This window comes from Triticum urartu, chromosome 7, assembly GCF_003073215.2.
Source record: "Triticum urartu cultivar G1812 chromosome 7, Tu2.1, whole genome shotgun sequence".
Lineage (NCBI taxonomy): Eukaryota > Viridiplantae > Streptophyta > Magnoliopsida > Poales > Poaceae > Triticum > Triticum urartu.
Window position 1 is genome coordinate 239,667,266 of NC_053028.1, and position 72,089 is coordinate 239,739,354.

The following is a 72,089-nucleotide window of genomic DNA, read 5'->3' on the forward strand; positions in this document are numbered from 1 at the left end:
AGGAATCAACTTTTTATAAAATATTTAAATGCCCTTACTTAAATAAAACTGCAGCTTAGACACATAAGTAAATGCCTTTTTCAGTAAATAAAATATTAACTAAGTTATTTAATTGCCCAAAACTATTGGGGTAGTGGCATGTTTATTAAAACTAAATTAGGTACAACTTTGGTATTTTACAAAACTATAATAAAATAGAAAACTAAAAGAAAACATAAAGAAATACAAACAATAGGTAAAAAGGGGGAAATAGAGAAGTGGCACATTGCGCTTAGGCCCGCTGGCCATAGTGCGGCCCAGCCCACCTAAGCCACCATCATCTTCCTCCTGTTCACCGTGCCTCGTGGACGACCCGAGCGCGTCCATGGCCGGGATTGCCACGCGTCGGCCATCCCCGGTCCCCTGGTGGATAACAGCACCCCGGCACCCCTCCCCCATAACCCTAGAACCGCACTTCCCCTTCCCTCGCGCGCTCTCTCCCTCACTCTCCCATCTCGCCCCGAGCCCGCCGCCATGGATCCATCGTAGGCGCGGCCACCATGCTCCCTGTGCCTCGCCGATGAGTCCACCAGCTCCTCCTGCTTCCTCAACTACCTCTCCGACCAAGGGTTCGAGCTCGGCGCCACCACAGCCCTAGGGATCGAGTTCTTCCTCGCCTAGAGTTGTCGGTGCTCCTCCGCCAGTTGTCGATGCCTTGCTGCTCTTACGCACTGACCGGGCCTACGTGAGCCTCTTTGGTGAGAACTGTGTCTTCCCCTCCATTCACCCCTTGCCGCATAGCCTCTAGCCATGGCACCCGCCATGGCCAAGCCCACCGCCGCTGTTAGCTTCGCCGCCGCAAATGCCGCTACTGCCGCTTGCGTCCAAGCCCATAGATGTGCTCCTAGAGTTGCCAGGAGTCCACCGCACGCACGCCCGCAGCCCCTAGTGCCCCTAGCTTCGGTTATGCTTTCGCCCGCACGGCACCGCCGCTCCACTCGTTGTCGTCGTCCCTGTGGACCACCCCCAGGCGCTCCGCGACCGCTAATCGACGCGGGTGAGTCCCAGCTCTGGAATGATCCTGTCTGCGCGTCGAACAACCCCCCCGCCCCCCACAACACTGATCCCGACCACAGCCGAGCTCCGGTCGCTGCTCAGCTCGACGCCGGTGACATCTCCGGCCACATCGGGACAAACCGCTCACACCACTAGATGCTCGTTTGAACGAGCCCAAGCGCTCACGAATCCGTGCCATGTGCACATTCTCTGGCGAACTCCGGTGGATCAACGCCGTGTATTTGGTCGCCGGCGACGAGAGCCGGCCGCGCTGACCTGGCCTGGCCCGGGGCCACCCTCCTAGGTCACTGCCCGGTGGGACCCAGGGGCCTGATTGACCGCGTTGACTCAGGTCAACATGTTGACTGTGCACCCCCAAGTCACTACCAGTGGGGCCCACATCCCCAAACTAATTAAGATCGAAATTAATTAATTGATTTAATTAGTTACACTAAGTAGACACTGACGTGTAGGTCCAGTAGGTTAATTAGTTAAATTTGCTTAGTTTTAAACTATGTCAAACACACTGTCAATGACAGGTGGGGCCCAAACATCAGTTTGACTAGTCAACTGGTTGGTTGACTACTGACGTCAGGATGACGTCATGCTGGTGCAATATGTTCTTTCATATTAATAATAATAATAAAACTATTTAAAACTTTGAAAATTAATATAAAATAAACCGTAACTCGGATGAAAATACTTTGTACATGAAAGTTGCTCAGAACGACGAGACGAATCCGGATACGTAGTCCTTTCATCCGACACATGTCCCTAGAATAGCGAACTTGCAACCTTCCCCTCCGGTTTGACTGTCCAAAAATGCTAAGCACCGGGAATACTTTACCAAATGTTTTTCCCCTTCACCGGTATCACCTATCCCTACATTAGATCACCCGTGGCACCGTGTATTGCCATTTTATGCTTTGTGATGCTTTGATTGCTCTATTATTTATTGTGTTCCCCCTCTGTTACTTCTTTCTGTTAGACCCCGAGATTGTTGCCGATACCCTGGTGATCGACTACATCGACGACGACCCCTCCTTGTCAGAGCAACCAGGCAAGCCCCTCCCCCCACTTGATCAACCCGATATCGCCTATTACTTCTCTCTACTGCTTGCATTAGAGTAGTGTAGTATGTTACTTCTTTCGGTTAATCCTATTCTGCTGCATAGCCTGTCTTTGCTACTACTACTATTACCTTTACCTACAATCCTAAATGCTTAGTATATGATGCTAGTTTATCATCAGTGGCCCGAAATTCTTGTTCTGCCATGCTATACTACCGGGTCGTGATCACTCGAGAGGTGATCACGGGTATATACATACATATATATTATATATGATACATGTGGTGACTAAAGTCGGGTCGGCTCGTAGAGTACCCGCAAGTGATTCCGATGTGGGGGCTGAAGGGGCAGGTGGTTCCATCCAGGTAGTGGTGCGCCTGGGTTCCCGATGGCCCCCGACTGTTACTTTGTGGCGGAGCGACAAGGCAGGTTGAGACCACCTAGGAGAGAGGTGGGCCTGGCCCTGGTCGGCGTCCGCGGTTACTTCAAAATAACACGCTTAACGAGATCTTGGTATTTGATCTAAGTCTGGCCACTGGCCTATACGCACTAACCAACTATGCGGGAACAGTTATGGACACTCGGCGTCGTGGTATCAGCCGAAGCCTTCTTGACATCAGCGACTGAGCGGCGCGCACCCCGGGTTGGACGGCGTAACACAACTCCCTTTGTAATGGAGGTTGCTAGGTCTGCTCACCGGCCGCCCACGCAATGTGCAGGTGTGCAATGGGCGATGGGCCCAGACCCCTGCGCCATAGGATTTAGACCGTCCTGCTGACCTCTCTTTTGTGCCTAGGTACGGCTGCGACGTATTGATCTTCCGAGGCCGGACATGACCCAGAAAAGTGTGCCTGGCCAGAGGGATCGAGCATGTTGGGAAATGTGGTGCACCCCTGCAGGGAAGTTTATCTATTCGAATAGCCGTGTCCCTCGGTAAAAGGACGACCCGGAGTTGTACCTTAACCTTATGACAACTAGAACCGGATACTTAATAAAATGCACCCTTCCAAGTGCCAGATACAACCCGGTGATCGCTCTCTCACAGGGCGACGAGGGAAGGATCACCGGGCAGGATTATGCTATGTGATGATACTTGGTGAACTTACCATCTACTCTCTTCTACATGCTGCAAAATGGAGGCTGCCAGAAGCGTAGTCTTTGATAGGACTAGCTATCCCCCTCTTATTCTGGTATTCTGCAGTTCAGTCCACAGATACTACCCATTTGATTGATAACAATGCATATGTAGTGTAGATCCTTGCTTGCGAGTACTTTGGATGATTACTCACGGTTGTTTTCTTCCCCCTTTCTATACCTGGTTGTCGCAACCAGATGCTGGAGTCCAGGAGCCAGAGGATCCCGAGGATGATTCTATGTGGAGTTCGACTTTGAGGAGTAGTTAGGAGGTCCCAGGCAGGAGGCGATTGCCTTTTCGATCATTGCTACTTTTGTGCTAGCCTTCTTAAGGCAATCTTGTTTAACTTATGTCTGTACTCAGATATTATTGCTTCCACTGACTCTTGTATGTTTGAGCTTATGTATTCAAGCCCTCGAGGTCCCTGGCTTGTAATATAAAGCTTGTATTATTTTAATTTGTGTCTAGAGTTGTGTTGTGATATCTTCCCGTGAGTCCTTGATCTTTATTGTACACATTTGCGTGTATGATTAGTGTATGGTCAAATCGGGGGCGTCACAATATCATCATGATTATTTGAAGTTCTATCAATTGCCCAATAGTAATTCGTTTACCCACCGTTTGCTATTTTTCTAGAGAAAGCCACTAGTAAAACCAACAGCCCCGGGGTCTCTTCCTTAATATATTTGCCTTTGTGATCTATTTTGCTTTGCTTTTATTTTCAGATCTATTAAACCAAAAATACCTTTCTGCAATTTATTTTATTTGGCGTTCGATCTATCAACTTATTACAACTCTATCAACTTATTACAACTTTCTCACGTCCGTTTGCCAATTTCCGGCGCCGTTACCCGAATGGGATTGACAACCCCTTTAATACGTCGGATTGTGAGTATTTGTTATTTGTGTGCAGGTGTTGTTTACATAGTGTTGCTTGGTTATCCTACTGGTTCGATAACCTTGCTCTCATAACTGAGGGAAATACCTACCGTCGTTGTGTTGCATCATCCCTTCCTCTTTGGGGAAATACCGATGTAGTCCTAGCAGACATCAAAAGAAATTTCTGGCGCCGTTGCCGGGGAGACAACATCAACATCTACCAAGTTCCTAATCAAAAATCTCATCTCCTTGCAATTTACATTATTTTCCAATTGCCTCTCATTTTCCTCTCCCCCACTTCACAAAAAAAAATCCGTTTTATTCGCCCTCTTCTTCGTTCGCTGTTTTCTCGTCAGATCTATCTTTTGCCTGCAATCATGAGTGATTTCGGTATGGCATCTACAGATGATGGCCTAACTCCTAAGGTTGGACGTATGGGTAATCTGGATGCTAAATTTTTTATATTGGGGCAAGGGAATGTTATGGGAAAAGAATCCAAGAATTTTTCAATTGTGTTGGAAATCTAAGTCTTGATGATGCTCCTATACTTAGAAATACTAGATCTTATGCGGATGCTATTTCAGCACTAGTTCTAAAACTTGAAAGTAAATTTATCCATACCCATCCTACTTTGCAAATATTGTTTTTTGAGCTTCATGTTATAAAGAATCCTAAGGCTAAAAAGTTAGCCACTCTCGTTCTTATGAATGAATTTGACTACATAATACAGGAAGCTAGGGAAATCTTTGATTTTTATGGTATGAACCATGAGAAGCCCGTGATAGATGAAATTATTTACAATAGTGATTATGCGTTAAGACATTTGCTTGGGGATAATCAAATCTTTGATGAGAATCTTAAAAGGCAAGTCTCCATTTTATATATAATCCAACAAGTTTTCAATAATGTTAATCAACAATACTCTTGGATTGTTGCCAGAAATCAAAGGGGTTATGATGATAAGCAACTTAGTAGTGCTAAAGTTTCTATGGATAATATGGTTTATGTTGTTTTTACAAAACCTCATGACAAAAACACCTCTAAGGAAACTAAGGACAAAGATGAAAAAACTTAGATCCTTGCATTATGCCTAGCTAGGGGCATAAAACAATAGCGCTTGTTGGGAGGCAACCCAAGGAATAAAATTTATTTTTGTCTTTTGCTTCCTGTTCTTGAGTGTTAGCACAATTATGCTACTGTTATGATTGTGTTTTTTGTGTTTTAATTAGTGTTAGTGCCAAGTAAAGCCTTCAGGATCTTCTTGGGTGACAGTTGACTCGATCTTGCTAAAAAAACAGAAACTTTCGCGCTCAAGAAGATAATTTTCATTTTAAAAAGAAGCGTGATAAAATATCAATGATTTTTGCAGAAGATTAATATACAAATTTCTCAGGCCTTCCTAATTGTTCAGAATTTTTTGAGTTACAGAAGTATTCGAAATATTCAGATTGCTATAGACTGTTCTGTTTTTGACAGATTTTGTTTTCTTTGCGTTCTGTGCTTTTTTGATGATTCTATGGTTTTATTTGAAGAGTTTTTGCCATAGAAAAGTTGGAATATATTAGATATAATGCAATAATAAAATATGAATTGGTTTGCAACAGCACTTATAGTAGTGATTTGTTTTCTTATACTAACGGATCTCACGAAGGTTTTGTTGAGTTTTGTGTGATTGAAGTTTTCAAGTTTTGGGTGATGTTACGATGATGAAGGAATAAGGAGTAAGAAGAGCCTAAGCTTGGGGATGACTGTGGCATCCCAAGATACTATCCAAAGAGAAGCAAGCAACTAAGCTTGGGGATGCCCCGAGTGGCATCCCCTCTTTCTTCTAACGACCATCGGTATTTTACTTGAAGCTATATTTTTATTCATCACATACTATGAGTTTTGCTTGGAGCGTCTTGTATGATATGAGTCTTTGCTTGTTTTGCTTTGTGTTTTAAGTTTTGGATCCTTGCTGGACACACCTATTTGAGAGAGACAAAATTATGCCAGGACTTGTTAGAATTTCTCTCTATGCTTCGCTTAAATTTTTATGAGCTATGGAATTGCTCTAGTGCTTCACTTGTATCTTTTTGAGCATGGTGTGCTTTGTTGTTTTTTGAAGAAATGCCATCATGCTTCACTTAGATTTATTTGAGAGTTAGTATTTTTTAAATAAATTCTCTCTTGCTTCACTTAAATTAATTTGAGAGAAAGAAATATTATGCTCATGATCTTCACTTATATTTGTTTGAGCTTATCAAAAGCAACACATGAAAATTAGTTCCAATGTGATAGATATCCAAGAAGGATATAATAAAAAATTTCATGAAGATCATTGGACAAAATAAACTTAATTCCTTGTAATAGTTTTGAGGTATGATGATGTGATATGTGAGTCATGTTGATGAGTAATTATGCTTTAGTAAGAATATTGGTGTTAAGGTTTGTGATTCCCTATGCAAGCATGAAAGTCAATAGTTATGCAATGAAATTACATCCTACTTGTGGTGCATTATTCGGTGTTAATTATGCTTAATGCTCGCTTATGAGATTATTCATTTCTTGGTTGGGCGCTTCTCAATCTTTTGCTAGCCTTCATTTTGCACTAAGTATGATCACTGCTTCTGCATCGAAAATCCTTTAAATCGGTTTTGCCACATGAGTCCACCATACCTACCTATATGCGGTATCCTTTTGCCGTTCTAAGCAAATTTGTATGTGCCATCTCTAATTTTCAAAATAGATTTCTCTTTTGTGTACTCGTACCGCTCATGAATCGGTAGGGGGTGTCTAATATATTTCCATGCTAGATATGTTATTCTCACGATGAGTGTTTATTCACTTGTCATTGCACGAGAGTAAGGCAAAGGTATTATGGATGCCCAGTACTGAAATGAAAAATGAATTTACTTTATGTTGTCAAATAATAAATTCCTTGGAAAGTGTTAGTATAAAAAAGGAATAAACTTTAATTTATGTTTGGGAACCGCCTATGATATATCTATCATGGAAAGTATTGGGAACTTCTCAATCGTTCTTGTTGATAGGAAAAGCATGCCTCCCAAAATGTTTTTATCTCTATGTTTTTCACTTTGAGCTCTGGCACCTCTACAAATCCCTACTTCCCTCCATGAAGGGTCTTTCTTTTACTTTATGCATTTTTTATTTTTTATTTGAGTCTCCATCTTCTCTTATAAAGCACCAACTAGGGGCCACTATGAACATACTTGAGCATTAGATGTAGCTAATATGCGAGTGTGTTTCATGAATGGATCAATGATTGAGCATGATGGACTAGGGATAACTTATTTTAGCGTTGATATTTTGAAAGACATGGTTGCTTGTTGATATGCTTGAGTATTTAAGTCTCATGTCAAAACTAGACTATAAATGATGTAACTCTTTTTGCAGTGTGTTTGTTGGGATCCGATGAACTTTGAGTTTATGATCAGATCTATCTTTTTATCCATGAAAGTTATTTGAGTCTTCTTTGATCTCTTATATGCATGATTGCTTATAGCCTTGTATTTAGTCTCCGGTATTTGGGTTTTGTTTGGCCAACTTGATCTATTTATCTTACAATGGGAAGAGGTGCTTTGTGATGGGTTCAATCTTACGGTGCTTGATCCCAGTGACAGAAGGGGAACCGACACGTATGTATCATTGCCATTAAGTATAACAAGATGGGGTCTATTTCTACATAAATAGATCTTGTCTACATCATGTCATCGTTCTTATTGCATTACTCCATCTCTGCATGAACTTAATACACTAGATGCATGCGGGATAGTGGTTGATGTGTGGAGTAATAGTAGTAGATGCAGGTAGGAGTCGGTCTACTAATCTTGGACGTGATGCCTACATAATGATCACTGCCTGCATATCATCATGATTATTTGAAGTTCTATCAATTGCCCAATAGTAATTCGTTAACCCACCGTTTGATATTTTCTCGAGAGAAGCCACTAGTGAAACCTACGGCCGCCGGGTCTCTTCCTTAATATATTTGCCTTTGCAATCTATTTTTCTATGCTTTTATTTTCAGATCTATTAAACCAAAAATAAAAAATACCTTGCTGCAATTTATTCTATTTGGCATTCGATCTATCAACTTATTACAACTCTCTCACGTCCGTTTGCCAATTTCTGGCGCCGTTACCCAAAAGGGATCGACAACCCCTTTAATACTCGAGTTGCGAGTATTTGTTATTTGTGTGCAGGTGTTGTTTACGTAGTGTTGCTTGGTTCTCCTACTGGTTCGATAACCTTGGTCTCATCACTGAGGGAAATATCTACCGTCATTGTGCTACATCATCCCTTCCTCTTTGGGGAAATACCGACGTAGTCCTAGCAGACATCACGCCGCAAGGTGGCGTGAACCTAGGTAAACTGTTGTGTGCATTTTCTTCCTTGTTCATCGAGCTAGGCTGTGGGGGCGACAAACTAGTTGGCTGGTAAAGTCGAGTTCTTTGCACACGCCCCAGAGTTCGAACCTTTCTTGGGTCTACGGAGCCCTGAATCCGACATTTGGCGCGCCAGGTAGGGGCGTGTCGCAGCCTCCCTTCCACCGTTCACTCTGCGGCCGTTCCGTCATTCCTATGGCTGACGCTCGTCGTGTCTGTGTTGAGTGCCGGGCCGCTCGTGTCGCCCAGATGGTGCCTGTGGTCGACCGCGCCCCTCGCTGCTCTGCCTCCCCGGTGGCTAACACCGCCACCGACCCTGCTGCCCGCGTGTTGGGGAACGCAGTAATTTCAAAATTTTCCTATGCACACGCAAGATCTATCATGGTGATGCATAGCAACGAGAGGGGAAGAGCATTGCCCATGTACCCTCGTAGACCGTAAGCGGAAGCATTGTGACAACGCGGTTGATGTAGTCGTACATCTTCATGATCCGACCGATCCTAGTACCGAAAGTACGGCACCTCCGCGATCTGCACACGTTCGGCTCGGTGATGTACCACGAACTCTCGATCCAGCTGAGTGTCAAGGGAGAGCTTTGTCAGCACGACAAGGTGATAATGGTGATGATGAAGCTACCGGAACAGGGCTTCGCCTAAGCACCGCTACGATATAACCGAGGTGGATTATGGTGGAGGGGGGCACCGCACATGGCTAAAAGATCAATGATCAACTTGTGTGTCCATGGGGTGCCCCCTGCCCCCATATATAAAGGAGCAAGGGGGGAGGCCGGCCGGCCCTAGGAGGGTGCGCCAAGAGGAGGAGTCCTCCTCCTAGTGGGAGTAGGACTCCCCTTTCCTAGTCCCACTAAGAGGGGGAAGGAAGGAGTGGGAGAGGGGAAAGGCAATGGGGGCGCCCCCCCCCCTTCCTTGTCCTATTCGGACTCAAGGGGAGGGGGCGCGCGGCCTGCCCTGGCCGGCCCTTCTCTCTCTCCACTAGGGCCCATCAAGGCCCATTAGCCCCCGGGGGGTTCCGGTAACCCCTCCGACACTCCGGTTTTCTTCGAGATCACCCGAAACCCTTCTGGTGTCCGAATATAGCCGTCCAATATATCAATCTTTATGTCTCGACCATTTTGAGACTCCTCGTCATGTCCGTGATCACATTTGGGACTCCGAACTACCTTCGATACATCAAAACACATAAACTCATAATACCGATCATCACCAAACGTTAAGCGTGCGGACCCTACGGGTTCGAGAACTATGTATACATGACCGAGACTCATCTCCGGTCAATAACCAATAGCGAAACCTGGATGCTCATATTGGTTCCTACATATTCTACGAATATCTTTATCGGTCAAACCACATAACAACATACGTTGTTCCCTTTGTCATCGGTATGTTACTTGCCCAAGATTCGATCATCGGTATCTCAATACCTAATTCAATCTTGTTACCGGCAAGTCTCTTTACTAGTTCCGTAATACATCATCCCGCAACTAACTCATTAGTTGCATTGCTTGCAAGGCTTATAGTGATGTGCATTACCGAGAGGGCCCAGAGATACCTCTCCGACAATCGGAGTGACAAATCCTAATCTTGATCTATGCCAACTCAACAAGTACCATCGGAGACACCTATAGAGCACCTTTATAATCACCCAGTTACGTTGTGACGTTTGGTAGCACAGAAAGTGTTCCTCCGGTATTCGGGAGTTGCATAATCTCATAGTCATAGGAACATGTATAAGTTATGGAGAAAGCAATAGCAACAAACTAAATGATCATCGTGCTAAGCTAATGGATGGGTCAAGTCAATCACAACATTCTCTAATGATGTGATCCCGTTAATCAAATGACAACACATGTCTATGGTTAGGAAACATAACCATCATTGATTCAACGAGCTAGTCAAGTAGAGGCATACTAGTGACACTCTGTTTGTCTATGTATCCACACATGTACTAAGTTTCCGGTTAATACAATTCTAGCATGAATAATAAACATTTATCATGATATAAGGAAATATAAATAACAACTTTATTATTGCCTCTAGGGCATATTTCCTTCAGTCTCCCACTTGCACTAGAGTCAATAATCTAGTTCAAACCGTCATGTGATTTAACACCAATAGTTCACATCTTTATGTGATTAGTTCACATCTCCATGTGACTAACACCCAAAGGGTTTACTAGAGTCAATAATCTAGTTCACATCGCTATGTGATTAACACCCAAAGAGTGATCATGTTTTTCTTGTGAGAGAAATTTAGCCAATGGGTCTGCCACATTCAGAGCCGTATGTATTTTGCCAATTGTCTATGTCTACAATGTTCTGCACGGAGTTACTCTAGCTAATCGCTCCCACGTTCAATATGTATCTAGATCAAGACTTAGAGTCATCCAGATCGGTGTCAAAGCTTGCATCGACGTAACTCTTTACGATGAACTCTTTGTCACCTCCATAATCGAAAAACATTTCCTTATCCCGCTAAGGATATTTTTGACCGTTGTCCAGTGATCCACTCCTGGATCACTATTGTACCCTCTTGCCAAACTTATGGTGAGGTACACAATAGGTCTGGTACACAGCATAGCATATTTTATAGAACCTATGAATGAGGCATAGGGAATGAATTTTCATTTTCTTTCTATTTTCTGCCGTGGTCGGGTTTTGAGTCTTTACTCAACTTCACACCTTGCAACACGGGCAAGAACTCCTTCTTTGACTGTTCTATTTTGAAGTACGTCAAAATATTGTCAAGGTATGTACTCATTGAAAATATATCAAGCGTCTTGATCTAGCTCTATAGATCTTGATGCTCAATATGTAAGTAGCTTCACCGAGGTCTTTCTTTGAAAAACTCCTTTCAAACACTCTTTTATGCTTTCCTGAAAATTCTACATTATTTCCGATCAACAATATGTCATTCACATATACTTATCAGAAATGTTGTAGTGCTCCCACTCACTTTCTTGTAAATACAGGCTTCACCTCAAGTCTGTATAAAACCATATGCTTTGATCACTTTATCAAAGTATATATTCCAACTCCGAGATGCTTGCATCAGTTCATAGATGGATCGTTGGAGCTTGCACACTTTGCTAGCACCTTTAGGATTGACAAAACCTTCTTGTTGCATCATATACAACTCTTCTTTAAGAAATCCATTAAGGAATGCAGTTTTGACATCCATTTGCCATATTTCATAAAATGCGGCAATTTCTAACATGATTCGGACAGACTTAAGCGTCGCTACGAGTGAGAAAATATCATCGTAGTCAACATCTTGAACTTGTCGAAAACCTTTTGTGACAATTCGAGCTTTGTAGATAGTAACACTACTATTAGTGTCCGTCTTCCACTTGAAAATCCATTTATTCTTAATGGCTCACCGATCAATGGGTAAGGCAATTAAAGTCCATACTTTGTTCTAATACATGGATCTCATCTTAGATTTCATGGCTTCAAGCCATTTCGTGGAATCTGAGCTCATCGTCGCTTCCTCATAGTTCATAGGTTCATCATGGTCAAGTAACATGACCTCCAGAACAAGATTACCGTACCACTCTGGTGCGGAACGTATTCTGGTTGACCTACGAGGTTCAATAGTAACTTGATCCGAAGTTTCATGATCATCATCATTAACTTCCTCGCTAATTGGTGTAGGAATCACTACAACTGATTTCTGTGATGAACTACTTTCCAATTCGGGAGAAGGTACAATTACTTCATCAAGTTTTACATTCCTCCCAATCACTTCTTTCGAGAGAAACTTCTTCTCTAGAAAGAATCCATTCTTAACAATGAATATCTTGCCTTCGGATCTGTGATAGAAGGTGTACCCAACAGTTTCCTTTGGGTATCCTATGAATACACATTTCTCCGATTTGGGTTTGAGCTTATCAGGTTGAATTTTTTTCACATAAGCATCATAGCCCCAAACTTTAAGAAACGACAGCTTAGGTTTCTTGCTAAACCACATTTCATATGGTCTCGTCTCAACGGATTTAGATGGTGCCCTATTTAACGTGAATGCAGATGTCTCTAATGCATAACCCCAAAATGATAGTGATAAATAGGTAAGAGACATCATAGATTGCACCATATCTAATAAAGTATGGTTATGACGTTCGGACACACCATTATGCTATGGTGTTCCAGGTGGCATGAATTTGTGAAACTATTCCACATTGTTTTAGTTGAAGACCAAACTCGTAACTCAAATATTCATCTCCATGATCGGATCGTAGAAACTTTGTTTTCTATTTGCGATGATTTTCCACTTCACTCTGAAATTCTTTGAACTTTTCAAATCTTTCATACTTATGTTTCATCAAGTAGATATACCCATATCTGCTCAAATCATCTGTGAAGGCCAGAAAATAACGATCCCCGCCGCGAGCATCAACACTTATCGGATCACATACATCAGTATGTATTATTTCCAATAAGTCAGTTGCTCGCTCCATTATTCCAGAGAACGGAGTCTTAGTCATCTTGCCCATGAGGCATGGTTCGCAAGCATTAAGTGATTCATAATCAAGTGATTCCAAAAGTCCATCAGCATGGAGTTTCTTTATGCGCTTTACACCAATATGACCTAAACGGCAGTGCCACAAATAGGTTGGACTATCATTATTAACTTTGCATCTTTTGGCTTCAATATTATGAATATGTGTATCACTACGATCGAGATTCAATAAACCATTCACCTTGGGTGTATGACCACAAAAGGTTTTATTCATGTAAATAGAATAACAATTATTCTTTGACTTAAATGAATAACCGTATTGCAATAAACATGATCCAATCATATTATGCTCAATGCAAACACCAAATAACATTTATTTTAGGTTCAACACTAATCCCGAAGGTAAAGGGAGTGTGCGATGGTGATCTTATCAACCTTGGAATCATTTCCAACACACATCGTCACCTCGTCCTCAACTAGTCTTTGTTTATTTTGCAACTCCCATTTCGAGTTACTACTCATAGCAACTGAACTAGTATCAAATACCGAGGGGTTTTCTATAAACACTAGTAAAGTACACATCAATAACATGTATATCAAATATACCTTTGTTCACTTTGCCATCCTTCTTATCCACCAAGTATCTAGGGCAGTTCCACTTCCAGTGACCATTCCTTTGCAGTAGAAGCACTCAGTTTCAGGCTTGGGTCTAGCTTTGGGCTTCTTCATGGGAGTGGCAACTTGCTTGCCATTCTTCTTGAAGTTCCATTTTCTTCCCTTTGCCCTTTTTACTTTGAAACTAGTGGTTTTGTCAACCATCAACATTTGATGCTTTTCTTGATTTATACTTTCGTCGATTTCAGCATCACAAAGAGCTCGGGAATCGTTTTTGTCATCCCTTGCATATTATAGTTCATCACGAAGTTCCAGTAACTTGGTGATAGTGACTAGAGAACTTTATAAATTACTATCTTATCTGGAAGATTAACTCCCACTTGATTCAAGCAATTGTAGTACCCAGACAATCTGAGAACATGCTCATTGGTTGAGCTATTATCCTCCACCTTGTAGGCAAAGTACTGTTAGAGGTCTCATACCTCTCAACACGGCCATGAGTATGAAATACCAATTTCAACTCTTAGAACATCTTATATGTTGCGTGGTGTTCAAAATGTTTTTGAAGTCCTGGTTCTAAGCCATAAAGCATGGTGCACTAAAGTATTAAGTAGTCATCATACCGAGCTTTGTCAAACGTTCATAACGTGTGCATATGCTCCTGCAATAGGTCTGTCACCTAGAGGTGCATCAAGGACATAATTCTTCTATGCAGCAATGAGGATAATCCTCAGATCACGGACCCAGTCCGCATCATTGCTACTATCATCTTTCAACTTGTTTTTCTCTAGGAACATATCAAAAAATAAACGGGGAGCTACATCGCAAGCTATTGATCTACAACATAGATATGAAAATACTATTAGGACTAAGTTCATGATAAATTAAAGTTCAATTAATCATATTACTTAAGAAATCCCACTTAGATAGACATCCCTCTAGTCATCTAAATGATCACGTGATCCAAATCAACTAAACCATGTCCAATCATCACGTGAGATGGAGTAGTTTTCAATGGTGAACATCACTATGTTGATCATATCTACTATATGATTCACGCTCAACCTTTCAGTCTCCAGTGTTCCAAGGCCATATCTGCATATGCTAGGCTCGTCAAGTTTAACCCGAGTATTCCGCGTGTGCAAAACTGGCTTGCACCCGTTGTATGTGAACGTAGAGCTTATCACACCCGAGCATCACGTGGTGTCTCGGCACGACGAACTGTCGCAATGGTGCATACTTGATGACCCACAAGTATAGGGGATCTATCGTAGTCCTTTCGATAAGTAAGAGTGTCGAACCCAATGAGGAGCAGAAGGAAATGATAAGCGGTTTTCAGCAAGGTATTCTCTGCAAGCACCGAAATAATAGGTAACAGATAGTTTTGTGATAGGATAATTTGTAACGAGTAACAAGTAACAAAAGTAAATAAAGCGCAGCAAGGAGGCCCAATCCTTTTTGTAGCAAAGGAAAAGCCTGGAAAAACTCTTATATAGAGAAAAGCGCTCCCGAGGACACATGGGAATATCGTCAAGCTAGTTTTCATCATGTTCATATGATTCACGTTCGGTACTTTGATAATCTGATATGTGGGTGGACCGGTGCTTGGGTGCTGCCCTTACTTGGACAAACATCCCACTTATGATTAACCTCTATTGCAAGCATCCGCAACTACAACAAAAGTATTAAGGTAAACCTAACCATAGCATGAAATATATGGATCCAAATCAGCCCCTTACGAAGCAACACATAAACTAGGGTTTAAGCTTCTATCACTCTAGCAACCCATCATCTACTTATTACTTCCCAATGCCTTCCTCTAGGCCCAAATAATGGTGAAGTGTTATGTAGTCAACGTTCACATAACACCACTAGAGAAGAGACAACATACATCTCATCAAAATATCGAACGAATACCAAATTCACATGACTACTAATAGCAAGACTTCTTCCATGTCCTCAGGAACAAACATAACTACTCACAAAGCATATTCATGTTCATAATCAAAGGGGTATTAATATGCATATAGGATCTGAACATATGATCTTCCACCAAATAAACCAACTAGCATCAACTACAAAGAGTAATTAACACTACTAGCAACCCACAGGTACCAATCCCTGACTTGAAGACAAGAATTGGATACAAGAGACGAACTAGGGTTTTGAGAGGAGATGGTGCTGGTGAAGATGTTGATGGAGATTGCCCTCTCCCAATGAGAGGAGCGTTGGTGATGACGATGGAGATGATTTCCCCCTCCCAAAGGGAAGTTTTCCCGGCAGAACAGCTCCGCCAGAGCCCTAGATTGGTTACGCCAAGGTTCCGCCTCGTGGCGGTGGAGTCTCGTCCGGAAAGATGGCTTATGATTTTTTCCTCATCAAAAGACTCCATATAGCAGAAGATGGTCATCGAGGGCCACCAGGGGGCCCACGAGGTAGGGGGCGCGCCCAGGGGGTAGGGCGCCCCCCACCCTCGTGGGCAGGGTGTGGCCCCCCTGGTGAACTTCTTGCGCTTAGTATTTATTATATATTCTGAAAATGCCTTCCGTGAAGTTTCAGGACTTTTGGAGCTATGCAGAATAGGTCTCTAATATTTGCTCCTTTTCCAGCCCAGAATCCCAGCTGTCGGCATTCTCCCACTTTATGTAAACCTTGTAAAATAAGAGGGAATAGGCATAAGTATTGTGACATAATGTGTAATAACATCCCATAATGCAATAAATATCGATATAAAAGCATGATGCAGAATGGACGTATCAACTCCCCCAAGCTTAGCCTCGCTTGTCCTCAAGCGAAAGCCGAAATCGAAAAATATGTCCACATGTTTAGAGATAGAGGTGTTGATAAAAGTAAAATACAGACATGAGGGCATCATGATCATTCTTAGAACAACAACTTATATAATTCTTGCCATATGATCTCTTATGCTAGAGTAACAATTCAATCAAAATTTCAAGTATGAATCATAAACTTCATTGAAAACTAACAAACTATAATCTCGGTCATTGAAGCAATTGCAATTTATCATAACATAGGAAAGAGTCAATATAAGAGCTTTTCAGCAAGTCCACATATTCAACTATCATATAGTCTTTCACAATTGCTAAAACTCACGCAATACTTATGGGTATGGAGTTTTAATCGGACACAGAGAAAGATATGGGCTTATAGTTTTGCCTCCCAACGTTTTACCTCAAGGGTAATGTCAACGATAATAGTTCATGAAAACTCACATCCAATTAGCCATATATAGCAGGATCTTTCCAACATGTTGTGCTTGCCAAAATATAAAATGTAAAAAGGAAGGGTGAAGATCACCATGACTCTTATGCGAGGTAGAAGATATAAGTAAAAGATAGGCCCTTCGTAGAGGGAAGCAGAGGTTGTCATGCGCTTTTATCGTTGTATGCACAAAATCTTAATGCGAAAGAACGTCACTTTATATTGCCACTTGTGATATGGACCTTTATTATGCAGTCCGTCGCTTTTATTTCTTCCATATCACACGATCGTATAAAGCTTATTTTCTCCCACACTAATAAGTCATACATATTTAGAGAGCAATTTTTATTGCTTGCACCGATGACAACTTACTTGGAGGATCTTACTCAATCCATAGGTAGGTATGGTGGACTCTCAGGGCAAAACTGGTTTAAGGGTGTTTGGAAGCACAAGTAGTATCTCTACTTGGTGCGATGAATTTGGCTAGCATGAGGGGGAAAGGCAAGCTCAATCATGTTGGATGATCCATGACAATATAATTTATCTCAGATGTAAGAAAACATAACCCATTACGTTGTCTTCCTTGTCCAACGTCAACTCTTTAGCATGTCATATTTTAATGAGTGCTCACAATCATAAAAGATGTCCAAGATAGTGTATTTATATGTGAAGACCTCTCTTTCTTTATTACTTCCTATTAATTGCAATGATGACCAAAACTATGTGTGTCAACTCTCAACAACTTTTATTCATCATACTCATTCTATGTGAGCTCATTACTCTCCATAAGATCCATATGATCTCTTTGTTTCTTTTTTATTCTTTCTCCTTTCTTTTATTCACTCAAGATCATGGCAAAATAATCAAGCCCTTGACTCAACACTAATCTTTATTATATATAGCTCACGGACTTGATAACATAGAAGGATCATAAAGCAAAACTCACAACTAGATCATACTAAAAGCTTTTATTCTACTAGATCAAGATATTATCAAAAGGGTCGAACTAAGAAAAATGGTAAAGATAAAAGTGATGGTGATACGAACCGGGGCACTCCCCCAAGCTTGGCAGTTGCCAAGGGGAGTGCCCATACCCGATGCTCAGTTCTTCTTTGTTGGTGAAGAAGATGGTGGTTTTATTGATGGCGTAGGCTTCTTCCTTCATTTGCGCTTGAGGACAGAATTTTGGTCCCTTAGGTCCTCGATCTCCTGCTCCAGGCTCAGTATCTTTTTGCATAGTTCCTTTTTGTTTTCCTGCAAGAGGCGAAAAGGGATAAACTCGATCTTAGGTTTCTTTACTCTATCCGGGAGGCTTGACTTTTTGAACTCCACATGCATGTCCCCAGGTTGAGGTAGTGGGACTTCATCTTCATCTGAGCTCGTCTCCTCCTTTCCCTTAGGTTCATAGTCCTCTTCTTCTTCCGTAGTCCAACCACAATGCTCCACATCCCCATAGACTTTAGGATCTGCAAGGTAATCAGCCACATAGCTCTCTCCTTCCGAATCCTGGGACAACATGTTGCTCAAATCTGCAGCAGAACAGCTCGAAACAAAGACAGGAGATATTTGCGTGATACGGGAGTCAAAACCTCCGGGAGATTATATAATGAACTTTTACCGACCGAAATATGTGTCGTGTACGAAAACGGAGTCCAGAGAGCACATGAGGTGCCCACGAGGTAGGGGGCGCGCCCAGTAGGGTAGGGCGCGCCCTCCACCCTCGTGTCCTTCCCGGATTGCTTTTATTTTTCTATTTTTCTAAATATTCCAAAACGGAGAAATATTGCCATAAAAACTATTTTGGAGTCAGTTTACTTACCGTACCACATACCTATTCCTTTTTGGAGTCTGAAACGTTCCGGAAAGTATCCCTTATGTATTCCTCCGGGGTTACGGTTTCAATAACATTGCTTTCAACATTTATAGGATTACCTGAGATATAATGTTTAATTCTTTGACCGCTCACCACCTTCGGATTTGTGCCTTCGAAGTTGTTGATTTTTATGGCACCGGAACGATAGACCTCCTCGATAACGTAAGGACCTTCCCATTTAGAGAGAAGTTTTCCTGCAAAAAATCTTAAACGAGAGTTGTATAGCAATACATAATCACCTACATTAAACTCACGCTTTTGTATCCTTTTGTCATGCCATCTTTTAACTTTTTCTTTAAATAATTTGGCATTCTCGTAGGCTTGGGTTCTCCATTCGTCAAGTGAGCTAATATCAAATAACCTCTTCTCACCGGCAAGTTTGAAATCATAATTGAGCTCTTTAATGGACCAATATGCATTATGTTCTAGTTCGAGAGGTAAGTGGCATGCTTTTCCATAAACCATTTTATACGGAGACATACCCATAGGGTTTTTATATGCACTTCTATAGGCCCATAATGCATCATCAAGTTTCTTGTACCAATTCTTTCTAGATCTATTAACAGTCTTTTGCAAAATTAATTTGAGTTCTCTATTACTCAATCCTACTTAACCACTAGACTGTGGGTGATAAGGAGATACAATTCTATGATTAACATCATACTTAGCAAGCATTTTACGGAAAGCACCATGAATAAAATGTGAACCACCATCAGTCATTAAATATCTAGGGACTCCAAACCTCGGAAAAATAACTTCTTTAAGCATCTTAATAGAGGTGTTATGATCAACACTACTAGTTGGAATAGCTTCTACCCACTTAGTAACGTAATCAACAGAAACTAAAATATGTGTATACCCATTAGAGGAAGGAAAAGGTCCCATATAATCAAAGCCCCAAACATCAAATGGTCCAATAACAAGTGAATAATTCATAGGCATTTCTTGACGTCTACTAATATTACCAATTCTTTCACATTCGTCACAAGATACAACAAACTTCCGGGCATCCTTGAAGAGAGTAGGCCAATAAAAACCGGATTGCAATACCTTATGTGCAGTTCTATCTCCAGCGTGGTGTCCTCCATAAGCTTCAGAGTGACACTTGCGTAGGATCTGTTCCTGTTCATGCTTAGGTACACAATGTCTAATAACACCATCTACTCCTTCTTTATAAACATGTGGGTCATCCCAAAAGTAATGTCTCAAATCATAGAAGAACTTTTTCTTTTGCTGGTATGTGAAACTAGGTGGTATATATTTAGCAACAATGTAATTAGCATAATCAGCATACCATGGAGCAATACGAGAAGCATTTATGACATTTAATTGTTCATCAGGAAAGCTATCATCAATAGGTAGTGGGTCATCAAGCACATTTTCTAACCTAGACAAGTTGTCTGCAACGGGGTTCTCAGCTCCCTTTTTATCAATAATATGCAAATCAAATTCTTGTAGCAAGAGAACCCATCTAATAAGTCTAGGTTTAGCATCTTTCTTTTCCATAAGATATTTAATAGCAGCATGATCCGTGTGAATAATTACTTTAGAATCAACAATATAAGGTCTGAACTTATCACAAGCAAATACAACTGCTAAGAATTCTTTTTCAGTAGTAGCATAATTTCTCTGAGCATTATCTAGAGTTTTACTAGCATATTGAATAACATTCAATTTCTTATGAACTCTTTTCCCTACAACAGCACCTACAGCATAATCATTGGCATCACACATAATTTCAAAAGGTAAATTCCAATCAGGTGGCTGAACAATCGGTGCAGAGATCAATGCTTTCTTAAGTATTTCAAATGCTTCTACACAATCATCATCAAAAACAAATGGTATATCTTTTTGTAATAAATTAGTCAGAGGCCGAGAAATTTTTGAGAAGTCCTTAATGAACCTCCTATAAAAACCGGCATGACCAAGGAAACTTCTTATACCTTTGATGTCCTTGGGACATGACATCTTTTCAATAGCATCAACCTTGGCTTTATCAACTTCAATACCTCTTTCAGAAACTTTATGCCCCAAGACAATACCTTCATTAACCATAAAGTGGCACTTTTCCCAATTCAAGACAAGATTAGTTTCTTCACATCTCTGCAAAACTCGGTCAAGGTTGCTTAAGCAATCATCAAAAGAGGATCCATAGACGGAAAAATCATCCATGAAAACCTCACAAATCTTTTCACAAAAGTCAAAGAATATAGCCATCATGCATCTTTGAAAGGTAGCATGTGCATTACATAAACCAAAAGGCATACGTCTATAAGCAAAAGTACCAAAAGGGCAAGTAAAAGTAGTCTTTGATTGATCATTGGCTGACACAGGTATTTGAGAGAAACCAGAATAACCATCTAGAAAGCAAAAATGTGTATGTTTGGATAATCTTTCTAGTATTTGATCGATAAAAGGTAAGGGGTAATGATCCTTTTTAGTAGCTTTATTTAATTTGCGGAAATCAATTACCATCCTATAACCTGTAATAATTCTTTGCGGGATCAACAAATCTTTATCATTAGGAATGACAGTAATACCTCCCTTCTTAGGGACACAATGGACAGGACTTACCCACTGACTATCAGCAACGGGATAAATTATACCTGCCTCAAGAAGCTTTAGTATTTCCTTTCTTACCACTTCCTTCATCTTAGGATTCAGCCGTCGTTGATGATCACGAACTGGTTTGGCATCTTCCTCCAAATTTATTTTGTGTTGACACAGAGTGGGACTAATGCCCTTAAGATCATCAAGAGTATGTCCAATAGCAGCACGGTGCTTCTTTGGAATTTTCAGTAATCTCTCTTCTTCATGCTCTGAAAGGTTAGCACTAATAATAACAGGATATATCTTCTTTTCATCAAGATAAGCATATTTAAGAGTATCAGGTAATGGTTTAAGCTCAAACACGGGGTCACCCTTGGGTGGAGGAGGATCCCCTAGGATTTCAATAGGCAAATTGTGTTTCAAGATGAGTTCCTGTTTAAAGAATACTTCATCTATTTCCCTTCTTTCATTCATAAACATATCATTTTCATGGTCTAGCAAATATTGTTCTAAAGGATCACTAGGAGGTACGGCAATAGAAGCAAGACCAATAATTTCATCTTTACTAGGCAATTCCTCTTCACGGTGTTGTCTACGAAATTTAGAGAAATTAAACTCATGAGACATATCACCTAAACCAATCATAACAACATCCTTTTTGCAGTTTATCTTAGCATTAACTGTGTTCAAGAAGGGTCTACCAAATATAATAGGACAAAAGCTATCTTGTGGGGAACCAAGAACAAGAAAATCAGCAGGATATTTAGTTTTCCCACACAAGACTTCAACATCTCTAACAATTCCAATTGGTGAAATAGTATCTCTATTGGCAAGTTTAATTGTGACATCAATGTCTTCTATCTCAGCAGGTGAAATATCATGCATAATTTCTTTGTATAAGTCATGAGGTATAGCACTAGCACTGGCACCCATATCACATAAGCCATGATAACAATGATCTCCTATTTTAACAGAAATAACAAGCATGCCTACCAAAGATCTAGGTTTATCTTTAGCACACGGTTTAGCAATTCTAGCAGCCTCATCACGGAAATGAATAGCATGCCCATCAATATTATCAGACAAGAGATCTTTAACAATAGCAATATTAGGTTCAACTTTAATTTCCTTCGAAGGTGTATAAGTTCTAATATTGCTTTTACGAACCACAGTTGAAGCTTTAGCATGATCCTTTATCCTAACAGGGAAAGGTGGTTTCTCAACATAAGAAATAGGAACAATAGGATCATTATAAGTGATAGTATTTTCTTCAACTTTAATAGGTGCAGCTACTTTTACTTCTATGGGAGGATGATATTTAAACCACTTCTCCCTAGGGAGATCAACATGAGTAGCAAAAGATTCACACAAAGAAGCTACTATCTTAGAGTCAAGTCCATATTTAGTGCTAAATTTACGGAAAACATCGGTATCCATAAAAGATTTAACACAATCATACTTAGGTGTCATACCTGACTCCTTACCTTTGTCGAGGTCCCAATCTTCAAAGCTGCATTTAATTCTTTCCAATAAATCTCATTTGAATTCAATAGTCTTCATCATAAAAGAGCCAGCACAAGAAGTATCGAGCATGGTGCGATTGTTATCAGCAAGCCGAGCATATAAATTTTGAATAATCATTTCTCTTGAGAGCTCATGATTGGGGCATGAATATAACATTGATTTAAGCCTCCCCCAAGATTGAGTGATGCTTTCTCCTTCGCGAGGACAGAAATTATATATATAATTGTGATCACGATGAACAAGATGCATAGGATAAAACTTCTGATGAAATTCCAATTTCAATCGTTTGTAGTTCCATGACCCCATATCATCACATAGCCTATACCATGTCAATGCATCTCCCTTCAAAGATAAAGGGAAGACCTTCTTCTTAATAACATCTCTGGGTACACCTGCAAGCTTAAATAATCCACAAACTTCAACCACATATATTAGTTGCTCATCAGGATGCATTGTTCCGTCTCCTGCAAAAGGATTAGCTAGCAGTTTTTCTACCATACCCGAAGGAATTTCAAAGCAGACATTTTCATTTTCATTTTCAGTAGGTTCAGTAGGTTGAGGAGCAACTCTTTGCTCTACTGGTCGGGGTGAAGATACCCCGAACAAGCCCCTCAGAGGATTACTTTCCATAGTAACAAGTGACAGTAAATTTCAGCACACTGTATAAATTTTCCTTACCAAATTCCACCTACCAAAGGCGCTTCACTCCCCGGCAACGGCGCCAGAAAAGAGTCTCGATGACCCACAAGTATAGGGGATCTATCGTAGTCCTTTCGATAAGTAAGAGTGTCGAACCCAACGAGGAGCAGAAGGAAATGATAAGTGGTTTTCAGCAAGGTATTCTCTGCAAGCACTGAAATAATAGGTAACAGATAGTTTTGTGATAGGATAATTTGTAACGAGTAACAAGTAACAAAAGTAAATAAAGTGCAGCAAGGAGGCCCAATCCTTTTTGTAGCAAAGGACAAGCCTGGAAAAACTCTTATATAGAGAAAAGCGCTCCCGAGGACACATGGGAATATCATCAAGCTAGTTTTCATCACGTTCATATGATTCGCGTTCGGTACTTTGATAATATGATATGTGGGTGGACTGGTGCTTGGGTGCTGCCCTTACTTGGACAAACATCCCACTTATGATTAACCTCTATTGCAAGCATCCGCAACTACAACAAAAGTATTAAGGTAAACCTAACCATAACATGAAACATATGGATCCAAATCAGCCCCTTACAAAGCAACACATAAACTAGGTTTTAAGCTTCTATCACTCTAGCAACCCATCATCAACTTATTACTTCCCAATGCCTTCCTCTAGGCCCAAATAATGGTGAAGTGTTATGTAGTCGACGTTCACATAACACCACTAGAGAAGAGACAACATACATCTCATCAAAATATCGAACGAATACCAAATTCACATGACTACTAATAGCAAGACTTCTCCCATGTCCTCAGGAACAAACGTAACTACTCACAAAGCATATTCATGTTCATAATCAAAGGGGTATTAATATGCATATAGGATCTGAACATATGATCTTCCACCAAATAAACCAACTAGCATCAACTACAAAGAGTAATTGACACTACTAGCAACCCACAGGTACCAATCCCTGACTTGAAGACAAGAATTGGATACAAGAGATGAACTAGGGTTTTTAGAGGAGATGGTGCTGGTGAAGATGTTGATGGAGATTGCCCTCTCCCGATGAGAGGAGCGTTGGTGATGACGATGGCGATGATTTCCCCCTCCCAAAGGGAAGTTTCCCCGGCAGAACAGCTCCGCCAGAGCCCTAGATTGGTTTCGCCAAGGTTCCGCCTCGTGGCGGCGGAGTCTCGTCCGGAAAGATGGCTTATGATTTTTTTTCCTCATCAAAAGACTCCATATAGCAGAAGATGGTCATCGGAGGGCCACCAGGGGGCCCACGAGGTAGGGGGCGCGCCCAGGGGGGTAGGGCGCGCCCCCCACCCTCGTGGGCAGGGTGTGGTCCCCCTGGTGAACTTCTTGCACTCAGTATTTATTATATATTCTGAAAATGCCTTCCATGAAGTTTCAGGACTTTTGGAGCTGTGCAGAATAGGTCTCTAATATTTGCTCCTTTTCCAGCCCAGAATCCCAGCTGCCGGCATTCTCCCTCTTTATGTAAGCCTTGTAAAATAAGAGGGAATAGGCATAAGTATTGTGACATAATGTGTAATAACATCCCATAATGCAATAAATATTGATATAAAAGCATGATGCAGAATGGACGTATCAACTCCCCCAAACTTAGACCTCGCTTGTCCTCAAGCGAAAGCCGAAATCGAAAACTCATGTCTATGGTTAGGAAACATAACCATCATTGATTCAACGAGCTAGTCAAGTAGAGGCATACTAGTGACACTCTATTTGTCAATGTATCCACACATGTACTAAGTTTCCGGTTGATACAATTCTAGCATGAATAATAAACATTTATCATGATATAAGGAAATATAAATAACAACTTTATTATTGCCTCTAGGGCATATTTCCTTCACCGCGAGCAGCAGGACTCGTCGCTGCCACCATCCGTGCGGCGCAACGACCGCACCGGGACTCCGTCACCCACTCCGGCCAAGGCATCGTCTTCCCACGGTCATCGCGGGCTGGCGGGCACGCAACCTGCGTTACTCATGGCGCAGGAACTCCTGCGTTGCCGCCTCGCCAATGACCTCTACGACGACTGGCTGGCCCACATCATCGAGCTCATCGACTTCGATGTGGCCCACATTCACCTCCCATACAATGCCATAATCGGGTATTTGGCCATCGCCAAGTTCATGGCAGTGACTCACCATGGCTACAATGTCCTCAAGATGCCAGGAAGCGGCAGCATCATCACGGTCGCCTGTGACGAGAAGGATGCAGTGTGTTCCCTCGAGCGCGCTTACCAGGCCACAGCAGCCGAGAACTCAGATGACGAGGGTGCCATCCATCCTCCCAAGGCTGTCCCCAAGAAGAAGAATCATCTCCTCCCAAGGGGCCATCAGGAGGCTGGGTTGTCCGACGATCGTGCCTCAAGTGATTTTCCCACTGCGGGGGCGCCTTCCTCTCTCACATAGGAAGGCGCGCCCGGTGCCCCTCTCAGGTTGGGCTCAGGGGCTCTCCTCTAGAGGGCCTCTAACCTAGCTAGCGTCATGAGGGAGGCATCCGGGCACCATGTGGAGGTGTGCTTCAATGTGCGCTTCCGTGAGCAGGGTGCAGGGTGCGAGGGGCCAGGCACTCAGGAGTTCATCACCAAGGCAATCAAAGAGCTTCAGGAGGCGTGAGCCATGCGCGGTGAGCGCCGTCCTGCACCACCCAGTGCAGCTGCTGCCCCTAACATGGGTGGCGAGCTGCGCATCTGCGTCAACATTCCAGGACTCAACAAGGCCGCTTCTCAGGAGCGCTTCTGGCCGTAACGCGTCGGCCGGAGTGGGGGTTGCCCCCGCAGCTATCTCTGCATGCTGTTCGGCATGCTGAACATAGCTTCCACACACCGGCACTACATGCAAGGCATCATGGCGGCTCACGAGGCCTGGCACCAGGCAATCTTGACGAAGGAGATGCCTGACCCTCGTGAGCCTCCCGAGGCTCAGGAGCCAGACGACTCATGAGGAACGACCTCTTCAGCATGCATCTTTAGCTACCCCAACACTTCTTCTACGACGGTGCCAGGTGACCTTTTGGTTTGTTCAATTGAGGGCGCCCCTCGGGCTGCATTATCCTCAAGTTGTACGAGTCCGTCCCTGCAGCACGTATTGTTTTGCGCATATATATCAGAACTGGCCTTACCCTTTCATGAGTTGCTTTATGTTACCACCTGCATGACCGGTGCTTCACCACCATGAATGTCGTGCGCCCTCACAAACCAGCCCGCGACCGCCTCATGATTAAGGACTGGCATGGTATCTGTGCTCGCGTCCGTCCCTGCAGCGTCGCCAAACCCAAGTGGCCGAGCTCTGTCTCGCGGGCCAGCCCCCGTGTACATCACCTCATGTGGCCCTTGGTGACTTGTTCTCGCATGAGCTAATCGAGAGTGGATGAGTCAGGGCGCGCGACCTGGTGCCTCACCGCTACGGGAGTGGCACGCTAGTTGTCTTTCTTTAGGATTGTTGCATGAGAAGACTGGGCATGGCGTCTGTGCTAGGGTCCGTCCCTGCAGCGTTGATAAAACCAGTGGCTGAGCTCTGTCTGGCGGGCCGGCCCCATTCATGTCACCTCCTGGGGTCGTTGGTGTTTGGCCTTCTCATGCGATGTCCTCTAGAGATTCACTCGGTGCAGGCCACCTAAACATCTCGCAGGGTCCTTACAAATGTTTCGAACCAAAATTCAGGCACAACTGGCCTTGAGGTAGGGCCTTGTGAGTCCCGCGCTGGCTCACGGGTGCCCATATACACCTCCTCTAGTCCTGTCGTGCTAGCCATGTTCCAGGACGGGGTTGTACATGCCCCGAAGTCTCCCCTCATAGGGAGCTCCCACCCACGCACCAGTGGAAGCCCCATGCTCTGTGTTGGCGGACGACACAGTCGAGGAGCGGCTATGCCCACGCAAGAGTGGAAGCGCCATGCTCCGTGCTAGTGAATAAACAAGTGAGGGAACCCTAGCAGTTGCAGTAACCTCAGGAGGGCCACTAGGCTCGCTCTCCAGCCTCACCGTGCCACTTTCCCTACGGGAGGGCCGCGCGAGCTAGGGTGCTGGGCACCGGGGCTACACCCAGGTCACACCTGGCGCACTCCCCCTCCACAAAGTCTGTCGCACCTGGTCTTCTCACGACCCTCCCAGCCGAAAGCTGACGAGGAAAGGTATGGGGGCTCCGGATTAACTCAGACGCTGCTCGCATTTCCTTCATGAGGGTTGTTTGTACGTCAAGGGGGAGCCCTGAGCATCGCGACTCAGGGGCCTCACTAGTCATGTAGCCCCTCACCCCTTGGCCTCGTCCTGGTGATCCGAACGCCCCAACGGCGGCTAAGGCATGCGCGGGGTCGGGCCCTGCCAACACAGAACACTAAGGCAAACAAGAGGAAATCGAGCACGGAAAGGAAATGGCGGAGTCCCAACAGTTATTACAAAACATATTGTTCCATGAATTTAAATAGAAGTTCTCACGCCTCCACAAGGCACGACGAATGTTGTAGGGTCGAACTAGGAGGAAGCGACGCCTAATGACCCACAAGTATAGGGGATCAATTGTAGCTCTTTTTGATAAGTAAGAGTGTCGAACCCAGCGAGGAGCAGAAGGAAATGACAAGTAGTTTTCAGTAAGTAATGTCTGCAAGTGCTGAAATTGTAAGTAACAGAGTAGTTTGATAGCAAGATAATTTATAACGAGCAAGTAACAATAGTAGTAACAAAATAGCAAGTTAGCCCAATCCTTTTGAGGCAAAGGACAGGCCAAAACGGTCTCTTATGATAAGCAAAGCATTCTCGAGGGTACACGGGAATTTCATCTAGTCACTTTCATCATGTTGGTTTGATTTGTGTTCACTACTTTGATAATTTGATATGTGGGTGGACCGGTGCTTAGGTGCTGTTCTTACTTAAACAAACCTCCTACTGATGATTAACCCTCCCGCAAGCATCCGCAACTACGAGAAAAGTATTAAGAATAAATTCTAACCATAGCATTAAACTTTTGGATCCAATCGGTCCCTTATGAAATAGCGCATAAACTGTGGTTTAAGCTTCTGTCACTCTCGCAACCCACCATCTAATTGCTACTCCACAATGCATTCCCTTAAAACCAAATATGGTGAAGTGTCATGTAGTCGACGTTCACATGACACCACTAAGGGAATAACAACATACATACTATCAAAATATCAAACACATATCAAGTTCACATGATTACTTGCAACATGATTTCTCCCGTGACCTCAAGAACAAAAGTAACTACTCACAAATGATAAACATGTTCATGATCAGAGGAGTATTAAATAGCATAATGGATCTGAACATATAATCTTCCACCAAATAAACCATATAGTAATCAACTACAAGATGTAATCAACACTACTAGTCATCCACAAGTACCAATCTATAGTTCCAGTAACAAGATTGAACACGAGAGATGAACTAGGGTTTGAGAGGAGATGGTGCTATTGAAGATGTTGATGGGGATTGCCCTCACCAAGATGGGAGAGTTGTTGGAGATGATGATGACGATGATTTCCCCCTCCGGGGGGAAGTTCCCCCGACGGAATCGCTTCGCCGGAGGGCAAAAGTGCTCCTACCAAGTTCCGCCTCGAGGCGGCGGCGCTTCGTCCCGAAAGTCCTCCTCTTATTTTTTAGGTCAAAATGACTTATATACCAGAAGATGGGCACCGGAGGTGGTCCGAGGAGGCCATAACCCACCAGGGCGCACCTAGGGGGCCTGGCGCGCCCAGGTGGGTTGTGCCCACCTGGTGGGCCCCCTCTGGTGTTTATTGGCTCCAGTATTTCTTAAATAATCCATAAAATATCTTCGTGAAGTTTCATCTCATTTGGAGTTGTGCAGAATATATGGCTTGGCGTAGCTTTTCCAGGTCCAGATTTCCAGCTGCCGGAATTCTCCCTCTTGGTGTGTTCCTTGCAAATTATGAGAGAAAAGGCATTAGAATTACTCCAAAAAGCATTATTATGGATAAAAACATTATAAATAATAGTAAGAAAATATGATGCAAGATGGACATATCACCGCCGCCGCCTTGGATGTTGTCGTCGCCCGCCTTGGAAAGGCTATCATCGATGACGCCGCCGTCTTCGCTGCCGGCTCCAGTCGCCGCATCCGCTAGGTCGGGGACGCAGAGGAACTTCTCCAACAGGGCTTCCACCTGCTTCTTCATGGCCTCGGGGGCAGCATTGCGGGACTCAAGAGTCACCGAGTCGACCAGTGCACCAAGATCGAAGCTTGGGTCTCGGAGGTGGAGATGGCTGAAGACACGCGTCGCGACCGCGGTGAAAAGTGCATGGCACTCCCCCTCCACCATGGAACCCACTCTGGCGCCCTCAAGTGCGTCGACGAGCTTGGGAAGAATACCAGCAAGGCCATCCTCCGGAATCGCCAGCGGCTTCTCGTACCCTTCTCCGTAAAGGGAGTGCAGCACCGTGCGGGACCTCACCTCGAGGGAGAGGAAGGCTTCGCGCCCCGTGGCTGCCACCTTCTTGGTGACGGCAAGGGTCTTCTCCCTGGCTTCCAACCGGGCCTTCTCCTCAGAGACAAGCTGGGCGTGGGACGCCTAGGCCCTGTCTACCTCCTCCTTTAGCTTCCCAGGCGGCCCCGCTCCGCAGCATGGTCCTTGGTCGCCTGGGCCAGCTCGGCGTCGCGGTCGGCGAGCGCTTCCTCCCGGGCCTTCAGCCCCTCCTCTCATTCCTGGAGCCGACGGGCGTGGACATCCTGCTCCTCGTGAAGGGCCTTCAGCTCGGCTTCCTCCATGTTGCAATGCTCCTTGGCGGACACTGCGTCAGCTAGCGCCGCATCACGAGCCGTCATGGCCTCGCCGGCCTTCTTCCCGCTCCCCGTGGCGGCGGCCTTGGCCCGGCCCCAGGTCGTCCTGGCAAACGTGTCGACCTAGAGCCACCCTGAGATCAGCGCCATGTGCCCGTCGGCGCCCTGTAGATCGGTCCGGAGCTGGTCCAGCGCGATGTAGGCTTCCTCCAGAGCCTCGGGCCTGACGAGGGGGCCGCACTCCGCCAACGCAAGGGCCCGGGGAGGAGGCGACACTGGCGCCAGGACTGGCGTCACCGTAACAGCAAGGGCAGCCGGGGGCTCTGGAGCCCCTGAATCCCCCGCAGGCACGACGGGGACGGGCGGCTCCGGAGTCTGCTGGGCCATGAAGGCAGCCTTCTCCTGAGGCTCTACCACCATGCTCCGAGGGACCCGCTCCGTCACGGTGGAGTGCGAGGAGATTTCCTCCGTCTGCGCTAGGCCCACCACGGCCGTGGCAGACGGCGTTGCCTCCGGGGTCCCGGCTCCCTCCTCCCTCTTCTTCACCTCGGTCTCCATCCTGGTTACCAGGAGGGGAGCATTGTGGGCACAACATTAAGGACGGCAAATGAAAACAAGGCAAGAATACTTACTCGTCGGCAATGACGAACGCCTTCTTCCTGGCTAGGGCTAGGGCGCCCCCGACCTTCTTGAGCACGGGCTTCGTCGCACCCTGAGGATTGGCGGGGCGCATAGTGGCTGGCCTCAGTGCGACAGCGACAAACGACAAGGCGGAGGCGTCACCTCGAGGAAGGGATGCCGCCTCGCCCTTCTTCGGCATTGCTCAGCCTAGCCTCCGTAAGGGGGTGGCCCCAAACCTCATGACGACCCCGGTGGAGGGCGGAGATCCCTCGACCGGGAGCTGGGCAGCGTCGTTGTCGTCGGAGAGGCCATGGAGGAGAGGTCTCCGCCGCGTCATCCACGACCGCCTCTGAGTCCTCCCCCCTTCTCCTTGGCGTCATCGCTCAAAGACACCATCACCGGGGAGTTGGGGAGCACAGGCAGCACGAGCCCCAACTCACTAAGACGGGCATGGCGGCGACTAGCTCTGCCCTGCCGCCACGGCGGTACAGCGGCAGATAGGCCGCTGGGAGGCCGCCCGGATCCTTCTCAAGCAGGGTGTGAAGGGCCTTCTCCAGATCCTCGCTTGTCAAGCTCCCTGGGTGCAGCCGGATGTTGTCCTTCGCACCCTTGAAATCCCACATGGGGCGCGAGCGAGACTGAAGCGGGGTCAGGCGATGCGTCAGGAACTCCTTAACGAGCATGGCCCCCATCAGCACCCCGGACTCCATGTCCGCTTTCATCTTCCTCAGGACCGGCGCCGCCTAGGAGTCGGTGAGTTTCTCATGACCCCACTAGTCAAGCTTCTCCGGCAGCTCGGTCGGCAATTCCAGCCGCGCGTGGAGGCCCCTGGCGTCCATGAAGACCCACTTGCACCGGAAGTTCTCCACCTTCTTCCCGTCCCTCATGAGTGCGTTGCCGCTATGGACCACAATGAAGGAGACGCAGGCGAAGCACTGATTTGGGTCGTGCATCCGGAGGTAGAAGAAGTGGTGGAGGAGTGCGACGGCGGGCATCACGCCCACAAATGCCTCGCAGTAGAAGGCGAAGATGGACATGAGGAGGATGGAGTTGGGTTGGAGGTACAAAGCCTGAACCTGGTAGTGGTCGAGGATGGTGGTGAAGAACTTGGAGAAAGGCGGGACGAGCCCCACGAAGACACTGTGGAGGAAGAAGGGATAGAACGTCTCCGCCAGGGTCCGTGGATCGGTAGAGCCGACCAGGAGCAGCGTCTCCTTCTGCTCGTTGTGGTCGCTCATTGTCAATGGGAGCACGGCGGCGAGGTGCCTCTCCTCGATGATGGAGGACACGCTGGGGGCCAGTGCAGGAGAGGAGGAGGAGCTCGCGGCCTGCGTAGCCGACTTCACCTTCCCGGATGCCATCAGCGAAGAACTTGAGAGGAGAAATTTGGCAGATCTGGAGATGCTCTCGGCAGGAAGAAAGAGGATCCGGAGCAAGGCAAGAAGGAGGCAATGAAGGCTCGGAGGCAGGCGCCAGCCTTTTGTCAGCCAGGGGCAGTTGTCGAGGCAGCGTGGGGAAGTGGAGACGCCCACGTCCCATCAAGCGCCACGCATCGACTCGGTCCGTAGGAGATTGGGGCCCGTGACATTTCGCCCTTGCCCTTTGGCTTTGCCTCAAAGCCAAGTCCAAGCGCGCCTTGGGCCCGGGGGCTACTGTCGGCGTTCTGGGAACCAAGGTACCTAGACTTGCCTGCCTATGGCCCACGACGTGGCTCCGTCGATGGCCTGGTACGGCCCATCTTCAACACCTTCAAGACAAGACCCTCGCGAGGCGGACGACATCAAGACCTTTGGAGGGAGCGGCCTCCTCAGGCTGGCCCCCGAGGAGCGGAGATCTCTATGCAGGTGGGCACCTCATGAGATTGAGGTAACGCCAGTCATGACGACCAAGGCCGGGCGGGCGCCAACGGGCGCAGAGCAGCAGGTTTTCTCTTTGGTGCTAAGGAGGCAAGCGCAGGTGCGGGGTCCTGAAGAATCACCCAAAGGTTTCCATTCTCGTGCAACAAGACCAAGACCACCAGGATGGCAGGATGGATGTCATCACCGAGCCCACCGCGGTTTCACAACCAGGAACTTTGCATGTGAAGACCACCTTTCGCCAGGATAGGATGTACTACTTGTCCCCTTTCAAAATTGTCCACTATGCGATCCCTTCCCGCCTACGCTTTGGGGGAAGAGGACCAAGGCCACTATAAATATAGGCTACCCACCACCGGGGAAGGTGGACCGATCCTTAGCTCATACCCGCACTAGAACAGACCTCGTGAGGTTGTTCTTCCCTTGTACTAGTTCATCCTCAGCTCATCATGAGGCTAATCCACCACAAAGAAGGATCTTGGTGTTGTGCCCAGTGTACTGAACCCAATGACTCTATTATGACAACACTGGTACCATTGCTCTAGCCAAGGAACCAAGGTTTCACAAGAGGACCAGAAACATAAAGCGACACTTCAACTCCATCCGTGATGCAGTCAAGGAGGAGGACATAAATATTTGCAAAGTACATACGGATCTGAATGTTGTGGATCTGTTGACTAAACCTCTTCCACGGGCAAAACATGATCAACACTAGAACTCTATGGGTGTTAGATATATTACCATGCAATGCTAGATTATTGACTCTAGTGCAAGTGGGAGGCTGTTGGAAATATGCCCTAGAGGCAATAATAAAGTGGTCATTATTATATTTCCTTGTTCATGATAGTCATTTATTATCCATGCTATAATTGTATTGACCGAAAACTCAAATGCATGTGTGGATACATAGACAACAACATGTCCCTAGTAAGCCTCTACCGGACTAGCTCGTTGATCAAAGATGGCTATGGTTTCCTAGCCATGGACATGAGTTGTCATTTGATAACGGGATCACATCATTAGGAGAATAAGCATAGCATATTATCGTGTCAAGTTTATTGCTATTGTTTTTCTGCATGTCAAGTATATGTTCCTATGACCATGAGATCATGCAGCCCACTAAGGGGTTGTGCGCCCACCTCACCCCATCACACGTAACCAAAAGGGGTGGGGGTGCCCCTAGGGCAGCCAACCCCTTTGCATTTGGGGGGCAAGGCTCCCGGGGGGAGGCACCCAAAACCCATCTAGGGTTTCCCTCCTATGGCCGCCGCCCCCTAGATGGGATCTAGGGCGTCCCCTTCCTCCTCTGTTCCCCATATATATAGAGAGGCAGAGAGAGGACAGCCACACCTCTTGAGCACAACTCCACGCCACGGCGCTGCCCCTCCTCTCCCTCGTAGCCATCTTCCTCTTCGCAGTGCTTAGCGAAGCTCTGCTGAGATTCCACAACCACCACCGCCACCACGCCGTCGTGTTGCTGGAGGACTCGAGCTACTACTTCACCATCGCTCGCTGGATCGAGGAGGTGAATGCGTCATCAAGTCGTACGTGTGTTGAACGCGGAAGTGCTGTCCGTTCAGCACTTGGATCGAAGTTCGCGGGATGGATCGTGATTGGATCGCGAAGACGTTCGACTACATCAACCGCGTTTCTTTACGCTTCCACTTAACGATCTACAAGGGTATGTAGATGCAATCTCTCCTCTCGTAGAGATTGATCTTGGTGAGCGTAGGAAATTTTTTGTTTCCCATGCAACGTTCCCCAACAACTATGTCAATAGGTTAGTCCCAGAAAATGATATAAAGTTGCTAGTAAATGAGTATAAAACATCCAAGAATGATACTTTAATAGCATGAAACAATCAAAAATTATAGATACGTTGGAGACGTATCACGCTACTGTACCCCGTCGTCACGTTGAGGTCGATGACAGCCGCGACCGGGATGGCGGGGGTGGCCGGCGCGACCATGCTGCTGTCTGGTGACGTGGAGAACCGGTTCTGGCCATGCAGCAACGACGGATGATACCCGTGCGTCTCCGGTGTGACGGACAAGCTCGGAGACTAGTACCATGGAGGATGAAGGGCCGACGAGCTTCTGCTAGCCGCGACCATGACAGCGACCATGGCTGGCGGGGTTGGCACAACCCTAACATGAGGAGGGTGTGCGCCTTGGTGACGATGTCCTCCTTGTCATTGACGTCGGCCTTGTGCTGCGCGGCCGCCTCAGCGGCGAAGTCAGCAACGGCTTTCTTCTCCTTCTCCCTTGTACGCTAGGCCCCCTCTTGGCCGATCCTTGGTCGAGCTTGGCGAGCTCCGTCAGCGTGAGTTCCGACCGCAACTTCTTGGGACCTTTCCTCTTCGCCGCGGGGCACCCGATAGCGTCCAGGTCGCCGGGATTCTTCGGGGCGCCGACCATGGAGGAGGGAGGGAAGGGGGAGTGCAGGAGGGTTTTAGGGCAAATGGAGGGAAAGTGGACGCACGTGTCCCCGTTGGACGGGCCGGGGAAGGACAAGGGTGCACGTCCCGCCCATCTGCGCCATGTCCATTTTGACGCAAACACGGCTCAAAGTTGAGCCGGGAATGGATCGAAACCGGACCGAAAACATGCATTTATCCGTTTGCTTTCGCACGTTGCGCCGTGTTTTCTGTCCGTTTACTCCAAAGTGACGGGACCTGACCATTCAGAGTCGTACGTTGGAGTTGGCTTTACGTTATTCAAACGGATAAAATCTGGACAAAACATATTGTCCATTTGGGTAGTTGCATCACCATGATTGAAATGTTCTCCCCATCGTCCATCGGCCATCGCACTCCGTTTCCGCACGTGCACCAGCGCACCGGGATCGCATCGCACTGCGCGAACCACTCCCAAAGTCCCCACTGGACTCCACCCGCCCCTCCCCACCCCGCGGATCCGGAATCCTCCACGAATTAACGAGTTTCCCCTCCCCTGCTGCCCGGCCGGCGCGCGCGGTCACCATCGTCCATCGACCGAAGCCAGTGCGCCCCCGCGGCCAGATCCGAGCGGAGGGATGACGGGGGCGGCGTCGCAGGCGTACGGGGAGGCGTGGTACTGGGACGAGCGGTACCGCAAGGAGTCGGGGCCCTTCGACTGGTACCAGAAGTACCCCGCCCTGGCGCCGCTGCTTCGCCTCTACGTGCGCCCGCACCAGCGCCTCCTCCTCGTCGGATGCGGCAACTCCGGTGAGTAGCCTATCTTTGCTCCACTCGCCCATGCACCCTCGGGGCGGGATCGATCAGGGAGGGAGTTTCTCTGGGCACCTTGGTTGACCTGCTCCAGCGTCTCTGGTTGGGATCGCCGGGAGACTATTCACTCGATCGATCAACTGGAATGCAATGTAGAATGTGTGCTCTACGGAGTCTTTACGTTTTTGTAGAATGAATCGAATGCTGTTAGACACAAAGGTTTCCTCAATCAGACAGCATTTGCTCGATGGTATTCCCTCAGTGCGATTACGTGGTAACAATACAACCAAAGCAACTCGTGATGTAGCAAGTTAATATGTTACTACTTATTACCAATCTGAGACAACCGGCCTCTCGGCCCTTTACCCCATTACCACTGAAAGCATATGACAAATATGATGCGTTGCGGTTCATGGCCCCATGTCTGGCCAAAACATCATGTGCAAAGTGACATGCGTGTATGAGCGACGTTGCTTTATCAGTGTCACACGTATGTCAGCAAAAAGGTGAAATGGGGTTGTGAGACATATCCCCTAGCGACTCCCTTCCCCAAAGCCGGACCCCTTGTAGTCAATGGATACGGAGTACGTACTAGTTAACTTGATTTAATGAACTACTGGTGATATGGAAATTTATGTACCACATTTCCTTTAATCAAATTTTGATAATATTTTGGTCCCAGTTGAGAGTTATTGAAGCATGATGGCCTCCTCGATCCATTTAGGTGCACCGTCTTGGGTTCATAAAAACTTACTGTCTGATAATTAGCACGGAATTGGCGAGTTACACAGTCCATTCTCATCTTCTATTGTCTTCTACTTATTGTATTGACTGTTAGGCATAGATAATGACGGAATTATTCTTATCCCTTTTGAAACTGGTTGTTTGTTGATTGAGATATTTTTTATCACTAATTTGCTATGCAGTTTCAGACTATATGATTTATTTCTGAATTTAGATGCAGTTGTTGTATTATTGCCAGCATGTTTATTCTTGGTTTAGTTGAAATTACTTGTTTTTAATCTATTTCGATGTTTCACAGTTTTTGGTGAAAACATGGTTCAGGATGGTTACCAGGACGTTGTCAACATTGATATATCGTCTGTGGTGATTGAACAAATGAAGAAGAAATACCATGATAAGCCTCAACTAAAATGTATAATCTTTGTTCCCAACATTCAGACATTGAATCCCTACGGAGTATCTACGGCTTACTATTGTATTATTTCCTGCAATTTACAGATACGAAGATGGATGTAAGAAACATGTCAGACTTTGAGTCTGGTTCATTTGATGCTGTTATTGACAAAGGTATCGTTATGATGTAAATGTAATGGTTGCCAGCATTATGGAACATCTATGCATGCGTATGTAACATGCCATTGGGTTCTAAACCATTCTGTTATTTGCAGGAACACTAGATTCTATTATGGTGAGTCAATTGTTGCCAGGATACTCAGATATTCTTCCCATGCCATACTCAGAGCCGTGTTTCTTGTATTGTAGTGCGGCCAAAATTCACAAGAGCATGCAGCGAAGATGCTAGGGGAGGTGAACAGGTAAATAATGGACTGATATTTGTTGTGATATCTCTGTTTATTTGACTATAGCTTTCTATTTGTTTCTTCTATCTGCAGAATCCTCAACGATAAGGGGGTCTACATCATGGTAATTGATAGTATTATTAACATGGTAACTCTGTGGTTTTCTTCTTGTGTTTATAAACTTCTTTGAGTGTCACAATGCTACAGATTACTTATGGGGATCCAAGTTATCGATTGAATCTTCTGAAGGACCTCCAATTTTGGACAGTAAAGCTTCACGTCATAGGTTAGTGGGTTTTGCCACCGGTTGGACTTAACGATGTCCTACTCTTGACCCTTTTGATCTATTTTTTTTATTTTCTGAAGCTCTAAATAACAGTGTTATCTGTTTTATGATTTTACATACACAATCGACATAGCAGATAGGTGGGAGAGAAGTTCCAAAAAGACATGGGATCTGACCGAGCCACTGCCTTTACAAGATGATAGTACATCGATTATCAACCTTCTTGGCCCAAAACCTGATGTTCACTATATTTATGTCTGTATAAAGGTTAACCGTCGACAAGCTTGTCATAATCATCCGAACTTGCTTCCTGAACTCTTCATATGACTAGTTATTGAATAATCTTACATTGTTATGCAGGACAACGACAGTGCAAGGGTGGACTTGAAGGCCGAGGTCAATGAAGCAGACAAATGATCGCATATTATAACCTTTTTGGATCATCGTGTATAACCAGTGTAGCGAATAATGTAGGGAATACATTTTGTAACTCTTGACGTGTGTCGTTGTTGGCAACAATTTAGCAAAATTACAGCTAGGATGTTGCTTCTTCGATCATCGAATTTGGAATAGAAATGAATGTGCTGTTTTCATGTCTTTCGATCTTGTGTAGAATTTATTTCCGTGTTCACGGAACAGAGGACCCGCTCGGAGTGTGGGAAATCTTAGAGAAAATGATCTCGGTTTTCTACATAAAGAAAAGCCAGAATCTTGTGGGACGGAAAAGTATCTTGGGAAAATTTGTGGATGTTCACAACATATGCCTAGAACCCCTAAAAAAATATGAAAACAGTTTTCAAAAGTTTTGTTTTTTTTGTTTGAGTTAATTACACAAAACCACAACTTCAGGATAACTTATAACACTTTACCACAACGTTTGAGTTTTTTAACACAAAACCACAACTTCGGGGCAACTTATAACACTTTACCGCAACTTTTGAGTTTTTTAATACAAAGCCATAACTTCTGAACTAATTCTCAACATTGAGCCAAAATTTATCGGTCAACTACTTTAATAGCCAATCTGAATGATTTGGCCCACATGTCAGGTTCTAGGTAGCAAGTTCCCTCCTACGTGGCGCTGACTGGATATGTGTAACATAGCAGTCTGCATACGACATCATCATATCCTCGACGATGCGTTCACCTGCAGCTCCCCAAGACCTCTCTGTCTAGTTCGCGTGCCCCGCCTGACCATGCCATAGTCCGGACGGGTGCGGCTTTGCGACACTAGGAACCTCGCCTTCAAGGATGCTCGGAGTGATCATCCTGTCGCAGAATTTCGACCACCCCATCAACAACCAGCTCCCTACTCAATGCGTCGGTGGAGTTGATAGCGCCGGTACGGGATGGCAAGAGGAGGAAATGGCAGGCCACATAGGAGATGCGCACATGCCACCTTTTTCCAACTTAGGTCCTAACATGTGGGCCCAATCAATCAGATTGGCTATTAAAAGAAGTTGACCGATAGATTTGGGCTCAATGTTGAGAATTAGTTCAGAAGTTGTGGTTTTGTGTTAAAGAAACTCAAAAGTTGTGGTAAAGTGTTATAAATTGACTTGAAGTTGTGGTTTTTTATTTAAAAACTCAAAAGTTGTGGTAAAGTGTTATAAATTAATCTGAAGTTGTGGTTTTGTGTAATTAACTCTTTTTGTTTTGGGTCTTCACAACATGTGTTTACAATTTCTTAAAACTTCAGAAGAGAAACTTGAACTTTTTAGGGTCGACACATATGTTGTGAACATTCACATTGTTCCCTGATTTTTTTTTAAACTTCTGAATTTGACTTTTGTGAGTTGGGAGCATGGTATGTCTAAGTGTTGAAAGCACCGGATACTTTCTACTCCTGGCCTTTGTGGCCATTTTGGCGAACCCGCATGCAATTTTTCTTTATTTTCAGAAAATATAAGGGAACAACTTTTCTATTTGACCTAAGTGTGATTTTTTTTCTTCTGCGTCCATCATGATGTTCAGGCATTCAGCCCAGGCAAAGGGAAAGTGGAAGAATCCCTCAGTGGGACGGATCGACGTCCAGCTTCAATCCAACGCCTCCAGATTCGGCACGTCTCCTTCTCTTTCCCACCACCTCCCTAAAAATCCCTCTCCCCCCTTCTCTAGCCGCCTTCCTTCGGCCCCGCAGCTTTTCTCTCTCCTCACCGTCGCGCGTGTGCCCCTCCTTTCTGTCTCTCTCTCCTCCGCGCGCGCTCCCTCACTCTCCTCCCATCCGTCTAATGGAGGCCCTCGCCGGCGCCGCCGCCTCGTCCGCGCTCCTCCCGGCCTTCCCCGCCCACCAGCTTCACTCCCGCGTGGCGCTCCGCGCCCGCCCCTGCGGCCCCCTTCGCGCGGCCGCCGGCGGCGGAGGCAAGGACGACGCCGCCAAGCCGAACGGGACCCCCGTCGTCAAGGTAACAAACAGTGCCTGAACGCTTACGTGATGCAGAGTAAGAAGTGATGAAGATTTTGTTTGGGTAGTGGTTGCTGGGAGACGGGTGTGCCAGTGTAAAACATGTTGGGTTTAGGGATTTCTGTCAGATGCGAGGCCTGGGGCCTACCCAGACCTGTGGTGTTTCATTGTGTTCTTATTACGAGGTGACTAGGTTTCGAAGCTTGATATCTTTGAGATCGTTCGGTAAGTTTTGTGGATGTCATGAAAATAAAATAAACCTCCTTTTGTACCAATGAACTTAGAACTTCCCAATAATAATTAGTTGAGAATCATGTCTAGCTTAGGGGTTCGCAAAGATATTAGTTAGCTTCTTGCTAGATTTTTTTAAGGTGATCCTGTATTTATATTTTGAAACTCAGGAGTGAATCAGGTCATTTTCTTTTAGTTTGCCTTTAGTGGGTCACATATCTTTGGTTTGTAATAAATTGCCTGATAGTTGAAGGTTGATCCAAGTCAAAACGGAGCTCTCGGTCCGGTCACAACTGACAAGTCACGCACGACCTCATCAACCAATTCAACTCCGGACTCCAGTGGATCCAGAGCTGGCTTGTTCAGAACCCCTATATCTGGTGGTGTGCAGAGTGCAACTTTTGCCCATGGTTTACCTCCACCGGCTTTGGCTGTTCGCAATTTAATGGAACAGGTAGCTTCTGTTACTTATCTCCTGGCCTTTGGGCTATTTTCTAGCCGGCTGGATGCTTATTCCTGTCTTACTGTGCTCACTAGGCACGATTTGCTCATCTATGCACTGTCATGTCTGGCATGCATCATCGACGTGCTGGATATCCATTTGGTTCACTTGTTGACTTTGCTAATGACTCAATGGGCCGTAAGATAGCTACTTTGGTTACATTTTGGATATAACTTGTACACTCTGTTTGGCCTCCTTGGGTAATTATTTTGTGTTGATGTCTTGCGCAGACCCAATATTTTCTCTGTCGCCCTTAGCAATCCACACTAGAAACTTGCTCTCTGATCCAAGATGCACACTTGTTGTCCAGGTATGAAGTTTCTCGGCATGTTTTACTGGAAGTATAAAGGTTTGCTTGCTAATAATAGGATAACAACATCTAGTCCTTCATTACAGGTACCTGGATGGAGTGGATTGTCTAATGCTCGTGTCACAATATTTGGTGATGTCTACCCTTTGCCAGCTGAGCAACAGGTTCCTATTTAGCTGCCTTTGTTGCTTGATAATTGATAGTGCAGTCATCTAGGTAATTACTTTTCTATGGATAATTTTTTTGAAAGAAAAATGTAAGGAAACTCCAACAGTATGAATAGGAACCTGAAATACACGTCCATGAGGACTTAAATGGGATTGTACATCCTCTAGAACCCAAGTGAGGGAAAAAAAATTATATGAGACCAGGTCTCATGAGCTAGCAGGTGAGACCCACCTTGATGGATGACACGTGGCATTCACAAATCATAAAACATCTAATCCCCCCCCCCCCCCCCTGATTTCAAGTGGGGGGGTGGGGTAAATGCTTTGTGATTTGTAAATGCCACGTGTCATCCATCAAGATGGGTCTCACAAGCTAGCCCGTGAGACCTGGTCTCATATAATTCTTTTCCCCAAGTGAGCTAGCTAGGGTCACTTCCTTTTTCTCTTTCCTATGGATAGCTGGCATGTCAATCATTAAGAATTTGGCTCCTCCCATTGTGTGAAAACCATCTGTGGACTAAGTTTTCAAATTATAAATTCTCTGAGTTAGTAATTTTTGTTGAGCTTGGTTTTTGGTCTTCCCTTTTTTTTGGCTGCACTTTTCTCATGGCATGGGCTGAAAGAGAATAGATGTTCTGTCATGGCTGTTAACATAATACATGATCGATATGCATGACCATTAAGAGTAAATGCAGATTTATTCTTCCATTTGTGATTTTAAAAGATTTCATGAACTGACGGTGAATACATGTATCCGCCAGGAATGGGCACATAAGCAATATGTTGCAAAACACCAACAATGGGCGTCTCAACAGTGGGGAAATTTTTACTACTACAGGATGCAGAATATCAGGTCTGTGATTTGATTTGATGAGTTATACTCTTCCAACATTTCAGGTTGATGAATCCATTTACCGTTTACACAGATGCACATCCCTTCTCCCTTCCATTACTCATAGATGCTTGTGTAACTTATGATTTGTGACAAACTATTTGCGGTAACCACAGCGACATATATTTTATTGGAGGCTTTGGCACTGTTGCATGGGTAGATGTGAAACAGTATGAAACTATTCAACCTGACAAGATAGCAGTTGACGGCGGCGAACAAAGCTTAAAGGTAAACTATGAATGCCATTATCAGCAGATTAGCTGGATCATCATATTAGTCATGTGCCCGTACATGTAATATGTGAGTACAGTAAAACGTCGACCACTTTTGATGGATGCTCTGCATGTAGGAGTTGAACGCTATTTTCTCTAAACCACTTAGAGAGTTCATGTCTGCTGAAGGGGAGGTTGACGATGCTGCTCTTATATCCGTAGACAGCAAAGGGATAGACATTCGGGTTCGCCAGGGTGCACAGGTAAACTTTATTCAGATTGCCGTCACTAGTAGAGACGCTATTCTCTGAGGAAGAAAATCTTCTCTCCACTGCCTTCAGTTTGCAATTTATTCTGTGCAGTTCAACATCCAGAGACTTGCATTTGATGTACCATACAAGGTGGAGACTCTAGAGGAGGCCAAGAGAGCACTCCATAAGATAATCAAGACAAGCAGCAAATAAGCCGAAGCGCACACGACCTGCACTTGGTTTCACCAGCCCTACAAGCCCACGCCGTGAGTCGACAAAAATAACCAAGGATATGTAATCTAGCGTACACAGACGCAAAATAAGATGATTTCTCTTTAATAATGAGAAACTCCCTGGCAAGTCCCCATATAGTGTGTACCCATATGCTTGTATCGCTTGAACTGTAGTGAAGCTATGTTGTGCAGCCTGTGCTTGTGGAAGCCGGACGCTTTTGTCGGACAAGCTAGTTGTTGGTTTCTGTGTCCCGGCATAGTTTATTTTGACTATGATATGAAGCATCAGCATCTGGACTCAACTGGTACAAGTTTGAATGTGCCTGTGATGATTTTGACGCTAAATTGTGAAGTATTTTTCTTGCCATGTCGTTCAGTTGCGTACTCCTGGAACTGGATTTATGGTGCAAAATGCAGGTACTTTTGTGGACGTGCAGTGTTTTTATTTTGGAAACTCGGCCCCTGAGGCCTTGTACAATGCAAGGTGCTTAGAGGAGGTGTTTCGAGAAATAAATCAGGTTTTTTTTAAACACCGATGCTTATTTATATATGATAGACGCTTAATTAGGCATCTTTCACACCGGTGCTTTAGAAAAACCGCCTTATTTTTCTAAGCACCTCGCTAAGAGCCTAGCATTGCACAAGGCCCGAGGATCTCGATTCTTAAAAAAGAAGAATAGAGTTGCCCGGTTAATTAGCAGAAAATCAAACGAAAACTGTTACAACACACCTGCAAAGAGGGCATTCCAACCCACATGGCACCCACAGGACCCAAACACACCGTTGAGATTGTCTACAATGTCATTGTCATCACCTCTCCTCCAGCAAGCGACTCCGACTTTGATTCTGCCGACCCTTTCGAATGAATGAGCCATGGTACCACCTTTACTCCAGCAAGCGACTTCGACTTCGACGCCACCGACCCTTCCGAACGAACTGCCGACCCTTTCGAATGAATGAGCCATGGAACCACCTTTACTCCAGCAAGCGACTTCGACTTCGACGCCACCGACCCTTCCGAACGAACGAGGCACGGAACCTTGCCGACCAAAGCCAAACAATCGCTTGGCTACGTCGAGGACCAGACATCTCCGACTTTGATAACAAGCCTCACAGGAGAAAAGGAGCATGCCTGGCACCTACAAAGTCCAGACTGCCAATCGCCTAGCATCGTTGTCGCCACGTAGCCCTACAACGTCGCAGTTCTGACTTCATGCTCATGAACCAGTTGACTGTTAACGACGAAGGCACGCCACGACCCTGCACATCTCGCCACCATCATCGCCGCCACACAAGTCGCAACTCCAACCACCGACACCGCTGATCGGACACCTGTCGCCCGCGATGCCGTGCACGTCCATCCTACAAGCAGCGCCAATAGGACCATGATCTTCAAGACTATGCCCCAGAGAGGGATCACGATGATGGAGACGCCGCCGCCGCCCGATCCAACGGATCTAGACTTTCGCCTGAAGATCTTGCCCATGAGTTTGAGTTGAGGAAGCTTTGAGCTCCTAGAAAACGCCTCCAAGAAGTACATTGACACCCACGGCCGCCGCCGCCGCCGGCCATCACTTGCCAGGCCTTCGCCCTGAGCCCCTGAGAAGCGTGGCCACCAACCTCACACAGGTGCCGCCACTGGCCCGCACACCCCGAGCACAACAAGCACATCAACCACATTGGGCGACCTCCATCCTCACCGCCTGCAAAGGTGAGCCAACCAACCGGCTAGATCAGTCGCCCACCCTACTGCACTTCCACGGAGCCGCTGCACATCATCACCACATGGCTCGCCGGATAACACAGCCCGGCTGAGCCGACCGTCCCACGAACGCGCGCGAACCCGATTTGGACCGCACCGGCCAGGTTTGGTGAGTCGCGATCTCTGATTCAAGCCCCCACCCAAGAGAGCCCGCACGGGAAGGGGAAGGGGGTTGCCACACCGCCTTGACCTGCCGCTGGAGAAGAACCATCGACGACGACGCCAGCCGCCACGCAGCGCAGCAAAGGGGCCAAGCCTCCCCCACCACATGCTTACATGCTACTTCTTGAGCTTGCGTTAATTTTTCCTTGAAGAGGAAAGGATGATGGAGCAAAGCAGAAATAAGTATTTCTCTCAGTTAAGAACCAACGTATCAATCCAGTAGGAGGTACAAGCAAGTCCCCAATATATGCACCTGCACAAACTAACAAATACTTGCACACAACCCGAAAAATGGGTTGTCAATCCCTTCACGGTCACTTGCAAGAGTGAGATCTAATAGAGATAGATATAAAAAATCAGTAAAAGGAAAAATAAAGTAAATATAAATAAATTGCAGCAAGGTATTTTATAGATCTGAAAATATGTGATGAAAATAGATCCCGGGGCATAGATTTCACTAGTGGCTTCTCTCTTGAAAGAACACATACGATGTGTGAACAAATTACTGTAATTGATAGAAAAGCATAAAGTTATGACGATATCTAAGGCAATGATCATGAATATAGGCATCACGTCCATGACAAGTAGACCGAAACGATTCTGCATCTACTACTATTACTCCACACATCGATCGCTATCTAGCATGCATCTAGTGTATTAAATTATATGGATAGATCCAATCAATATGATAAAACCCCCATCTTTTTATCCTTAATGGCAAAACCAACTTCTTGAGCTTGCGTTGGTTTTTTCCTTGAAGAGGAAAGGGTGATGCAGCAAAGTAGAGATAAGTATTTCCCTCAGTTTGAGAACCAATGTATCAATCCAGTAGGAGACAACGCACAAGTCACCGAATACCTGCACAAACAATCAAACAACTTGCACCCAACGCGATAAAGGGGTTGTCAATCCCTTCATGGTTACTTGCAAACGTGAGATCTGATAGAGATAGATAAACGGTAAAGTAAATATTTTGGGTAATTTTGGTTTATAGATCGGAAAGTAAAAGATTGCAAAAGAGTAAATCGGAAACTAATATTGTAGATCGGAAACTTATATGATGGAAAATAGACCCCGGGGCTATAGGTTTCACTAGAGGCTTCTCTCAAGATAGTAAATAATACGGTGGGTGAACAAATTACTGCCGAGCAATTGATAGAAAAGCGCAAAGTTATGACGATATCTAAGGCAATGGTCATGAATATAGGCATCACGTCTGTGACAAGTAGACCTAAACAATTCTGCATCTACTACTATTACTCCACACATCGACCGATATCCAACATGCATCTAGTGTATTAAATTAACAAGAACGGAGTAACGCCTTAAGCAAGATGACATGATGTAGATGGATAGATCCAATCAATATGGTAAAAAACCATCTTTTTATACTTAATGGCAACAATGCAAATACGTGCCTCGCTACCCCTACTGTCACTGGGTGAGGACACCATAAGATTGAACCCATCACAAAGCACCTCTTCCATTACAGGAAAAACCAATCTAGTTGGCCAAATCAAATCGATAGATCGGAGTGAAATACTAAGCTATCTTAATCATGCATAAAAGAGTTTAGAGAAGACTCAAATAATATTCATAAATAATCTGATCATAAATCCACAATTCATCGGATCTCAACAAATGCACCGCAAAAGAAGATTACATCGAATAGATCTCCAAGAACATCGAGGAGAACATTATATTGAAGATCAAAGAGAGAGAAGATGTAACGCCCCGAGACCGTTGTGCCAGGTGTCTCCCAGTTATTCGCTGTCGTTGCCATGTCTTTTGCTTGCGTGTTGCATTTCATCATGTCATCATGTGCATTGCATCATCATGTTTTTGAAACTTGCATCCGTCCGGGTCTTCCGGTTCTCTCCGTGTCCGTTCTAAGCCCAACCACACTCGCACGCGCTCGCGGCATGTCCGAAATAGTATTTTATAAGTGGCCGGAAAATGTTCTCGGAATGGGATGAGAGTTGGCGTGCGGTCTTGTTATAGTGTAGGTAGACCGCGTGCCAAGTTTCATTGCAATCGGAGTCCGTTTGATGCCCCCAACAAATATTTATAGCGGCAATATAGCCGGTCTAACGTCGGACGTTTTCGGTCTCCGGAAACAGTCGCCGGGGCTCTCTCTCTTCTCTTCTCTCAGCTCGAGACCGTCCATGCAGTCTACCTCTCACCGCCAGGCCCTACCTGACCTCTCTCGTCAGTCCGCGGACCTCCTCCCCCGCGCGTCCGAAATCTGTCCCGGACCCGACCCGGACAGTCGTTACCGCTGTGTCCGGATCATCCCCTAACATCTACAAAACATCACCATTTTCTTATTTGGACTCCTCTAACCTTTTATTCTCGGTTGTCCATTTACGATCGGAGGGTTCCGTTAGCCCCTAAACTCTCCCTCTTTCCTTATATATATATACACACACACTCCCTAGTCTAAATCTAGACCAAACCCTAGAAACTAGGGATCTTGTCCCATCCTCCGCCGCCGCCAGCCCACTATCTCCTCCTCCTTGGGATCCCCTCCCGATCCAAGACCACCAACCATCGCTCTTCTGCTCCTCCTCGATCCGAGCACGCACCCGATCCAATCCTTTTAGCCTCCACCAACCACTGATTCCATCCAACCAGCAGCCTCCACCTCCTCCCTTCGAACCATCCTCGCGCCCGCCTCCAGATCGAGCAGGAAGCCTGTTCCCGGCCTCTTCCCCATCACCTACTGCCGTCGCTCGCTGCTCCGGCAGGCCACCGGAGCCAGCCAGCGCTGGATCTCTTCCTCCTGACCTCCTCTTCCCCTGCTTCTTCCTTCTCCTCCCCATCCCTATCTTTCTCGCATGCTCTCTCTCTCCGGTTGCAGGAACGATGCCATGGTGAGGCACCAGCGCCTCCTTGTTTTTTTCTTTCTTTCTCTCTGTTGGCCCAGCGTGAGTAGTTCCCTTGGCCCAGTTTGCCTCAGATCTGGCCCGTGTTGTTTTATTCCTGAGAGGGCGATTTTTTTTCTAATTTCCAGGAGTTTGCAGATTTATAGAAAACCCCCTGCTGTTCATGCATTTAATAACTCTCAAACCGTGCATCCAAATTAAACAAACTTAATATGAAACTTGCTTAGAATTTTGTCTAGTTTCATATTATGCCACTTTCATCCATGTTTAAAATGTTTAAAATGATGTTTGGTTAAATTTGCTCCTATGCCATGTTAAAATGCTTTAATTCATAACTAAATAATCGTAGCTCCAAATTTAATAAACTTTATATGTATATGGGGTAGGAAAATGCCTAGTTTAACATGGTGGCATCACTTTGCATGTTTAACAACTCTAAAATTGTGTTTAGGGCAGAACATTACCAAACCTAATATATGCATATGGGGATTTACCGAAATTGTTGTCCGTTGCTTCCGGCCTCATTTAAACTTGCCTAGTTAGGTAGTTTTATTATGCTTCACCCTCTTGCCATGTTAATCAACATTTAATCTTGTTTGGTACATAAACGAGAGAGAACTAAATAAGTCATGTGGTGTTTTCTTCAATATGCAACTCCGTTGCATATTGAGCTCCACTTAAGTTGTAGTGTTGTTTGTTGCACTTTGCCATGCCATGCCATGCTTCATTAAACCGGACATGCATCATACTTGGTTGTGCATCATGCCATGTTTATGTGCTGGTTGTTTACCATGTTGTTTGCTTCTTTCCGGTGTTGCTTCTTCGGGTTGGTTCCGATAACGTCGCGTTTGTGAGGACCCGTTCATCTACGTCCGTTTGTCTTCTTCATGGACTCGTTCTTCTTCCTTGTGGGATTTCAGGCAAGATGACCATACCCTCGAAATCACTTCTATCTTTGCTTGCTAGATGCTCGCTCTTTTGCTATGCCTATGCTGCGATACCTACCACTTGCTTATCATGCCTCCCATATTGTTGAACCAAGCCTCTAACCCACTTTGTCCTAGCAAACCGTTGTTTGGCTATGTTACCGCTTTGGTCAACTCCTCTTATAGCGTTGTTAGTTGCAGGTGAAGATTGAAGTTTGTTCCTTGTTGGAACATGGAGATGTCGTTCATTGTTGGAACATGTTTACTTGTTGGGATATCACAATATCTCTTATTTAATTAATGCATCTATATACTTGGTAAAGGGTGGAAGGCTCGGCCTTATGCCTGGTGTTTTGTTCCACTCTTGCCGCCCTAGTTTCCGTCATATCGGTGTTATGTTCCCGAATTTTGCGTTCCTTACGCGGTTGGGTTATAATGGGAACCCCTTGACAGTTCGCTTTGAATAAAACTCCTCCAGCAATGCCCAAACTTGGTTTTACCATTCACCACCTAGCCTCTTTTTCCCTTGGGTTAGGCCAGCCCAAGGGTCATATTTATTTTAACCCCCCGGGCCACTGCTTGTCTAAGTGTTGGTCCGAAATGGGCAACCTGCGGGGCCACCTCGGGGAAACTTGAGGGCTGGTTTTACTCGTAGCTTGACCTATCCGGTGTTGCCCTGAGAACGAGATATGTGCAGCTCCCATCAGGATGTCGGCGCATCGGGCGGCTTTGCTGGACTTGTTTTACCATTGTCGAGGATGTCTTGTAACCGGGATTCCGAGTCTGATCGGGTCTTCCCGCTAGAAGGAATATCCTTCGTTGAACGTGAGAGCTTGTGATGGGCTAAGTTGGGACACCCCTGCAGGGATTTGAACTTTCGAAAGCCGTGCCCGCGGTTATGGGCAGATGGGAATTTGTTAATGTCCGGTTGTAGAAAACCTGAAGTTGATCCTAATTAAAATACATCAACCGCGTGTGTAACCGTGATGGTCTCTTTCCGGCGGAGTCCGGGAAGTGAACACGGTGTTGGAGTAATGCTTGACGTAGGTTGTTCTAGGATCACTTCTTGATCATAGTTTCTCGATCGTGCTCTGCCTTCTCTTCTCGCTCTCTTTTGCGAATAGGTTAGCCACCATATATGCTAGTCGCTTGCTGCAGCTCCACCTCATACCTTTTACCCTTCCTATAAGCTTAAATAGTCTTGATCGCGAGGGTGTGAGATTGCTGAGTCCCTGTGACTCACAGATACTTCCAAAACTAGTTTGCAGGTGCCGATGATACCGTGTAGGTGACGCCATTGAGCTCAGGAGGAGCTCGATGAAGATTTTGTCCTTGTATTGTTTCGTTCTAGTTGATCAGTAGTGGAGCCCAGTTGGGGTCGATCGGGGATCTGTGTAGCTTTTGGGGTAGTCTTCTTTTATTTTGGTTCCGTAGTCGGACCTTGTATGTATTTGGTTGATGTAATGCTTTATTCATGTAATTGTGTGAAGTGGTGATTGTAAGCCAACTATGTATCTCTTTCCCTTATGTATTACATGGGTTGTGTGAAGATTACCTCACTTGCGACATTGCTTTCAATGCTGTTATGCCTCTAAGTCGTGCTTCGACACGTGGGAGATATAGCCGCATCGAGGGCTCTACAAGTTGGTAATCAGAGCCTTCCCCGACCTTAGGAGCCCCCTGCTTGATCGAATAGCTGGCGTTGTTGAGTCTAGAAAAATGTTTTGAGTCATTTAGGAATTATATATATCAGAGAGTTAGGACTTCTTTTTACTCCTCAGTCCCTTCGTCGTTCTGGTGAGGCATCCTGACATAGAGTTTTGACTCTTCTCTTCTCAAATTTCACTAATTTTTTTAGGATCACGCCGGTATCTTGGAATCGTTCCGATGGTTTTGTGACGAGAACATTGTTCTTGGTGCCTCCTGACATTTAGGGGTTGTGGCAGTGTCCCGGAGAGTTGAGCTCCGAGGTGTTGTCGTCACAATTTTATCGTTGCAGTTCTGGAATACCTGAGATTAGTTTCGCCGACATCGAAAATCTCTTTTATGCAGCTGTTGGTGAGATAACCTCGACGCCACCCAGTACTGGGGCGGGAGTTCGGGAGTATCGCCATAACTTGTATAACGGATGCTTTTCGAAGGTTGAGGTAAACGATTTCCGAAGGTTTCTTGGTTATGTGTTGAAGGATGGATACAGCTGGATGTAGGATTTGTTAGTTTTGGGTGAGATATTATGCTACCCCTATATCCCCAACACCTGATTGTATAACCGGAAAATTTCAGGAGTTTATAAGTGGGAATTCTAGTAGCTCTTAGGATATCTTTCAGACAGATGTATGATTTGAAATTGGGGTTCGACGTCCAGTGGTCCGCCTATCCACGGTTGGTTTTACAGTGGTCTCGTTGTGTCTTAAAGAGTCCTTGGCTATGCCGACTCGGGGATGCTTCATATGTCATGTGCACTGCCTTGTACATGATGGTGTTGTACGATCGAGCCCATGTAGGCCCCACCACGAAAACTTCGGATGAAATCTCTATCATATGTTTGTTCCGGCTTATTTTGCAAGCCAATCCTTTGTTTTGTTTTGAGTGGTGATATTCGAGTTGCTTCGAAGTCAAACGTTGATTCCATACCTTCCCCAAATGGTGTTCTCATACTCTGATGTGAATACCAATCCTTCTTGATCATCAAGATTTTTTTGTCAACCCTTTTTAACCAGTGTGCTTCTCTTCAAGTGGATCCGATCATTTCAACATCCACAATATCAATTATCAGTTCTTCTCAACGGTGCTTGTTTCATTCGTCCCAAGTTGCCTTTGTTTTCCCACCCAACCACCCTTTTTCTTCAAGGACTCAGATATCTTAATCAAGTATCCATCTTATTGATGCGATGCCTCTTCATTCCTTTTCCGTCAATGTTTCTTATCCGGTGATTCTCATGAAGATTCTAACGGAGTTTCAAGTTATCATTATTCGTTCTTTTTTTCTCCGGTGGTTTCAATTCAAGCTTTGTTGAGTATATCCTTTCCTCGTTTCAATGCTCTCTCATGCCGGTGCAATTCTTAATCATTCACCTCTCGCTATTCAATTGTTCCGGAGTGCTCAAGATATCTCGAAGATTCGTGTTTCCACTCTGCAGTAGTTCAAGATCTTTCGAGGATGTTCTCTCATTCAAGCCATTTAATTCAACTGACGCAATCTATCTTTTAAATCATTCAACGGTGTTTCTTTTGAGTGGGCCCTAACCCACAAGTCTTATCCCAGGATCTTACCTGACTCTTCTTATTTTCTCGGAGCTATCCTCAAATCTCTTTTCGAAGTTTGATGTAAGAATGATTTATCATCAGTCAAATGCCTTCTCCTAGATCTTTCACAATTTTTTTCATCGTTGTCTCAACCTCTCCTCTTTTAATCATTCCGGAGTGTCTCAATAATTCATGGTGGTGTCTCTCATCGTCATTCTCTGTATTTGAAGACCGAAGAAGATTTTTCCCTCAATCTTGCTCCTTTCCCTTCAAGATTCGTGATGCTAGCTTACTGCCATCCTCTCATAATTGTTTTGATTGTGAGTATTCTTTTCACCTATCCGGAGAATTTCATGATTTATTTCCATTTCTTTACTCCGAAGGCCATCTTTTCAAATATTAGTCATTCCAGCTATCTTTCTCCAAATCTTACCGGTGCTTCATTCAAATATCCTCTAATCAGCTCGCGATCTCTTCGTTCACTTTCATCTAAACTCTCTCATGTATCTTCATTCATTTGCTAATTCTTACCGGTGATTCACCCCTTTTACTTCGTTCGTTTTCTATCCTACCGGTGGTTCGTTCAATATTTTCCCAAGTTGGCACTATATCTATCTTAATGCTCTCTACGAGAACAAGTAGTATGTCAAATCCGCTGCTTGTCATCAATTTAAATTGGTGAAGGATAAGCATAACGTAATTCTTATTCTTGTTCATCCAGGCGATTAATTCCTTATTCCAGAGGTGCATCAACTTCTTGATTCCAATTGTGTTCAGCTTTTTCTTTTCCCGGAGTTTCAAGATCTCTCTTTTATCTCGTCGCAAGCTTCATCTAATCATTTCAAGGCTTCAACCTTATTCTTTTCATCCTTCACTTCTTTGTGATCATTCTTTTAACCGGAGTTCTTCATGAAGGTTCTAAATGATGGTTCATCAAGGATTTATATTCCTTCTCGAAGTGTTCATTGAGGTTCTTTTTTAAGGAGCTCAATCATTCTTCTTCTTGCATTCCGGAGTGCAATTCTTTTTAACTTTTCTTTTGAGATGGTGTTATGTCTTTCTTCACAATTTCACTTCATGTTTCATGATTCAAAAGTTGTCAGGAATGAGATATTTAAACCCATCAATTTCTTCTTTGGATTTATCTTGGGTTATTTTTCACCTAAAACCTTCCCTAAGGAATGTTGCTATTGGGGTGCTTTTCAATAATCCAAGTTTCCTCCTGTTCTCGCGATGAAAGATGTTTTCATCTCTTCGTCGTTCTCAAGCAAGCAATTGTTTTCGTTTGTGGCAGGTTTCCACCTCAAGTTTTTGAGATGTTTTCCATAAGCCCTCAACAAGCTTACTATTTTTGTTGTTGATTTCCCAACAACTCCGTTCAATCCTTCTTTTTAAGGATGCTCTCTCAAATTCATTTGAGGTAGAACATGTTGTTTTCTTCTCCGTTCTTTTCATTGCATTCTTTCATTTCTTCCGGAGGCATTGTGATGATGCTCTCTTCACTCATCATCTCGTATTGTGAAGATCATGTTATTTCCTTTGCTTACCCATTCAACTGGAGTGCCGTGTCCTTCATTCAAGTTCTCTCATCTTATCAAGTTTTGCCTCACTTTTCAACCGGAGTGCTGTCTGAAATATTTTTACCCATTGTGCCATTCTTTCAATAGTTCCGGAGGCGGTGTGTTGTTGATATCATCAAGTATCTTCTCATATTGTCAAGCTCTTCTTCAGTTCCTTCCATTTACAGTCAGAGTGCTGTCCAAATTATATCATTCTTTTTCCCTCTCTATATTGTTTTAACCGGAGTGTTGTCGTAATTGATCTTTATCGTTCCTTGTTCCTCTTTTCTAATGGATTGTTTTCAACTTTGAACATCTTCGTCGTTTTCTTTCTTTCAATTTTTCAACCTCGCAAGGTTCTTTGGTTTCACTCTTTTGTTAAAGAAGCAACTTAGTTTTACCTCTTATCTTCCTCTTCCTTTTCCCTCCGGTGCCATTCTAGATCTCGGGACAAGATCCTCTCGTAGTGGTGGAGTGTTGTAACGCCCCGAGACCGTTGTGCCAGGTGTCTCCCAGTTATTCGCTGTCGTTGCCATGTCTTTTGCTTGCGTGTTGCATTTCATCATGTCATCATGTGCATTGCATCATCATTTTTTTGAAACTTGCATCCGTCCGGGTCTTCCGGTTCTCTCTGTGTCTGTTTTGAGCCCAACCACACTCGCACGCGCCCGCGGCATGTCCAAAATAGTATTTTATAAGTGGCCGGAAAATGTTCTCAGAATGGGATGAGAGTTGGCGTGTGGTCTTGTTATAGTGTAGGTAGACCGCGTGCCAAGTTTCATCGCAATCGGAGTCCGTTTGATGCCCCAACGGATATTTATAGCGCCAATATAGCCGGTCTAACGTCGGACGTTTTGGGTCTCCGGAAACAGTCGCCGGGGCTCTCTCTCTTCTCTTCTCTCAGCTCGAGACCGTCTATGCAGTCTACCTCTCACCGCCAGGCCCTACCTAACCTCTCTCGTCAGTCCGCGGACCTCCTCCCGTGCGCGTTCGAAATCTGCCCGGACCCGACCCGGACAGTCGTTACCGCTGTGTCCGGATCATCCCATAACATCTACGAAACATCACCGTTTTCTTATTTGGACTCCTCTAACCTTTTATTCTCGGTCGTCCATTTACGATCGGAGGGTTCCGTTAGCCCCTAAACTCTCCCTCTTTCCTTATATATATATATGTATATACTCCCTAGTCTAAATCTAGACCAAACCCTAGAAACTAGGGATCTTGTCCCATCCTCCGCCGCCGCCAGCCCACTATCTCCTCCTCCTTGGGATCCCCTCCCGATGCAAGACCACCAACCATCGCTCTTCTGCTCCTCCTCGATCCAAGCACGCACCCAATCCAATCCTTTTAGCCTCCACCAACCACCGATTCCATCCAACCAGCAGCCTCCACCTCCTCCCTTCAAACCATCCTCGCGCCCGCCTCCAGATCGAGCAGGAAGCCTATTCCCGGCCTCTTCTCCATCAACTACTGCCGTCGCTCGCTGCTCCGGCAGGCCACCGGAGCCAGCCAGCGCTGGATCTCTTCCTCCTGACCTCCTCTTCCCCTGCTTCTTCCTTCTCTTCCCCATCCCTGTCTTTCTCTCATGCTCGCTCTCTCCAGTTGCAGGGACGATGCCATGGCCGCCGCCTCGAGTACTTGCCACTGCCGGAGTCCCTGTCGCTGTCGTCTCCATCAGTTCCTGGCAAGGACGGCGCCCCTCCAGTTCGCCATCGCCGCACCAAGTCCTGCTACCGCCCTGCATTTGACCTTCAGCGCCGTCGTTCAGCCTCTGGCGAGTAGAGAACGGGCAACAACAGTTCGCCCGTTCATCCCCGTTTACCCGCACTGCGCACCCGTCCCAGAGTTCGTCCGCCTCCCCAAGCCGCCACGAACCAGATCCGGGCCGGAGACCCCTGTTCCCGGCCGTTCCCTGCCATCGACGCCGCCTTCTTCAGGTCACTGCGCCTGCACGCCAAGTCCCACGACACGCACGCTGCAGGCCACCACCGCGCGCTCCTACCTGCGTTGACCGAGGCCGTGTCGGGCCCAGATCCCGCCAGCGTCCACCACGCGCATGGGCCTCTTTGCCTCTCCAAGGCCCGGCGCCTCCCTTCACGGCCTGCTTCTTCCTCCGACTGGGCAAGGCCCATGGTGAGGCACCAACGCCTCCTTGTTTTTTTTCTTTCTATCTCTCTGCTGGCCCAGCGTGAGCAGTTCCCCCAGCCCAGTTTGCCTCAGATCTGGCCCGTGTTGTTTTTTTCCTAAGAGGGCGATTTTTTCTAATTTCCAGGAGTTTGCAGATTTATAGAAAACCCCCTGCTGTTCATGCATTTAATAACTCTCAAACCGTGCATCCAAATTAAACAAACTTAATATGAAACTTGCTTAGAATTTTGTCTAGTTTCATATTATTCCACTTTCATCCATGTTTAAAATGTTTAAAATGATGTTTGGTTAAATTTTCTCCTATGCCATGTTAAAATGCTTTAATTCATAACTAAATAACCGTAGCTCCAAATTTAATAAACTTTATAAGTAAATGGGGTAGGAAAATGCCTAGTTTAACATGGTGGCATCACTTTGCATGTTTAACAACTCTAAAATTATGTTTAGGGCAGAACGGTACCAAACCTAATATATGCATATGGGGATTTACCGGAATTGTTGTCCGTTGCTTCCGGCCTCATTTAAACTTGCCTAGTTAGGTAGTTTTATTATGCTTCACCCTCTTGCCATGTTAATCAACATTTAATCTTTGTTGGTACATAACGAGAGAGAACTAAATAAGTCATGTGGTGTTCTTTCAATATGCAACTCCGTTGCATATTGAGCTCCACTTAAGTTGTAGTGTTGTTTGTTGCACTTTGCCATGCCATGCATGTCTTTTAAACCGGACATGCATCATACTTGGTTGTGCATCATTGCCATGTTTATGGGGTGGTTGTTTACTATGTTGTTTGCTTTCTTTCCGGTGTATTTCTTCTCGGTAATCCGATAACGTCGCGTTTGTGAGGACCCGTTCGACTACGTCCGTTTGTCTTCTTCATGGACTCGTTCTTCTTCCTTGCGGGATCTCAGGCAAGATGACCATACCCTCGAAATCACTTCTATCTTTGCTTGCTAGATGCTTGCTCTTTTGCTATGCCTATGTCGCGATACCTACCACTTGCTTATCATGCCTCCTATATTGTTGAACCAAGCCTCTAACCCACCTTGTCCTAGCAAACCGTTGTTTGGCTATGTTACCGCTTTGCTCAGCCCCTCTTATAGTGTTGTTAGTTGCAGGTGAAGATTGAAGTTTGTTCCTTGTTGGAACATGGAGATGTTGTTCCTTGTTGGAACATGTTTACTTGTTGGGATATCACAATATATCTTATTTAATTAATGCATCTATATACTTGGTAAAGGGTGGAAGGCTCGGCCTTATGCCTGGTGTTTTGTTCCACTCTTGCCGCCCTAGTTTCCGTCATATCGGTGTTATGTTCCCGGATTTTGCGTTCCTTATGCGGTTGGGTAATAATGGGAACTCCTTGACAGTTCGCCTTGAATAAAACTCCTCCAGCAATGCCCAACCTTGGTTTTACCATTTGCACTAACAACCTACCACCTTCCCTTGGGTTCTGCAGACTCAAGGGTCATCTTTATTCTAACCCCCCCGGGCCAGTGCTCCTCTGAGTGTTGGTCCGAACTGAGCTGCCTGCGGGGCCACCTCGGGGAAACTTGAGGGTTGGTTTTACTCGTAGCTAGTCTCATCTGAGTGTGCCCTGAGAACGAGATATGTGCAGCTCCTATCAGGATTTGTCGGCACGCATCGGGCGGTGTTGCTGGACTTGTTTTACCATTGTCGAGGATGTCTTGTAACCGGGATTCCGAGTCTGATCAGGTCTTCCCGCTAGAAGGAATATCCTTCGTTGACCGTGAGAGCTTGTGATGGGCTAAGTTGGGACACCCCTGCAGGGATTTGAACTTTCGAAAGCCGTGCCCGCGGTTATGGGCAGATGGGAATTTGTTAATGTCCGGTTGTAGAAAACCTGAAGTTGATCCTTAATTAAAATACATCAACCGCGTGTGTAACCGTGATGGTCTCTTTCCGGCGGAGTCCGGGAAGTGAACACGGTGTTGGAGTTATGCTTGACGTAGGTTGTTCTAGGATCACTTCTTGATCATAGTTTCTCGATCGTGCTTTGCCTTCTCTTCTCGCTCTCTTTTGCGATAGGTTAGCCACCATATATGCTAGTCGCTTGCTGCAGCTCCACCTCATACCTTTTACCTTCCTATAAGCTTAAATAGTCTTGATCGCGGGTGTGAGATTGCTGAGTCCCTGTGGCTCACAGATTACTTCCAAACCAGTTTGCAGGTGCGATGATACGTGCAGATGACGCCAAGCTCAGGAGGAGCTCGATGAAGATTTTGTTCCTTGTTGTTTCGTTCTAGTTGATCAGTTAGTGGAGCCCAGTTGGGGTCGATCGGGGATCTGTGTAGCATTTGGGGTAGTCTTCTTTTATTTTGGTTCCGTAGTCGGACCTTGTGTGTATCTGGATGATGTAATGCTTTATTCATGTAATTGTGTGAAGTGGAGATTGTAAGCCAACTATGTATCCTTTCCCTTATGTATTACATGGGTTGTGTGAAGATTACCTCACTTGCGACATTGCTTTCAATGCGGTTATGCCTCTAAGTCGTGCTTCGACACGTGGGAGATATAGCCGCATCGAGGGCGTTACAGAAGAAGCCATCTAGCTACTAGGTATGGACCCATAGGTCTGTGCTAAAGTACTCACACATCATCGGAAGCACAACGTGGTAGGTGTAGAGGCCCTTCGTGATCGAATCTCCCTTCGGCAGAGTGCCGGAAAAGGGCCCAAGATGGGATCTCACGAGAACAGAAGCTTGTGGCGGCGAAAAAGTATTTTTGGTGCTCCCCCTGACGTAAGGGGAATATTTGGGCATTTATAGAGCTGAGATTAGGGTTAGAAGAGCCGCGCGGGGGGGGGGGGGGGGGGGGGGGGGGGGGGGGGGGGGGGGGGGGGGGGGGGACAAGCCTAACCCCCCCGGGGTGCGCACCTAGGGCTTGTGGCCCCCTCATGGGTCTTCTGGACTCTTCTCAAAGCTTCGTGGTTTTCTTCTGGTCCAAGAAAAATCCTCAAAAAGATTCATTCCGTTTGGACTCCGTTTGGTATTGACTTTCTGTATAATACAAAAACAAGAAAAAACAACAACTGGCACTGGGCACTAGGTTAATAGGTTAGTCCCAAAAAATGATATAAAATAGCATATAAAACATCCAATATAGATAATATAATAGCATGGAACAAAAAAATTATAGATATGTTGGAGACGTATCAAGCATCCTCAAGCTAAATTCCTGCTCATCCTCGAGTAGGTAAATGATAAAAACAGAATTTTTGATGTGGGATGCTACCTAACATATTTATCAAAGTAATTTTTCTTATTGTAGCATGAATGTTCAGATCCATAAGATTCAAAATAAAAGTTTAATATTGATATAAAACAATAATACTTCAAGCATGCTAATAAAGCAATCATGTCTTCTCAAAATATCTTGGCTAAAGAAAGTTATCCCTACAAAAACATATAATCTTGTCATGCTCTACATTCATCACACAAAATATTTATCATGCACAACCCCGATGATAAGCCAAGCAATTGTTTCATACTTTTAGTGTTCTCAAGATTTTTCAATTTTCACGCAATACATGAGCGTGAGCCATGGATATAGCACTATAGTGTTGGGGAACACAGTATTTCAAAAAAAAATCCACGATCACGCAAGATCTACCTAGGATATGCATATCAACGAGAGGGGAGAGTGTGTCCACGTACCCTCGTAGAACGAAAGTGGAAGCGTTTAGTAACGCGGTTGATGTAGTCGAACGTCTTCGCGATCCAACATATCCTAGCACCGAACGTATGGCACCTCCGTGTTCGGCACACGTTCAGCACGATGACGTCCCTCGAGCTCTTGGTCTAGTTGAGGACGAGGGAGAGTTTCGTCAGCACGACGGCGTGTTGACAATGATGATGAAGTTACCGGCGCAGGGCTTCACCTAAGCACTACAAAAATATGACCGAAGTGTGTAACTGTGGAGGGGGGCACCGCACACGGCTAAGAGAAGACTTGGTGTGCCCCTCCCATGTATATAAAGGTGGGGGGAAGAGGAGGCCGGCCCAAGGGGGGGCGCCAAAGGGGGGAGTCCTACTTGGACTCCCGGTCCAAGTAGGATTCCCCCCTTTCCTATTCCAACTAGGAGAAGGAGGGAAGGAGGAAGAGGGGAGAAGGAAGAAGGGGGTGCCGCCCCCTCCTAGTCCAATTCGGACCAGCCATGGGGGGCACCCATTGAGGCCCTTCTCTCCTTTCCCCTAAAGCCCATTAAGGCCCACTACTTCCCCTGGGGGTTCCGGTAACCTCCCGGTACTCCAGAAAATACCCGAAACACTTCGGAACTATTCCGATGTCCAAATATAACCTTCCAATATATCGATCTTTACCTCTCGACCATTTCGAGACTCCTCGCCATGTCCGTGATCTCATCCGGGACTCCAAACAAACTTCGATCATCAAATCACATAACTCATAATACAAATCGTCATCGAACGTTAAGCATGCGGACCGTACAGGCTCGAGAACTATGTAGACATGACCGAGACACATCTCCGGTCAATAACCAATAGCGGAACCTGGATGCTCATATTGGTTCCTACATATTCTACAAAGATCTTTATCGGTCAAACCGCATAACAACATACGTTGTTCCCTTTGTCATCGGTATGTTACTTGCCCGAGATTCGATCGTCGGTATCATCATACCTAGTTCAATCTCGTCACCGGCAAGTCTCTTTACTCGTTCCGTAATGCATCATCCCGCAACTAACTCATTAGTCACGTTGCTTGCAAGTATCATAGTGATGTGCATTACCGAGAGGGCCAGAGATACCTCTTCGATACACGGAGTGACAAATCCTAATCTCGATCTATGCCAACTCAACAAACACCATCGGAGACACCTGTAGAGCATATTTATAATCACCCAGTTACATTGTGACGTTTGATAGCACACAAGGTGTTCCTCCGGTATTCGGGAGTTGCATAATCTCATAGTCAGAGGAACATGTATAAGTCATGAAGAAATCAATAGCAATAAAACTAAACGATCATTGTGCTAAGCTAACGGATGGGTCTTGTCCATCACATCATTCTCTAATGATGTGACCCCATTGATCAAATGACAACACATGTCTATGGCTAGGAAACTTAACCATCTTTGATTAACGAGCTAGTCAAGTAGAGGCATACTAGGGGCACTCTGTTTGTCTATGTATTCACACATGTACTAAGTTTCCGGTTAATACAATTCTAGCATGAATAATAAAAATTTATCATGATATAAAGAAATATAAATAACAACTTTATTATTGCCTCTAGGGCATATTTCCTCCAGTCTCCCACTTGCACTAGAGTCAATAATCCAGTTCACATCATCATGTGATTTAACACCAATAGTTCACATCTTTATGTGATTAGTTCACATCGCCATGTGACTAACACCCAAAGGGTTTACTAGAGTCAATAATATAGTTCACATTGCTATGTGATTAACACCCAAAGAGTACTAAGGTGTGATCATGTTTTTCTTGTGAGAGAAGTTTAGTTAACGGGTCTGCCACATTCATATCCGTATGTATCTTACATTCTTAAAAAGTTGCTCCCCACTTCTACCAATTCTCTCAACATGCACACTATCCACATCATCTTCATGCCATGTCAGCGTTCACATGACTCTTCTTAACATGCATGTGCCATGTCATCCTGCAGTCACCACTCACCAGCATACAGAACGGACCATGGACCAGCCCTGATCGTTTTGTCTGCCACTTGCCAGGTTGATTATTTCCCTCGACCCAAACTTCTTGCGCCTGGGCTTTTTCGTCCCGCATGTTGCTTCGGACAACTCGACTCGATTTATTGTCGTTGGGCTGTACTACAACATGCATCATACTCAAGCCCACATCTTCCCATCCGATTCCCTTCCTCTACTTGAGTCGCACACCTTCCCGTCCGATCCCCTTCCCCTGCAAGGCTACAATCTTGGCAACCGAATAGGCGATGGTCTCTTCAGCTGTCCCCTACGATCTGAAATGGTGCGCGGTTTCATGAACTACAAGTGGGAAATTCAGAGCACCAAGCAGCACTACTCCTCTTCCGGTTGTCTATATATGGTAGATTTTTCTCTCCAAGGAGCACCAAAAATCGAAGTAATCAATCTCTTTCTGTTATCATTCCTTTTATTGCGAATTCTCTCCAACCCTCTCGCCCCCGCCGTATATTCTTGGGCAAAGAAAAGGAAACTCGAGAGGGTGACTTGCAGCGGCCAAATCTGTCAATCTGTCTCGCCTCAACGGTCTTTCTCTTTAGATTGACAATGGATGATGGAGGTGGTGCGCTAGAGGAGAGTCTAGAGTTGTGCTTATGATTTTTCTGGTGGTACATCTCAGGTGGAGGAGGGTGAGCTGCAGAGGAATATAGCCCTCCAACTCAATCCCTGTCATGGTCGTGTAAACCGTTGTGCTCCATGATGCTGGTGCCTCCAGGTACGTGGGTATAATCAAATCAGACAATGTACAATACTCTCTTTTTTTGCAGGGTGCTCTTTGCGAATGGCTTGGACATCTGTCCTTGATGGTATGTACCGTACGTACGGGTGGGACTGTACGTGTATGTGGTATTATCATCCATGGCGATGTTCTCATGAAACTGTGTAGTACTTTTCTTGAAAAAAAAGGAATCTTTGTTGTTATAGCGGATGATGATCCCTTGATAGAAGACACATTTGTAATTAGGATGGTGATAGAACAATATGGATTCCATCCAATTAGTTCATTCGCTGGTAGTGATTTTATTATCAGAATTAGTTATATTCAATACTTCATTTGTAATTAGGAGGGTAACAAGTAATGCGCGTTATATCTTTTGACAACAACAGATTATAAAATCCTGTTTTTTGTATGTCCACATTCCTCTATCCTATTTTTGTTCACGTTCTTTCCTTTTATTATAGAGGCCGACCTGATGTTATGGACGCATGTGAATGGTTCATATGTACTGTAGCTTACATATAGAAGATGCAGTGTTCTCTATTATTTATTTATGAAGATAGCTACCATGACGACCTCACATACTACATGGTCAACCACGCATAGAAGCATCTCAGAAAATACACTACGCCTAAAATTAGTAAATCCGTTGCTTAAATTTAAAATTAGTTATCACTAGAATGATCATCATCATTTCTTCTCATTACTACTCGGAAATTTCTATTTCCATACCAAATCTTTAATATTCCTATCCATATGGTAATCACTTTGATCTGTATTCGTTAAACTAATGGCAGACCTGGCAGATCCTGCAACTACAATCTAGAGTGATTTTCATAGTTTGACTATTTGCCACTCAATGGATTTTCCTTCAATACCTCAAAAATTACCGTCGCAACGCGTGGGGAATCATCTAGTTTTGCAAATTTCTATGCCTATAATGCTTTGCATGGAGCTACTCTAGCTAATTGCTCCCACTTCTAATATGTATCCAGATTGAGACTCAGAGTCATCCAGATCAGTGTTAAAGCTTGCATCGACGTAACTCTTTACGATGAACTCTTTATCACCTCCATTACCGAGAAATATTTCCTTAGTCCTCTAAGGATAATTTTGACTGCTGTCCAGTGATCTATTCCTGGATCACTATTGTACCCCTTTGCCAAACTCATGGCAATGTACACAATAGGTCTGGTATACAACATGGCATACTTTATAGAACCCATGGCCGAGGCATAGGGAATGACTTTCATTCTCTCTATCTTCTGCCGTGGTCGGGTTTTGAGTATTACTCTACTTCATACCTTACAACTCAGGCAAGAACTCCTTCTTTGACTGATCCATTTTGAACTCCTTCAAAATCTTATCAAGGTATGTACTCATCGAAAGTATTATCAAGCGTCTTGATCTATCTTTATAGATCTTGATGCCCAATATGTAAGTAGCTTCACCAAGATCTTTATTTGAAAAAATCCTTTCAAACACTCCTTTATGCTTTCCAGAAAATTCTACATCATTTCTGATTAACAATATGTCATTCACATATACCTACCAGAAAGGCTGTACTGCTCCCACTCACTTTGTTGTAAATACAGGCTTCACCAAAAGTCTGTATAAAATGCTTTGATCACACTATCAAAGCATATATTCCAACTCCGAGAGGCTTGCACCAGTCCATAAATGGATTGCTGGAGCTTGCACACTTTGTTAGCACCTTTAGGATCGACAAAACCTTCTGATTGTATCATATACAACTCTTCTTTAAGAAATCCATTAAGGAATGCAGTTTTGACATCCATTTTCCAAATTTCATAATCATAAAATGCGACAATTTCTAACATGATTCGGACAAACTTAAGAATCACCACGGGTGAGAAGGTCTCATCGTAGTCAACTCCTTGAACTTGTCGAAAACCTTTCGCAACAAGTCGAGCTTTGTAGACAGTAACATTACCGTTAGCGTCAATCTTCTTCTTAAAGATCCGTCTATTCTCTATTGCTTGCCGATCATCGGGAAAGTCAACCAAAGTCCACGCTTTGTTCTCATACATGGACCCCATCTCAGATTTCATGGCCTCAAGCCATTTTGTGGAATCTGGGCTCATCATCGCTTCCTCATAGTTCGTAGGTTCATCATGGTTAAGTAACATGACCTCTAGAACAGGATTACCGTACCACTCTGGTGCACACCTTATTCTGGTTGACCTACGAGGTTCGGTAGTAACTTGATTAGAAGTTTCATCATCATCATCATTAGCTTCCTCACTGATTGGTGTAGGAATCACTGGAACTGATTTCTGTGATGAACTATTTTATAATAAGGGAGAAGGTACAATTACCTCATCAACTTCTAATTTCCTCCCACTCACTTCTTTCGAGAGAAACTCCTTCTCTAGAAAGTATCCATTCTTAGCAACGAATATCTTGCCTTCGGATCTGTGATAGAAGGTGTACCCAACTGCTTCTTTTGGGTATCCTATGAAGACACACTTCTTCGATTTGGGTTCGGCCTTATCAGGCTGAAACTTTTTCACATAAGCATCGCAACCAAAAACTTTAAGAAACGACAACTTTGGTTTCTTGCCAAACCATAGTTCATACAGTGTCGTCTCAACAGATTTAGACGATGCCCTATTAAACGTGAATGCAGCTGTCTCTAATGCATAACCCCAAAAGGATAGTGGTAAATCGGTAAGAGACATCATAGATCGCACCATATCTAATAAAGTACGGTTACGACGTTCAGACACACCATTACGCTGTGGTGTTCCAGGTGGCGTGAGTTGCGAAACTATTCCACATGTTTGAAATCAAGACCAAACTCATAACTCAAATATTCACCTCCACGATCAGATCATAGAAATTTTATTTTCTTGTTACAATGATTTTCCACTCCACTCTGAAATTCCTTGAACTTTTCAAATGTTTCAGAATTATGTTCCATTAAGTAGATATACCCATATCTGCTCAAATCATCTGTGAAGGTCAGAAAATGACGATACCTGCTGCGAGCCTCAACACCCATCGGACCGCAGACATCAGTATGTATTATTTCCAGTAAGTCAGTGGCTCTGTCCATTGTTCCAGAGAACGGAGTCTTAGTCATCTTGCCCATGAGGCATGGTTCGCAAGCATCAAGTGATTCATAATCACGTGATTCCAAAAGCCCATCAGCATGGAGTTTCTTCACGTGCTTTACACCAATATGACCTAAACGACAGTGCCACAAATAAGTTGCACTATCATTATCAATTTTTCATCTTTTGGCTTCAATATTATGAATATGTGTATCACTACAATCGAGATTCAACAAACCATTCACATTGGGTGTATGACCATTGAAGGTTTTATTCATGTAAACAAAACAATAATTATTCTCTGACTTAAATGAATAACTGTATTGCAATAAACATGATCCAATCATATTCATGCTCAACGCAAACACCAAATAACATTTATTTAGGTTCAACACTAATCCCGAAGGTAGAGGGAGTATGCGATGGTGATATTTATCAACCTTGGAATTACTTCCAACACACATCGTTGCCTCACTCTCAACTAGTCTCTGTTCATTTTGTAACTCCTATTTCGAGTTACTAATCTTAGCAACTAAACCGGTATCAAATACCCCGGGGTTACTACGAAGACTAGTAAAGTACACATCAATAACATGTATATCAAATATACCTTTGTTCACTTTGCCATCCTTCTTATCCGCCAAGTATTTGGGGTAGTTCCGCTTCCAGTGACCATTCCCTTTGCAGTAGAAGCACTTAGTTTCAGGCTTAGATCTAGCTTTGGGTTTCTTCACGGGAGTGCCAACTTTCTTGCCATTCTTTCTTGAAGTTCCCTTTCTTTTCCTTCGCCCCTTTTCTTGAAACTAGTGGTCTTGTGAACCATCAACACTTGATGCTCTTTCTTGATTTCTACCTTCGCCGATTTTAGCATCGCGAACAACCCGGGAATCGTTTTCATCATCCCTTGCATACCATAGTTCATCACAAAGTTCTAGTATCTTGGTGATAGTGACTAGAGAACTTTGTCAATCACTATATTATCTGGAAGATTAACTCCCACTTGATTCAAGCGATTATACTACCCATACATTCCGAGTACATGCTCACCGGCTGAGCCATTCTCCTCCATCTTGTAGGCAAAGTACTTGTCAGAGGTCTCATACCTCTCGACATGGGCATGAGTCTGAAATACCAATTTCAACTCTTGAAACATCTCATATGCTCCGTGGCATTCAAAACATTTTCGAATTCCTGGTTCTAAGCTGTAAAGCATGGTGCACTAAACTATCAAGTAGTCATCATACCGAGCTTGTCAAACGTTCATAACGTCTGCATTTGCTCATGCAATAGGTCTGTCACCTAGTGGTGCATCAAGGACATAATTATTCTGTGCAGCAATGAGGATAATCCTCAGATCACAGACCCAGTCCGCATCATTGCTACTATCATCTTTCAACTTAGTTTTCTCTAGGAACATATCCAAAACATAGGGGAGCTACAACATGAGCTATTGATCTACAACATAGATATGCAAAAACTATCAGGACTAAGTTCATGATAAATTAGGTTCAATTAATCATATTACTTAAGAACTCCCACTTAGATAGACACCCCTCTAGTCATCTAAATGATCACGTGATTCATATCAACTAAATCATGTCCGATCATCACGTGAGATGGAGTAGTCTTCAATGGTGAACATCTCTATGTTGATCATATCTACTATATGATTCACGATCGACCTTTCGGTCTCCAGTGTTCTGAAGCCATATCTGCATATGCTAGGCTCGTCAAGTTTAACTCGAGTATTGTGCACGTGCTAAACTGGCTTGCACCCGTTGTATGTGAACGTAGAGCTTATCACACCCGATCATCACGTGGTGTCTCGGCAAGATGAACTGTCGTAACGGTGCATACTCAGGGAGAACGCTTATACCTTGAAATTTTAGTAAGGGATCATCTCATAATGCTACCGTCATACTAAGCAAAATAAGATGCATAAAAGATAAACATCACATGCAATCAAAATATGTGACATGATATGGCCATCATCATCTTGTGCCTTTGATCTCCATATCTAAAGTACCGTCATGATATCCATCGTCACCGGCATGACACCATGATCTCCATCATCTTGATCTCTATCAACGTGCCATCACATGGTCATCTCGCCAACTATTGCTTTTGCAACTATTGCTATCACATAGCGATAAAGTAAAGCAATTATATGGCGCTTGCATCTTATGCAATAAAGAGACAATCATAAGGCTCCTGCCAGTTGCCGATAACTTTAAGGAAACATGATCATCTCATACAACGAATTATATCACATAATGTCTTGACCATATCACATCACAACATGCCCTGCAAAAACAAGTTAGACGTCCTCTACTTTGTTGTTGCAAGTTTTACGTGGCTGCTACGGGCTTCTAACAAGAACCGTTCTTACCTACGCATCAAAACCACAACGATTTTTTGTCAAGTGTGCTGTTTTAACCTTTAACAAGGACCGACCGTAGTCAAAATGGATTCAACTAAAGTTGGAGAAACAGACACCCGCCAGCCACCTGCTTGCGAAGCACGTCGGTAGAACCAGTCTCATGAATGCGGTCATGTAATGTCGGTCCGGGCCGCTTCATCCAAAAATACCGCCGAATCAAAGTAAGATGTTGGTGGTAAGCAGTATGACTATTATCGCCCACAACTCTTTGTGTTCTACTCGTGCATATAACATCTACGCCTAGACCTGGCTCGGATGCCACTGTTGGGGAACATAGTATTTCAAAAAAATTCCTACGATCACGCAAGATCTATCTAGGGGATGCATAGCAATGAGAGGGGAGAGTGTGTCCATGTACCCTCGTAGACCGAAAGCGGAAGTGTTTAGTAACGCGGTTTATGTAGTCGAACATCTTCGTGATCCAACCGATCCTAGCACCGAACATACGGCACCCCCGTGTTCAGCACACGTTTAGCACGATGACGTCCCTCGAGATATTGATCCAGTTGAGGACAAGGGAGAGTTTCGTCAGCACGACGGCGTGTTGACGATGATGATGAAGTTACCGGCGCAGGGCTTCGCCTGAGCACTACAATGATATGACCGAGGTGTGTAACTATGGAGGGGGGCACCGCACACATCTAAGAGAAGACTTGGTGTGCCTTTGGGGTGCCCCCTCCCACGTATATAAAGGAGGGGGAAGAGGATGCCGGCCCAAGGGGGGCGTGCCAAAGGGGGGAGTCCTACTTGGACTCCCGGTCCAAGTAGGATTCGGCCCCCCTTTCCTAGGAAGAGGGGACAAGGAAGGAGGGGGGCACCGCCCCCTCCTAGTACAATTCAGACCAGCCATGGGGGGGGTGAGGGTGTCCTGGACTAAGGGGTCCTCGGGCGTCCGGCCTATTATCTATGGGCCGGACTGATGGGTTGTGAGGATATGAAGACCGAAGACTGTACCCATGTCCGGATGGGACTCTCCTTGGCGTGAAAGGCAAGCTTGGTGAACAACTATGAAGATTCCATCTTATGTAACCGACTCTATGTAACCCTAGATCCCCCGGTGTCTATATAAACCGGAGGGTGTAGTCCAGAAAGGATATACTCAATACCGTAGTCATACAGGCTAGACTTCTAGGGTTTAGCCATTACGATCTCGTGGTAGATCAACTCTTGTAATACTCATATTCATCAAGATCAATCAAGCAGGAAGTTGGGTATTACCTCCATAGAGAGGGACCGAACCTGGGTAAACATCGTGTCCCCTGTCTCTTGTTACTATCAACCTTAGACGCAAAGTTCGGGACCCCCTACCCGAGATCCGCTGGTTTTGACACCGACATTGGTGCTTTCATGAGAGTTCCTCTATGCTATCGCTGAAAGGGTCGATGGCCCCTTCAATCGTCAATAATGACGCTGTCTGCGGAGAAACTTTCCTCCCCGGACAGATCTTCATGTTCGGCGGCTTCGCACTACGGGCCGACTCATTTGGCCATATGGAGCAGATCGAAAGCTACGCCCCTGGCCATCAGGTCAGATTCGGGAGCTTGAACTACGTTGCGGACATCCGTGGAGACTTTCTCTTCGCCGTATTCGATACCGCGCCCCGATGATCATGACCTAAATCTTTCATCGGGCCGCATCCAGGAGATCGCTCCTGTAACCGCTCTGGCCCTAGAGCCTGAGCAGGCCGCGCCATCCAAAGACGGGAGGATTAACGCCACCTCGGAGGTTGCAGACTCCACGGCATTGGAGCCGCACATGGACCTGTTCTCACACGATGCCTATGCCACTGGAACGCCGGACTCGTCCCCGGCCGTAGGTTCCAAACCGCGCGAGCCCGTGGACGCCGAGCTTGATCATTTATCGATCTTCAAATTCAGCGCCACAGACATCTTCTAGCACTCGCCTTTGGGCGATGTGCTAAACTCATTAAAAAACCTGTCCTTGGCGGAGGACTCTTAGCCGAACTATATCCGGCTTGAACCAGGGGCTGATGATGGAGAATTTTACTTCCCACCCGCCACCCACTTTATAGCCACGATCAAGGATTTGACCGATGAACTTTATTACGACTCCGAGGACATCGACGATATGGACGACGATGCCGGATAAGAAGAGGCCCAGAACCCGCCGTTCACCAGACGCTGGACGGCCACTTCCTCATATGACATATACATGGTGGATGCTCCAAAGGAGAACAGCGACGATGTTAAGGAAGACCCAATTGAGGATAAACCTTCCGAAATACAGTCCAAGCGCCGGCGTCAGCAGCGCCGCTCTAAGTCACGCCGCAGTAAATACAGCAACACCGGCACAGGAGAAGATGACACTCCGGAAGGTGCCGAAGACAACAGAGACCCCGTCAATAAAGCAAACAAACAAGATGAACGGGAAGATGAGCAGGTTAGCCCTGTTAAACAGGCCACACACGAAGATTCAGAGGACGATAATTACCTCCCGCTCTCCAAAGATGAGGTGAGCCTCGGCACCGAAGATTTCATCATGCCCGAGGAACCTCTTGAGCAGGAGCGCTTCAAGTGCCAGCTAATAGCCACGACAAGGAGCCTGAAAAAGAAGCAGCAGCAGCTTCAAGCTGACCAAGATCTGCTCAATGATAAATGGACCAATGTCCTAGCAGCCGAAGAATACGGCCTCAAGCGCCCAACCAAAAACTACCCAAAGCACAAATTGCTACCTCAATTCGACGAGGAGGCGCTGGAGTACATACCACCATCGCACAATACGGCCGACCGACCACCACGTGGTCGGGACAAAACGACAACTCATGCCGAACACCAGCCCGCCCCGCCTCATCACTCAGGCAGAGGTAAATTAGCCCACAACCATACATATGACCTCCTCAGAACCTGAACAATAAAGCAGGACATACAAGATCAATCTACGGATCGCGAGGACGCGCCTCGACACGTGACCACGGCCACCTATTCGAACGTGACAAACCCAGTCATGCGGGGGCCGAACACCGCAGACGGACTCTATCAGAGCTGCACCACGATACGACCCATATAGAGGCCCCGCACACCCTCATTACTTCACTGATGAGGCCCTGGATCATGAATTCCCCGAAGGATTCAAGCCCGTGAACATAGAATCATACGATGGAACCACGGACCCCGCAGTGTGGATCGAGGACTTCATTCTCCACATCCATATGGCCCACGGAGATGACCTCCACGCCATAAAATACCTCCCTCTAAAACTCAAAGGGCCAGCTCAACATTGGCTAAACAATCTGCCTGAAAATTCCATTGGCAGCTGGGAGGACTTGGAAGAGGCGTTCCTCGATAACTTCCAAGGTACATATGTTCGACCTCCGGACGCTGATGACTTAAGCCATATAGTTCAACAGCTCGGAGAGTCCGCTAGGAAATTCTAGACAAGGTTCTTAAGTAAAAAGAACCAAATTGTCGACTGTCCGGACGCCGAAGCCCTAGCAGCTTTTAAGCATAGCATCCGCAACGAATGGCCCGCTCGCCACCTCGGCCAAGAAAAGCCAAAATTCATGGCAGCTCTCATGGCACTCATGACCCGCTTTTGTGCGGGCGAGGACAGTTGGTTGGCCCGTAGCAAAAACAATGCAAGTGACGCCGGCACCCCTGAAGTTAAAAGCAACAAAGACAAGTCTCGACGCAATAGATACAAGCATCGAAACAACAGTGACAACACCGAGGATACGACGGTCAACGCCGGATTCAGTGGCTCTAAGTCCGGTCAGCGGAAGAAGCCATTCCAAAGGAACAATTCGGGCCCATCCAGCTTGAACCGCATACTTGATCGTCCATGCCAGATTCACGGCACCCCTGACAAGCCTCCTAATCATACAAATAGAGACTGTTGGGTATTCAAACAAGCCGGCAAATTAAACGCCGAGAACAGGGAAAAGGGATAGCAAAGCGAGGACGATGACGAAGAGCCACGGCAACCGAACACAGGGGGACAGAAGAAGTTTCCCCCTCAGGTCAAAATGGTGAACACGATATATGCTACCCACATCCCCAAGAGGGAGCGCAAGCGTGCGCTCAGGGACGTCTACGCGATAGAGCCAGTCGCCCCAAAATTCAATCCATGGTCGTCATTGATACGTCCATTTTGCATCATGCTTTTATATCGATATTTATTGCATTATGGGCTGTTATTACACATTATGTCACAATACTTATGCCTATTCTCTCTTATTTTACAAGGACTACATAAAGAGGGAGAATGCCGGCAGCTGGAATTTTGGGCTGGAAAAGGAGCAAATATTAGAGACCTATTCTGCACAGCTCCAAATGTCCTGAGACTTCACGGAAGTCATTTTCAGAATATATAATAAATACTGAGCGCAAGAAGTTCACCAGGGGGGCCACACCCTGCCCACGAGGGTGGGGGGCGCGCCCTACCCCCCTGGGCGCGCCCCCTACCTCGTGGGCCCCCTGGTGGCCTTCCGATGGCCATCTTCTGCTATATGGAGTCTCTCGATGAGGAAAAAAAATCATAAGCCATCTTTTGGGACGAGACTTCG

At 45.2% G+C, this 72,089-nt stretch overlaps 2 protein-coding genes across 4 annotated transcripts; both read left to right on the top strand.

Moving 5' to 3' along the window:
* The first annotated feature begins 35,517 nt into the window (after positions 1-35,517).
* On the top strand, positions 35,518-38,307 carry LOC125518018 (EEF1A lysine methyltransferase 4). 2 transcript variants are annotated; one of them, XM_048682982.1, is made up of 9 exons: positions 35,518-35,877; positions 36,923-37,036; positions 37,123-37,191; positions 37,293-37,312; positions 37,387-37,439; positions 37,518-37,548; positions 37,632-37,710; positions 37,844-37,977; positions 38,071-38,307. In XM_048682982.1, the coding sequence occupies exons 1-9, from the start codon at positions 35,706-35,708 to the stop codon at positions 38,125-38,127; spliced, it is 729 nt and encodes a 242-aa protein (XP_048538939.1). In that variant the 5' UTR covers positions 35,518-35,705; the 3' UTR covers positions 38,128-38,307. The 2 variants fall into 2 exon arrangements, with proteins under 2 accessions (XP_048538939.1, XP_048538940.1); XM_048682983.1 differs by having other exon boundaries at positions 35,529-35,877; positions 37,847-37,977.
* Positions 38,308-39,823: 1,516 nt separating this feature from the next.
* On the top strand, positions 39,824-43,214 carry LOC125518017. Of its 2 annotated transcripts, none has more exons than XM_048682980.1 (9): positions 39,824-40,115; positions 40,593-40,799; positions 40,883-40,985; positions 41,078-41,157; positions 41,244-41,321; positions 42,086-42,177; positions 42,333-42,444; positions 42,566-42,691; positions 42,791-43,214. In XM_048682980.1, the coding sequence occupies exons 1-9, from the start codon at positions 39,942-39,944 to the stop codon at positions 42,890-42,892; spliced, it is 1,074 nt and encodes a 357-aa protein (XP_048538937.1). In that variant the 5' UTR covers positions 39,824-39,941; the 3' UTR covers positions 42,893-43,214. The 2 variants fall into 2 exon arrangements, with proteins under 2 accessions (XP_048538937.1, XP_048538938.1); XM_048682981.1 differs by having other exon boundaries at positions 39,827-40,115; positions 40,599-40,799.
* Positions 43,215-72,089: the final 28,875 nt, after the last annotated feature.

What these genes read in the sequence shown, in the direction of transcription:
- LOC125518018 (XM_048682982.1), top strand. Translation starts at nt 35,706, where the DNA reads ATGACGGGGGCGGCGTCGCAGGCGTACGGGGAGGCGTGGTACTGGGAC. An exon ending in CGTCGGATGCGGCAACTCCG is followed by an intron (nt 35,878 to 36,922) that starts GTGAGTAGCCTA and finishes GATGTTTCACAG; the next exon opens with TTTTTGGTGAAAACATGGTT. An exon ending in TGATGCTGTTATTGACAAAG is followed by an intron (nt 37,192 to 37,292) that starts GTATCGTTATGA and finishes TGTTATTTGCAG; the next exon opens with GAACACTAGATTCTATTATG.
- LOC125518017 (XM_048682980.1), top strand. Translation starts at nt 39,942, where the DNA reads ATGGAGGCCCTCGCCGGCGCCGCCGCCTCGTCCGCGCTCCTCCCGGCC. An exon ending in ACGGGACCCCCGTCGTCAAG is followed by an intron (nt 40,116 to 40,592) that starts GTAACAAACAGT and finishes ATTGCCTGATAG; the next exon opens with TTGAAGGTTGATCCAAGTCA. An exon ending in TGCTAATGACTCAATGGGCC is followed by an intron (nt 40,986 to 41,077) that starts GTAAGATAGCTA and finishes TGTCTTGCGCAG; the next exon opens with ACCCAATATTTTCTCTGTCG.